The sequence below is a fragment of the Lissotriton vulgaris genome, chromosome 4_1 (genome assembly GCF_964263255.1).
Source record: "Lissotriton vulgaris chromosome 4_1, aLisVul1.2, whole genome shotgun sequence".
Taxonomy (NCBI): Eukaryota; Metazoa; Chordata; class Amphibia; order Caudata; family Salamandridae; genus Lissotriton; species Lissotriton vulgaris.
The window spans coordinates 1712711497-1712783585 of NC_141691.1; the positions used below are offsets into that span (position 1 = coordinate 1712711497).

Here is a 72089-nt window from a genome sequence, read left to right on the forward strand (position 1 = left end):
TTACGGGAGTGATTGCCAGTGTTTAGTCTATTTGAAAACATTCCTCCTATCACATTTTAGATGTTTCATTGCCAGCGGCATGCCAGCAAACATCAGACTGGCTAAGGTTTCCAAGCCTATTTCTATCAATGTTTGTGAATTCCAAGGTGTAATATTTTGGGAATTTTACTATAGGCTTCTCCTCAGATATTTTTACCTGGTGAGGCTAGATCCTCTCAAAGTCACGGACACAAAGCGGCCAAGCACTATCCGTCAAGCGGCCAAGCTCTATCCGTCGGTATCTCGTCGCGGTCTGCAGACCGCGACGAGGTACTGACGGATAGAGCGGGCCTCATACGCCGAGCAATTGCCGGGTGAGGTGAGGCTTACCCCACAAAAAGCTGGGGATGAGGAAGTAACTTTGGAACCCCACACATATGGGATATATGTCTGGTAGGGTGGTTAAAAACCACTGATTCATTTCCTTTGTTGAAATATATTATTATTTTTGTTCTCACGTATTTGCAGTAGCACACACTATTCATTAGGTCCTGAAGAAAGCCGGGTCATTAACCCTCTCGGCTGAAACATGTTGACCTCACTCCTAGCCAAATGATAGTAAAAATGTTCCCAATCTATCAGGCGGTTTTTATTATATGGCATTAGGACAATCCCCAATAAACATATTTTTTGCCCTTCTAGTCATTTTTATCACACTTGCACTTATCACTTGCACTGCACTCCACCAGTCCTTATATACCTTGGACAAACATAGAGGCTGAGTCATTCAGAGAGTATGAGGTCCAGTACTTTTGTACATTTAGCCTGTGTACTATCTTGGCTTTATGTGACCCTTCTCTCCTGGTTCTCCAGATGACGAAGTTCCGCCAAATGGGTGGGCGGATGGAAACCTTACTCTAGTCTGGGATTGGACAAGTTATGTACAACTGGTGAACTGTAAGTGCTGAAACATAGGTAACTTCTGTCACACTCTTCAGACCGTTGTTCTCCCTTCAGTCAGTTACATTTTTCATTTAAAACATATCCTTACAGTGACAAGAACCCAAAAGCTATTTTCACTGTAACAGGGTTAGCTGTCCCAAAGAAAAACATTGGGAGTTAATATAAAAATTAGATAATGTTATCTCTACCTAGGAACCAGTTAACATTTTCATTCTTGTTCTTTTTAAAATACTTATTAGAAATCCCATTCATTTGGTAAAGTTGAATTTGTACTAAACATTTTCCAAAATGTGCCTTTTGCCTGCTTAAAGCCTTTAGAAGCCCATGTGTATAAGTTTCAACTTTCACGTAGGAGTTGAATAGCTCCCTAATGAGCTAAGACAAAGGCCTTGGTTATGTGTAAATGTACTGTTTTCCTGAAAGGATGACCTGCTGGGCAATGCCCAGGAACTTAATTATCTTCACAGACGCTTACCCTGTCACATACAGATGTAGCAAGCACCTAGGCCTACCCCCTCTTTTATCCATCTAGCCACCCTACCACCAACTTCAGTGGGAGAAGAACTGCCCCCAGAACCGGTTTTGAGTGACCACAGAGGAGGGCTTGCTTATTTTACTGGCAACACATCTAGGGCAGGCACAGGAGTTCTTCACAGGTGAATAAGGATTTGCTATGTTGGAGTTAGGCGGAGAGGGTCGCTCTGGGGTTGCTTGCTGTAGGGCACCCTGTGGGAACTTTTTCCCTATTGGCTAGGGAAGGGCCAGGAGTTACCCCCACCCACAGGCTACACCAGGCATAAATATGGCACCCCTGGGCACCATCTTCAGAATAATACTGGCCTGTGGAAGACAGAAGAATGACTGTACCTCTTGTTGAAACCTGTGAAGAGATCCTTAACGGCTGGAACAACTCTTACTTGTACCCAGGACAAAAAAGTGGACTCCATCGCTCAGTGTCTGGCCTCCTAAACTTCAGGGTCAGAAAAGCTGGAAGAAGCCCACTTTCCTTAAAGAGCCCAGCTGACCAGTTTCAACTGGACATGCCCTAGACCCTGCTAGTGGCCTTTGTTTGAGTGAGTACTGAATCCCATGTGCTGTTCTGAGGTCCTGGAACAAATGGCTGGAGTCAGAGTGTACTCTTTCTGCCTAAACATAGAAACCTGGGATTTAGAAACGTTTAGCTTTTTGCCTGTAGAACTGTAGAAGCACTGGAACTATCCTGCCAGTCTATCCGCTGGGGTTGCATCACCAGTGGGCTTGACTTCACCACAGATCCCACTACATTCTTCTCGGCAGCAGCAAATCCAATCCATTTCAGCGGACCAGACACTGACCGGCATCAGAAGATGTTGAACCCTTTTTGGCTACTGCCTCCAACCTTAGACCTCAGAGGAAATCTGATTTTCAGAAAAAAGTTCAGGTCCGAAGGTAGAAACCTTTAACAGGCATGATGACGAGCAGCCTCTGATCAACGACTTGATGCAAACTCCAGACTTTTCTCGCTTTGAGATTTCCTGCCTCAGTTCTTCATCAATCTGACATCGACAAACCGATCTTCAGATTTATTTGCAGGCTTGTACAGATAAAGACTTTCCCTTCTCTGAAATTTTCGAAGTGTGAAGGGACTTTTTAATCAGGACAAATCTGATCGCAGTTGGCCAGTTGCCCAGCACTTTGGGCTTTTTGTCAAACTTTAAAAATTCATACCCTTGGTTAACCTCATTGGATGTTTGTTGTTTTGGTGTCATTTTGTTCACCTCATTGGGTGTTTGTTGTTTTGATGTCATTGTGTTCATTAAAATATTCTCTATTTTTACAAATAGGAGTGGGATTTTTATTGTGTTGTGGTCAACTTTTTACCAGTTTTAGTACTTCTAAATGCTTTATACACTTTCTTAAGTTAAGCCTCTCTGGTCTGTGCCATAGCTACCAAGGGTGAGCTCAGGTTTAAATTACTGAAACACTTACTGAACTTAGGCAGGATAGTGACATGATTACTTGTAGTGGACCATAATGCACCCCAACAATGAATCCATTTTCTCACAGTGTGTATAGTGCAAAGACATTAATTTTGTGTGAGATGGCTCTTACTGAAGCACGAAAGGCAGAGATGTGAGAGGTGGAGTATATTGCAATCAGAGGGCACACAAACTTAAAGCTAACGTGAAAATGAAAACAGCCCATGTCAGCCTGTTGCTCCACTACTTGCCACATACTACACTATATTGAGACTATATGGAGGCATAAGCTAACTAGAGCATCTCCCTCGCCATCACCCAACAGAGTACCTGCACAAACATAATGAGATGCTAGGTGCACTTCTCGTACACTCAGATAGCAGAAAAAGTGTAGGATGGAATGTTTGAACTAATCTCAGCCACTGGCATTACACTCCATTGAAATAATCTACAACCCCAGTCACTGTGAATGGCTTAATAGGCTTAAAAGGTTTTTTGGAGAAAAACTATAGTAGTAGTAGTACATACTTTATCCGATTTTGTCTTAAAGGCAAATTTTTCACAAAATAAATTCATTACCGCATACATACAGAGGTAAAATACACATACACAAACATAGTATAACACAATCATGAACTTCTCAGGGGAAAATAAAGTTTTCCACAGAAGCTCAAGGTAAATACAATCTAGAGTACTCGTTAATGCGCTCATGGCCAATGTAATATACCAGAAAAAAGTGAGTCACAAAAAAACACTAACTATGAGAATGTAAAAGTTGTAGAAACAAGAACGCTGGAATTCAGAGACCCCGGGGTGATTACGCGCTATATAAATCAAATAAATAAATAAATAAATAAATAAATAAATAAATAAATAAATAAATAAATAAATAAATAAATTCAGGGATAAAAGTAGAAGGTGAATATACTGATGACATAGACTAATAATCTGGGGCAAACCATAACAATGTGTAAAGTATCCTGAATGGAAATATTATCATAGATGCACGTTTGTAGCTCCAATAGTTTTGACTAGCCCCCATGGGGAAACAACAACTGATAAAACAGATTTAGCCTGAAATATGTTAATTAATAGCAAAAAAGGTCCTTGTAGGGAAGTGTAGGCCTTGACTTCCAGTGCAATATTTGATTAAGGAACCCTTCTTAAAATTAAGATTTCTTTATGCAATAAATATATTTATTTTTCAATTCAAAAATATAAACTTTCAATAACCTCGAATATCTGACTAAGGTGCTCCTATTGAAGTGACGGCACAGTGAACAGATGATAAGGTGAATTAACAGTGCGCTAGTGCGATATTCAATCTTGTGTAGGTGACTGACAAGTATAATGTGATGTCATTTACAACATTCATACTATAAATGTCGTAATCCACAATCAAATTTAAAAGCAGTCCACATTACAAACTGTTGACGTTTCGGCTCGCAATGTCAAATAAATCAGAAAAGGGTCATCATTAGGACAGACGTTTGAAGGAGACACAGGAGGAGTTGAGGCAATAGTCCTACAATCCTCGTAAGCATTTAACTCAATGAGCACCTCATCCAGGCTTGTTTTATGAGATGACAAGCAAATGGGTAATACTCTTTTGGAAAGGTCAAGGTTTGGAAAAGGCTGAAATCGCAATGTGTTACACCATTGTTGCGTTGGCGTGTGAAAGCTTGTTGAATTACAATCACCTTTTTAAATGTTGCAACACGATGATATTCTTTCACTGTTATAAAGCAGTAAATGACCCTGAACCGAGCGGCCTTAAAACAGGAAAATATAGGTATGCAAAATAGTAAAGAAGTAAAAGGGAAAGTAGGTCATAGATTTTATGTGATTCTAAGGAAGCCAGAAAACTCACTCAGAGTCAAAGAAATGCTGTCCAAAGGATCTGTAGTTTTAGTCCAAAGCACCTTTTGTGTTAATACACAATGATCTACCTATGTTACTGGGTACCCCCCCCCCCCTTTTTTCTTGAATGTGATGGTAGTTGGACATCCCCAGGTACAAATAAGGTTCTATCCCACCTACTGATTTGACTATAACAAAATGGCACATCAAGCGCTCAGTCAAGGCATGGGCTTCTCACTTTGCAATCACCCTGGAGTGAAAGGCCAGCTTCATCCAGGCAATGTCCTCTTTCACAATATCATCGGGCCTATAAAAAGACCTAGTCTGCCCAATACAGTGAGATTTCTTCCAATAAATGAAACATATTGTACAAATTCAAATAACCTCGTACTATAAATCTGTAGGGTTTTAACTCCTCCTTCAACTAGAGGGATAACCATAAAAGGGTATGCAACGTTTACAACAAAGTTTTTACAACGCACTACCATTACAACGCAGGCATTACCACGCATACCATTACAACGCATTGCGCTGGGGGGCGCTCTAGGATAGGGAATACGTTTAATTTTCTATCCAACACCTTCCCTAGTGTCCACGGGGACTGGAGTTGGAATAGAAAATTATACTTACCACTATCCAGCACCTCTAAGCGCTATGCGTTGTAACGGTATTCGTTGTAAATACCGCGTTGTAAAGGTATGCGTGGTAAAAGTATGCTTTGTAACGTCATACATCCCCATAAAAGTAAAGGGCATAAACAGATAAAATCAGAAACGTACCCCAACCCCAGGTCTTTAGAGACGATCTCACTGGGAATTCCTTGAGGGATGTGTAAAAGGCCTCTCAGGAATGTGTTCTCAGCAACCTTTAATGGGGCTGTGGACACAACCCCAAATGTTTCACCCAAAGCTAACTGCAGGGATACATTTGGCGTGATAGACGTTGAGCGTTGCCTCTGTATGTGTGTGGTCTAGTCACCTTGAAATGATACTAATGCCATTGACGACCCTTTTAAATATCATCATTTGTAGGTCTCGCTGAGCCAGCATATGCACTGACCTGCAAGACATTTAGTAAACAGGTTTTAAAAAGTCAGATCACAGCTTTCTTGGTGGCATAGAGCGTGCGGTTACGCGTACAATGACGAGCAGAAGTGCCATATGGCTTTCCTCTCTCGTCATTGGGCACGCACACCACACGCCAGACGTGCCTCCTTTTTTTTTTTTACACTCTCTCAAGCGCACGGGTGCATGCACACCACACTCCAGACGTGCCTCCTTTTCTTTTTTTTAACTCTCCCAAGTGAACGCTCTGTCTGCCTTTAGTAGCTATCTGCTTTTTGTAGCTATCACTCGTCTCTTGTATTCTCTTTCTCAGCTTCCACGACTCTCTCTGCTGCTCCCCTTCTTTTACTCTTTCTCTTTCATTCACTCTTTCCGCATCCTTATTTTTTTTTAACTCTCCCAAGCGCACGGTCTATCTGCCTTTTGTAGCTATCACTCATCTCTTGTATTCTCTCTCTCGCACTCTCAAACACACACACATTTACTCTTAGCCTCCGTGGCACTCTTATTCTCCCTTTTGCACACACATTTTTTGCTGTCAACTTCCACGACACTCTCTGCTGCTTCCCTTCTTTTACTCTTTCTCTTTCGTTCACTCTTTCCGCAGTCTATCTGTCTCCATGGCTGTCTCTATTTCTCTCTCATATTGTGCCCCTCTCTCGCTCTGTTTTTCTCTCTCAAACATATACACGCTGAGAAAGATGCTTGTAAGCACACGTGTAACTGCAGCCCGGACAACGAAAAACATCTGAGTGTGGCCAGACTACGTAAACTTTGTACAAGTGCAGTGACTTTTGCCTGAGCTTTTCCTGCACCGACCTTCTACGTGTAAATATGATATTTTCACCGATGAATGGCTGCACAAAACAGGCTTCTGCAGCAATCGGTGCAAATGTGTTTGCATTGATAAATCTGCGCAGATTTTGGTGCAAGGATTGTGGCGCACGAGTGCCATGGTACTATGTTGGTTGTGCAAGGGTAGATGGGTTCAGATCTTCGTTTCTGTCTGCTCTTTAGTTTTCAAAACAAAGCAAAGACAACACTGAAAATGTCCATGAGGCATAAAACATCTTAATGTAAATTGTCCGGAAAATTCCCACTGCAGATCTGTATAGGGAACCCCCCTTGCTTGGCCGCTAGCCAATAGGTCTCGCCTTTGGTACCTTATAAGTGTTTAACCATGCAATAGTAAATGTTACTGTATCAAGCATACTGTGCTGCATAACTAAATACTTATAAGGTCTCAAAGGCGAGACCTACTGGCTATGCCAATGCTTGTTTTCAGGCGAGACCAATCGTTGCCAGGTAAAATGGGAATTCAATAGTATCCCCTAGTAGGAAAAATGCTCAACCGTTCTGATAAGATTACCCTATACCAAAAATGTTGTTAAACTAGTATTTCTGTGAGGCCCTGATGTAGGTCCCACAGAAATGTGACCAGGGTTGGCTTTGATAACCCTATCAAAAGCAGAGCTGAAAAAGAGAACTGCCCTGGTATATTCAGAAATCAGCATGGAGAGATTCAGAGTTTCTTCAACAGTCCCAAGCCCTGCCCTGAACCCATATTGGATTCAGATAGAACATTTTTTTCTTTTACCAATAGAGTGAGGCAGTCTAAGAGCACTCAACCTATAATTTTGACCTCACCATCCACCTGGGAGATAGGTCAATAACAGGATGGATCCGTTCTATTACCCTTTGTGAAAATAGGCACTATTACAGAATGATGGCAACTGGTTGGTAGCGAGCTACTTGTGGCTGCATTGAGGTGTTGAGCCACTGTTGATTTGAACAGATTCCCCAGTATACCATCTGGTCCCGGGGCCTTCACAACTGGAAGGAGCATAGTGGCTTTTCTAACTGCCTCCCACTGGAAATTGAGCCGCCAAGCCTCATGACTACCCTATGCAAATCCTTGCCTTTCTCAAAATCATAGATGGCTGCAAAATGATCATGCCAACCCTGAGCGGTAATGATAAGGGTCTGCGATGACACCTGCTCTAAGCAGAACAGGGGGTGGTTCACGACCCTCCAGAAGGCCACACTGTCCTGTGAGGTGCAAGACCCCAATAAATTGTCCCATAACTTAATTTTTAGAATCCTATTTCTTTCACTACATGACAAGTGATATAAAGCCCTTGCCTTCCTCACGTCTATATGATTACGGAGTTGCTTTTGTAGAGATGCCATAAGCAATCTGTGAGACTGTGAGCATGCCTTGTCAAAGCACTTAGCTGGAGCTGCTGAATGCAACGCACTGGGCAAGGTAAGAGCAGCCTTAATAGATCCAGTAAGTTTCGAATAGGCAGCCAAAATGTTTAGCGTCAGTAGCTCCTTCGTCAAGGCAAATGTAAAAATCAGATTTGCAGGAGGATAACAGATATAGATTAAAATCAGCCGGGACACCCTGGGCCCACTTGAATCTTCTCCCCTGATATTTTAGGTTTACTGATTCCTTATATATGCTGCCAGCCTTAACTAAGTCTGGGACCACTGGACTTTGGCCAGGAGAGGAGTATGATCAATCTGAGTATGCCTGACTACGTTAAATTTGATCAAAAAGGAAAATAGGCATGATGATACAAATATGTAATTGATTATCGAGCTGGAATCTGCCCCCTTTAAAGTTGAAATTTGTGCCACAAGAGTGACATCCCCCTTGTGAAAAAAGTTTACTAGAGAGTGTTCCAAAATCTAATTGTTACGCAAATCCCCCTGAGCAGAATGTTTCAAATGTACTTGGTTCATACCAAAAAAGTTAATTTTCATTATCTACATACAAGTAACAATTAGAACAGGGATACAAATGAAAATCATGCATCAGCAAGTCTGCCATGAATGTAGTAGAACTGGCTACGAAGTCATCTTAAACATTTCTGCGATCACAAATCACGTCCTGCTCCCCCCTTGATAACGTTTCATTATAAACATTCACAAATAGTATCCTAAACAGGTTTGAAAACAATCAAAAGGGTACACAACTTTAAGGTGAATGTGATGCAACCCCCTCCATTTTACAACTAAAGCTTAATTTTATAAAGGTAGCTAGCCTCTCTTTAGCTCTACCATGGGAGGAGGGCACGGCATTGGAAACAAACACGGCATAACCATCTAGAAACAGAATGCTCACAACCTCACAGGTCTATTGTAGGCAAATAATATCAAAAGAGTTAGTTAGTTTAATACGCTCTTCAACATCTAATTTACCTTGGACCCCAGAAATGTTCCAGTTCGTCACCTTTAGAGTGCTTGTAATGCATGTGTGCTTGTGTATGACAGGATTATCCAGTTCGGGAGTGAGTCAATCCTGGGTATATAACTCACCTAGGGGCTCAAAGTGATTACACAATGCTAAACTAAGGGCCTGTTCTTTCTGACAATTATAGGAAGCACTAACCGCTTGGATGAAATTCAATACTTCCACCCCACTCCTCCTGTCAGACATCAGGCTTGGTGGTTTGCAAAAGATATCCAGGGGGAGAAGGGTAATATTACTGCAAGAGGCAAATCAATGGTTGACCCTGTTTAAAATAACGCCCGCCCGCCAGTTGTTGCAAAAGTTAATAGCAATACAGTCACAGGCCAAGGTTTTGTCAGAGTAGTCAATCCAACCAACTCCCTGGGCCATGATGATTTCATTAAAAAGGAGTTATCTAAATTGGATGCTTGTTTCCGGTCCAGGGAAGACATGGCTTGGCAGTTCAGGCTGGACTGTTCCCATGAGGCACAGGGTCAGACTGATTTGCATATGGCCATGTCTGAACTGGGGTGGCTGAGTGAGCTAAAGAATGGTGATGGATTAAACCCAGATCAGTTGACTGGGGGTGAGTGTTTGATTGGCTCAAGCGCTCCGTCCATCATCCCCTTTTGTATCGCTTCGTTATCTAAATTTACCCTGACAGACAGTCAGTGAATTACTTTATTTTTTAGCTACTGGTAGCTCTCAAAGACCTCTTGCTTACTGGGGGGGACGTTAGCCATAACCAGAACTTGAAGAGTAGAAGCAGGAGGAAGTTGAATGGCAATATCGCAAGAAAAGATCCCTACAGGGGCATCGGAAGGATTTGGGACATCCCTTCCCTGTTTTCCGCTGAGCTAGAGACAGCTTGTGTTCAGGGGGAGTATAGCGACTATTAGGATTGAATGCCCCTCTTAACTGAGGACTAGGCTGTGGGTTAAGGGGAGGTGGCAGAAGGGTGCTAGGTGCCTAATCGGTTGGGAGGCTGACACAACGTATACCCGGATCCCCCTGGTTGGGGAGGGAAAAGCCCAATGGAATGAGCATGAAGGGTAACACTAGGGTTTGCAGCAAAAATATCAGATGGCACATCAGGTTTGTTAAGAGTGGTCTGAAGCAAATGAGTTGCAGGCACAGAATCTCCCAGTTTGCTCATAAACTGTTCCACCTTGGAGATACAAAGTGGCAATTTATCAAACATCGTTAAGATGAGACGTTCTATTACTAATCAAGCTGAGAACAGGGGCCGGCTTATGAGGTGAATAGGGGCTGTCTCGTAAGGCTATGTCCCTATTTTGTTCCCCTAAACAATTTAATGGTCACTTAGGATTTGCTAGAGTCCTCCAAGTTTTATTTTTAGGCCTAGCCCCCTTCCCCCTGTACTCTTGCTTGTTGAGTATGTGTAACATAGACTAGATAATGTAAAAATATTGAACGAGGATGGAGAAAAAACTATGATCCAGAGGACAAATTAAAATATAAAAATGAATTAAAAATCTATCATAAACTTATTAGAGCAGCTAAAGGTGTGCATTTTAAAGAACGTATTGAAAATGCAAAAAATCCCACTAAGGAACTTTTTTCAATATACAAAGAGCTCACGGTGCCTACCAGATTTGAGGCTCTAGACACATACTCTAATGAGCTATGTGATGAGATTGCAGATTTTTTTGTGAAAAAAGTAGACTTAATACACGCTACTTTCACAGACAGCCCACATGACCATCACTCAATAGTGAGAAAGGTTCCCGATACCAAGCCCCTGTTGACAAGCTTCTCAGTCCCTAAGAGATCTGACCTGCTTCGGACTATGAGAGAAATACATTCTGGATCCCCTCTGGATGCAATCTCCCCAAATCGATGCACGGGAGTCCTTGATGGCATGATTGAGCAGATTGAACAGCTTATCGCTCTCTCTTTCCAGGAGTGCCATGTGCTGGAGGCTTGGAAAACCGCACAGGTTATACCCCTGAAAAAGAAAGCGAACATTCATATTTCTCAACTGCAAAACCTCCGCCCGATATCCCTCCTCCCCTTCTGTGGGAAAGTTGTGGAGAAGGTGGTGAATAAGCAACTTATGCAATTCATCGAAGAGAACTCTTGCCTCCACCCAACCCAGTCAGGTTTTAGAGCAGGTTATTCTACTGAATCTGCGGTCCTCTTTTCCACTGAACGCCTGAGACAACTTGTTGACGGAGGGCAGACAGCAGCGTTGGTGTTATTAGACCTCAGTGCAGCATTCGATACCGTGCTGCACTCAACGCTGCTGTCACGCCTCTCAGACATGGGAATAGAGGGCCCAGCTCTAGAATGGATAAGATCCTTCTTGGAAAATAGGAGTTTTCAGGTTTATTGCCCTCCCTATAAGTCATCCCCCCGCAAGCTGAAGCATGGGGTTCCACAAGGCTCAAGTCTGAGCCCCACGCTGTTCAATATTTATATGGAGCCTTTGGCACATATTGTGGAATCCTATGGTGTGGATATCGTCACATACGCTGACGATACCCAATTGATAATTCAACTTGCTAATAACCAGCCTGAGGAAGCCATTAATTTTTCCAATTGTATGCGAGCAGTGGCTGGGTGGATGAACAACAACTGCCTTCGCCTAAATGGCGAAAAAACCGAACTGCTAGTGGTCGGTAAGTCTCTCTCTACCTGGTCGCAGGACTGGTGGCCGACGGAATTAGGGCCAATCCCCCGCTCAGCAGAGGTTGTCAGAAACCTGGGAATAATGATTGATGCGGAGATTTCCTTCAAGCAACAAATTAGCAAAATCACTGGAAAATGCTTTGGAATATTAAAAACCCTCCGCAAAGTTCTCGACCTGCTCCCCTTTGGTGCCAGGAAGAAACTCATCCACGCCCTAGTCACGCCGCACCTGGACTACGGCAACGCCCTTCTCCTTGGCCTGAGCAAAAAAGGCATTCAACAACTTCAGTGTGTCCAAAATGCCGCCGCCCGCTTGGTACTGAACCTTCCACGTAGGGCATCCGGTTCCACGGCATTGCGTAAACTTCACTGGCTCCCCATTGTGGAGCGTATCAAATTTAAGGCACTATGCATGGCTCAGCGTATTGCCCAGGGAAAAGGTCCATACTACCTGCAAAAACTCCTTATCACCCATCGCCCTATCCGAAATCTTAGATCTGCTGGAGTGATGTTATTCAAACTCCCCCGAGTTCACAGGTCCAGAATGGGAGGTAGCTCCTTCCGTTTCTTGGCTAGCAAACACTGGAATAGCCTCCCCTTGAATCTTCGGATGGAGCCCTCCGAAACAAGATTCAGACAAATTCTAAAAACTCATCTCTTTCCCAAGTAAATAGCTTCCTGATACAATCTAGGATTTTAGTGTAACTTGGTTTTAGCTTCATCTGGGAGCAGTAGTTTTTCAGCGCGGGGACACACCGTCATAGGTGTAACCAGGCGCTTAAGAAATGGTCTTATTATTATTATTATTAGATCTTTAGAAGAGTTAATTGAGGGGTCCCTGGATGGTTCCTTAGTAGGAGGATTTGTCAGGGATCAAGGGTGGATAGGGTACTGTCAGAAGGTGGGGAATCCCCTTGACCCTGAACAGGGTTAGACTCATACTAAATAGTTACCCACTGATCTTCCACTTAGGAAATCCCCTCCTATAGGGCCCCACTGCATTATTGAGGAAAGTTCAAATGGTTTTACTAGCCCACTCCCCATGGCCCCCTAAAAGGAAAACTAAGTCAGAGAAGGGTCCCACTCCCAACTGAAGCAGAAAAGAGAATTCAAGTATAAGTCATGCCACATGGGTCCAGGTGCTCCATGCTAGCATCACAATCCAAGCACAATCTTGGCTCTTAATCCAAGGAGCTGGAAAACAAAGTCCCACCCCAGCAGAAAGTCGATGGAGTGAGGTAGACAGGAAAAAACTTGTTAAAAGCGTACTTGAAAAATAAAAATTAAAGTCTTACCAGAGAAACCAACAGCGCACAGCCACAGTCCAAAGCAGGGGGTGGCCCTACCCTGGCTCTGACGGGTGCAGGACGGGCCTTCTCTTGGTCTGGGCTTCACCTGGGCAAGTCCCACGTAGCAGGTAGATGAGACACACTTTATAGTTCCATAATTAGATTAAAGGGGGCTCCTCCTCTAGGCCCCAGAACATCCTGAGACTCAAAGTTCTCCTGCAGCCTCCACTCACATCAAAAACCATAGTAGTTATAGCTGCAAGTGGAATAGGCAATTATGCCTGTTCAATTGCTCAATCATGGAAAACAATTACAGGAGTAAACCCGTTAACCCAGGTGAGACCGGGTGAATTTTGTAACAAAACACGTCTCAACTGGAAGTCATTTGTACAGGGCAATCAGAATACTAGTATATATCACAAAGGCAGGAACAAAAGAAGGGAGACCCCAACATAATCGGTAAGGTGAGAAATATTATTTTTAGGTAGTTGTAACAGCACTACAGTACAATTTTATATACAGTGACCATACCACACAAGTGTGCACTGAGCGGGCTAGTGACAGTGAACGGTGCAGTGACACTGGGGTTTAAAACACAGTGTGAACGGTGAAAGGGTAAGATCAAATAATAATGTGGTTAATAATACAATGCATCAACGTCTGTATTTTTGATTCAGGATAAATAGATTAACCACAACAGCGCCAAAGTTCTGTGCTGAGTAGTCAACGGCGTTTCAACCTGATCAATTTCAGGTCATCCTGGTCACTAATTCCAAGGTAGTGCTGTATCGGGAAAAGAGGGAGCGGAGAGCAGGGTAAGCGGATGAGTGCCCCGTAGCAAGTAGATGAAGGAAAGGAAAGGCACAGGTAATTGACAATTTCCTGAGTATTGAGGGTGAAAGGTCATGCGGGGTGGCCTTAGAGGTCCAGCAGAAAAGGATCAGTCAATCTAGTTGTCCAGCAGAAAAAATCGATTAATCAAGTTAAGCGAGGCCGTGAGTCAAGGAAAATCCACTAATAGGAGACAAAAGGAGGTGGGCGGTGTAAACTGAGGGCCCAGTGCGACCAAGAGGGGTCGATGAGGAGAGTGGTTGAGAGGTGCAGAGAGGTTAATATCTGTATGAATAAAGCAGAAGGTCCGGCGTGGGGAAACAGGATGGCTGGGGAAAAAGAGTTGAGGTCTGTCAGGCCCAGTAAATGGTTCACAAGATCCGGATTAAGTGAAGATCTGTGTGGGCAAAGTTAGAAGGGGCAGTCTGTGAAAGCTGATCAAGGGGGCGAGTGGTCAGAAACATACCTAAATATGGAGATTCAAGCTCCAGGAGTCCGGTTCGGGGCAGCTTCGGAACCGTGTGGTCGAGAAACATACTACAAAGTGGGGAGAGGAAGAATTCCTCTGATTTGCAGGAGGGAGGGGGACGAGTGAAGCGTCTGGGTGTTTGGAGAAAGTAGTGAATCGGCATGAGAAGCCGGAAGAGATAGAGGGCAACGTGGATCATGTGGGGCTCAGACAACTAGACTGTGTTGTGTTGGAACCGCGTCTAGGGCCCCTGGGGTACCTGTGTGTTCAAGACTGCAATTCATATGAATAAAAAATGTTTTAATGAAGTGACAAGGAAATATACATAGATTATACAATTTGAGATTTACAAAAATAAGTAAAAGAGAGGGTTATACATAGCTTTAGAAAACGGTCGCAAAACATTTGTATAAAGGGTAGTGCACAAAAGGGTTATACATTAATTCTGAATCGCGAGGGGTACAGATGACTAGACCATGTTGAGTTGGAACCTTGTCTGGGGTCCCCGGGGGACCAGTGATCACGTGCTTGGGGGAGGAGGGGAAACACCGGAAACTAGGTGTTCGAGACTGCAATTCATATGAATCAAATATTAAATAATGTGATAAGGATGTATACATAGAATATACAATTTGAGATTTACAAAAATAAGAACAAGCAAGAGTTATACATAGCTTTAGCAAACAATGTGGTGTTTATATAGTCAAACAACATTTGTATATCGGGTAGCGCAAAAAAAGGGTTAAATATTAATTCTGCATTGCATAATGGATGGGACAAGTTACAGTTTCAATGGCTAATTACATCCATGGTTGTCCATTCTTTTAACCTGCAGGTAACTAAATCAGGTGAACCCAGGAGTACGCAGTGTGTGCTGTATTATAAACAATTTGGGCTGTCACTTACAAGTTAGCAACAAAGGGGCCAAAAAGGTTTACAGAATACTACAATGGTGTTCTCAGGAGTCACTCTGATAAAGCAGCAGGTGTGGAGTACTATGATGGGGTTGGTCAAGGTCATAGTACAGGTTGCATCCTCTTTCTCCTACACAGCACAACCTTGGAATTAGTGACCATTGCCTTGATGATGACCGGAGATTGATCAGGTTGAAACGCCGTCGACTACCCAGCCCAGACCTTTGGCACTGTTGTGATAAATCTATTTATCCCGAATCAAAAATACAGATGTTGTATGTATTTGCATTGTATTATTGACCACATTATTATATGTTCTTACCCTTTCGCCATTCACACTGTGTTTTTCACCCCATTGTCACTGCGCCGTTCACTGTCACCAGCACGTTCGGTGCACACTTGTGTGGTATGGTCACTGTATATAAAATTGTACTGTAGTGCTGATACAACTACCTACAAATAATATTTCTCACCTTACCGATTCTGTTGTGGTCTCCCTTCTTTTGTTCCTGCCTTTGTGATATATACTATTATTCTAATTGCCCTATATGAATAACTTCCAGTTGTTGTTTTGTTACAATCACGGAAAACAGCATTGTTGTGCTTTTTGCTGTAGAAAACAGCTTGCGTGCACCCTATTCATTTGCAGGTGCACTAAAACCTTTCAACACTGTTCTATATTATATACATCTGAATGCTGAACAGCTACCTTCTCCCAGGTGTCTGCTTTTTTGTGACTCCTGAGAGACAAGTCAAGGCACGTCTATTTACATAGTTAGTTAAAAACATTGCATACCAATAAAACTGTTCAAATACATTTGTTTAAAATACAAAATTGCAACACTAAAAACCATTTACTCTAACATCTATAAAGGGGTGTTTGCCATACACTATGTAATATATCCTACTAATGAAATTCAATTATATTAAAAGTACAACATGAGTGTAAATATAAAAGAATATTCTATTTTTGGGCTGTATTGCACCTAAAAACATATCATCTTGAATAAACCGGTGGACAAACCCGTCATCTCTCTTTGCTTAATCTTTTTCCTCTTTGCAGCGGATAGTTTACCCCTGTCCTTACTCTCTTTTAAAGTGCAAGTGCCTTGTGCAAACCTAGAATCCGATATGAATGAATATAAGTATTAATATAAGTATAAAAGTGTCTTCTTTATCAAACTATATTGCCCTATGAACATGTGACCTTAAATGACCTTAAATGAGCAATGGACTTAACCCATCAGCTCATCTAGCTATTTCTTTTTACCCTTAGCAACAAATAATGTTACCCTGTCCTTGCTCTCTTCTGAAGTGCTGGAGCATTGTACAAACCTAGAAACTAGCAATTTAACATTTAATGAATGAACAGCTTAAACATGAATAAAGTGCAAATGATTTGTACATTCCAGCTGTTTTGAATAAAAGTGTCCATACTTTTTTATTTCGCCCTCACAACAAATAGTTCTTTCACTTTTTCCACTTCTTTTAAAATTGGCTTTACAATGTTACCCCCCGCCCCGTTGCATGCCAGAGGGATTGAGGTTCCACTGAACCAAGCGATTACCGCTTGCCAGCAAATATCAATTTTCAAGTTTATGAATATTGGTTTTAAGTGATTTTTCCTTTCCACCAGGGGCCCCGGGCACACACAAAACAATATGTACTAGTGATTTTTGCTCGTATCCGCAAAGACGAAAATCTTGATTTTGCCACTGATCTTTCCAACTGGGTAAAAGATCTTTGGTCTCCATGATGCCAAAAAGAAAAAACATGAAATGATGTTTTAGGGCCTGGAAAGGTGTGCTAAGAGGTATTCCTGAGACTGCAATTTTTTATATGAATTGATCACAGCCCAGGCGTGACTTCTTAGTGCAAGAGGCTTTTTATCTGTTGTGTAAGACAAAAGCTGAGTTTACGCATTTATTGCTTGCTAAAATGCAGAATTTCCCATGCTCTTACCTACCTTGCATACCTAAATCTTTAATGGCCTGGGTTAGATGGAATCCCTAGGAGCCTTTTACGTTGCTGTGTTTTTGCTCCTCAATTTCCTGCCAGCATAAGATATTGATGGACCCGCTCTCAGAGGAACGCAGTCTCCAGCACAGTTTGATATAAGCACTCTTGCATTGAAATATTTGATTTTTCAGGCCAAACTCTAGCCTGGGGAGGCTGATTTTGAGATGTGAAACACTGTTTTATATATTTTCGTCAAGTTGAATATGCTACAGCTAAACCCCCAGAAACCAGGTCAGGGGATCATCCAGAGGAAAACCAAAGATTCTTAAAACTCCCTCAACCTGTTAGAGTCAGGTAGAGGTTTAAGGCATACTTTCAGGAAAATGTAAGAGGTTACATGACTACTACAAATCAAAGAGTAAATGCAGCTAAAGCATGCAAACTAAGGTCAATGGTGAGGTTAAAAAAGAAAGGTGTATCAGCTATTATCAATACAAAGTGAAGTAAAATGATAGAGAGAGCAAGAAGAAAACAGGCATTTAGAGAGATCAGTCCATCTGATTAACTAATTTATAGGTTTTACTATGAAAGGGTTAAATTTGAAGCAAAAATGATGAAAACGAACTATGAAAGAGTTTTTGAGATTATAAAGTACATTACCACTTACGTGTACTTAGGTTAAGATGGAAAGTTTAGAAAGAGCACCAAAAGTAATCTTTTTTCTGAATTTGTCAGTTCGAGAACCTCAGTGAATCACAATGTTTACTAGAGGGCCTCACAGCATAAATAGTTTAATCAGAGTCTGGCAGGAAGGGTGCAAAGTAAGTTACCTTGGTCGATGCGTGCCGATTATCTATGGTGATGCTCCAGGATTCCAAATGTTCATGCAGCCAACTCAGGGATGGAGGAATGCTGTAACTTACAGGAATAGTCCTATCCCCTGGTTTTAGAGGTTCTCCTGAGTCCAGAAGAAGCTCAAGTTGGAAAGTGTGAGCACAACATTTCGGAGTCAAATTTAAGTAAATGTGGCACAACCTTTCAATCACCATCAGGATCTATTCCGCACCAGTTTCTACTCTCTCAGGTGATGGATTTTTGCCACAGTATTTTTATCAAAAGAGCTACTTCATCCTCACAAGAAATTGTAAATGCAATTCCTAAATTCCGTCAATAATGAGAGTTGTGAGTAGTTAAAGGGTGCTATTTTCTAATCAAAGTTGAGGAATTCTGAGTCTTTATTCATTAGTCACATATCAATCAGGTTACAGAATTGATAATAGAAAAATATGGTTAGTGCAGATCATAATAAAATAATGCATTCAACGTGTTCCATATAAAAAAAATACCCTATTCTAAGAAGAGGGACGGAAATAATGTCAGTCAGAACCCATGAAGAGTTCAAAAGTAAAGACATGAGTGAGATTTATAACTGTAGAATTTTCCCATAAAGATTCAGCAGAATCTTAAAACAACATAGGGTAAATAAGAATTGGCAAAAGCCAATTAGTTAGGTAAGCATAAAGCGTGGGTAATGTAAAATGGGCTTAGCCTCTCTTCTCTCCTCTGCTGTGCTTTGCCCTCATTTGCTGCTCTCTGTCTCCCGAACTCATCTGGTGCTGCTCCTGCTCATCTGCTCTCATCAGCTGCTGCTCAGAACCCGTCTAAATCTCCCCTGCTCTGCTGCGAACTGACCTCCTAAACTAGGAACATGTTTAAAAAGACAGTGTTAGCACCTAAAGGATTAGCCAAATGGTATTTACGACTAAACACCCTGACTTACAGATTCCACCTTTGGAAATCCAAATGATGCCTGACGGGTTAAATGAACCTCTGCCACCATAGTACAATTGGAGATGGAGCAAAACACAAGTCATGTATATATCAACTGCCAGATCCTTAATATTCAGTCGATGAGAGGTTGAATGAGTTTTTTAAACCTTTATTTATCTTAGAAGATTAGTATGTTTTTTCTCATCTTTAGTTAGATTAGTTCAGTTTACAGAAATATTTGAGTAAAAAGTTGATTAGTGACAGCATAAATCAATACATAGTTTATGAAGGAAATTGTCACTATCTAGCTAAAAAGCCTACTCTACCCTATGCAGAGAAACCCATAAAGAGTTCCTTTTCAGAAAAGAGCAAGATTTCAGAGGATAGTTACTGACTGGACCTTTCCATAAAGAATCGTTCTAGAAACTCAGCTGCAGTAGCAACCTTCAGAATATCAGTGATAAAGAAATGACTGTTGCAGTAGCATTAATCAGAGAAAATCAGGGTAAAGGAAAAAGAATAAAGCCACCTTTATCAATAGCTGTTAGTAACAAAGGCCAAGTATGCAAAAGAGAGACTCTCACTTAGCAGAGCCATAAGGGGTCTACTCTCTAACTCTTTCGGAACACTCATATAATATAAAATCACCAATAATGTAACGAAACTTAGTAGGTGTTCGAATCTCTCATCCAATGGAAATCGCTTATCCAATGGTGTCCTAAAAGAATTTTGAAGCAAATGCAGGCAACGCGGCGGCACCACCATCATAGACATTGCCATTCTACCCATCAATGAGAGTGGCAGTATGTTCCAGAAGATCACTGACCGCCTCAGTGCTTTGACCACCTTGTCCACATTGAGGTGTAATAATTGAGAATCCTCAAGCACCCCCTGCACACTCAGATATCGAAAGTGCCCTGGCTCTCAGCGCAACCCAAAACAAAGAAGTCGTTCCAAGGGCAGCCAAGAGGGCTAGTGGGAAGAGCAGAGACTTATGCTTGTTAAGACGTAATACAGAATAACTACAGAAGTCCTCCATGAGCCGCAGCAGCTTAGGTATAGTCTCTCGGGTGAGGCAATATAGAAGATGGTGCCATCTGCATACAGGGATATCAAGTGAGCCGTCACCCCTGTCCGGATACCCCACCGCTCAAGGTCCCTCCGCACCCCAAATCACCATTGGTTCAACAGCTAATGCACAGAGCAAGGGCACCAGCGGGCAACCCTGGTGCGTACCCCGCTCCAGTGACCACATTTCAGAACAACTCTGGCCTACATGGATCTGAGTGCACGGCACAGTATATAGGAGTTTGACCCAATGGCAGAACCGTGGACCAAATCCCGTCACCCTCAAAAGTTCCTGCGGGTATCCCCAATCAACAGTATCAAAGGTTTTTTCGAGGTCTATGGACACTAGGGCCAGTTCCTCTTCCCTGTGTTTTACCTCATTTATGACATGTGTTAACTGCCTTATATTCATACCAGTGTTTTGGCCAGGTATAAACCTACATTGACCTTAGTGGATCAAGTAGGGCATGTGTGGTGCTAAGTGCTGCGCTAGCACTTTGCACAATATTTTTACGTCTGAGTTGATCATGATGAGTGGGAGATAGGCAGCTGGATCAAGGCTATCTCCCCCCAGGTTTAAAAGCATACATATCTCCCCCTCCCGCAGAGTTGGGGGCAAAAGTCCCTGTTCATATGCCTTCTTGTACACCTGTAGTAGAGGCTCCGCCAGCCTTGCCGGGTATGCTTGGTAAAATTCAGACAGGAATCTGTTTCTCTCCGGTACCTTGGCCCCAGGGAGTGTCCACAATGCCTCACGAACCTCTTCAACTGTCATCTGTGCTTCCAGCTTCTTCAACCCCGACAGCCAGAGACAGTGGCAACCTCCGTAAAACCGGCATATATTGGTCCACCCAGACTGCCGTATCAGCCGTGTATACTTTCTGCAAGTGCTGCTTGAACACTTCCAAAATGTCCGCCCTAGTGTGTGCCCTGACCCCCACTGAGTTGCTCAAGCCGGTCATCAGGGGAAACAACTACTCCTTCCGTAAAATCCAGGCTAGTAGGCGCCCCGATTTATCCCCTTCAACATGGAGGCATTTGTGGTATCCATAGAGTGTATATTTATCCAATCTGTCCAATAGGTCACTGATTCACATGCGCAGTGTCCGCTCACTGTCACCTGCGGACTGGTGAGTTTGATCCTCTGCCTGAGTCTCTGCTAGAGTATCCTCCCCTTCTCTTAATTCCCGGTGCAGTTAACGGCGGGCCTCACACGTCAATCCCATATCTACACCTTGCAAAACTATCTTTCTCACCTCCTACTCTGTGGCTCTCCTGAATGTCCCCTCCCAATTGAGAGTCATATACGCTGTTAGTGCCTAAGACAGGGTCTCCCTCCCCACCTAGTCTTCTAGTATGTCAGAGGGCATTCTCCACATTCAAGGCCCCTGGACGGGGGTGTTCCATTGTACCACAAAAATCACCGGGGCATGCTTTGACAGAAATCGGGCCAAATGGGTTACTTCACCTCCGGGAAAGTGGGGGTCCCCATCATCTACACCCTCTCCTGTCTGCTATATGTATCATGCGTAAAAATCTTCTGGGTTGAGTGCCTCTCTCGCCAAGCATCGCGTAGGCCCAGCCCCTTCATCACTTCAAGGAACTTCGGTGTCATTTGTGGTTTTATTCCTCAACTAGGCGGGTGTCTGTCCAGGTCAGGGTCTGACATGCAGTTTAAGTTCCCCATCCAAGGTAGGGGTGCGTCAAGTTCTGGAGCTAATAAGACCTGCATGGATTGGAAAACCACAGGTTTGTCTGTGTTTGGGCGTATGTGTTCAGTATAGTGATATCACGACCATCCACTATACCTCTCAGGAGCACATTGTGGCCATTCACATCTGCCTTCATATATGTAAGGGCAAATGGTGTCCCAGGGGCCACCCAAATTAGGGTACCCCTAGCCTATGTTGAATAGCAGAAGTGAAATGCCTGACCCCGCCACTTCTTTGCCACCTTGGCAGCCCCCATGTCATCTAGGTGTATTTCCTGTACACAAGCTATCAATACATGATACTCTTTACGAAAGTAGAGCACTCTATAGCGTTTTGAACATGTGCCCAAGTCCCTGACATTCCAGCCTAGGAGCCTCACCTCTGTTCCATACCAGTGTAAACCTTGAAACATGACTCATACCTCTGCCCACTGCACACCTTCATGACTAACAACAACAAAACGATTCGGTAACATATCTCTCCAACCCACACCCACGGGCAATAAATGTGCAGCTCATGCCAGGACGTACACAGCTTCTCCAAACGCCCAACAGGGGCTACTGAGTACCTCGGTGCAACAAGCCTCCTTACCGGGCCCCTCCAACAACATAACCAGCAATTACCTGCCAAGGAGTGAATGCAGTGTAAATTCAATAGTACCCTGATCCCACCCATAATTGTCCCCCAAAATCACCCTCCCAACCTCCCCATCCAGCACTTCTATATGTCCGCTCAGCTTGCAGTCATGCCTGGGACCACGTCTGTTCACTGCCTCTCAAGCTAACCCCTCTCGTGCATCACACTCTCCAATAGAAAATATGAAAAGTAACCAGCAGTTCAGTTATTCCAGTCGTTCCACCTCTCAGTCACCATCCACTGCTGAGATCACATCCAGCAAGGTCTCTGGGACAACATCTGCCATTGGGCCCAGTGTCAGCAGCAGTTCTTCCAGGTCCGGCGTTATTGATGCAGCTGGCATCACTGGTTCCCCAATGTCCATCTTTCCCAGTTGCACGGTTTCATCCACACCCACGGTGAGCATTCGTTCCTAAAGCAGGTCCATGCCCAGTGCCGCCCTTGGATGTTCTTTTTGCTGTGTCCCTTTGTTTGAGTGAGCGCCCCATCTTTGTCTCTGACCGCGCTCTTTACAGGGGGGGGTGCATCTCCACGAATCTCCAGCAATTCCCACACCTCCTCCGGGATCTCTAAGAAGTGGACCTTGCCTTCTGTCAGTACTTTCCGTTTTTCCGGGTATAATAGCATGTATTGCAGTTGTAGGTCTCGCAACTTTTGCTTAACCCCCAAGAAGGTCTTCTATTGCTCTTGCACCTTTTTGGTGTAGTCTGGATATATGGTGATTTTATTGTTCTCATAGCCGAGGTCCTGCCATTCCCTAGTTGCACGCAGGATGCAATCCCTGTCGCGATAACTTAGCACTTTAGCTATGATAGCCTATGGCTATGCACCTGGGGAGGGGCCGCACCATGCCCCTAAGCGCCCTCTCGATGGCAAAGTTTAGACTTTCCCATGTGCTCAATTGAAAGCCTATCCATTGCTCCAAAAATTGCTCTGCCGACTCCTCCTCTAAGCACTTCAAGAACCCCAGAACTTGTATGTTACTGCACTAGGCGTGTCCTTCCGCATCCTCAGACTGGACGTCTAAGGCCTTTGTGGGCATGGGCGTCTGGGTCACCTGCTGCTTGAGCGTCGCCACCTCACCCTTCAGGTGTACAATGTCACCCTCGGCCACAGACACTTTATCAACAACTTTACACAGATCTACTCTCAGGAGGTTCACATCCATTGGTACTGCCTCATTTTGATTTTCCATGGCTTTCCTTGACCCCTGGATAGCAGCCAACAGCTCTGCATAGGAGTGCTCACCTCTTTCGTTGTCTTCTCCCCCTTCTCCATCACCCATTTGACTTGTTATGCGATGCATTGGGTGACGTGGTATACTGTGTGATTATATTGGTGCCTGCTGATTGTGCTGTTTTATCTTTGCCCATCGCGCCGGTCCTGTGACACCTCTGTGCCATGAGAGCCCATGGCACCCCTGTTCCGTGCAGCACCAAGTGAAACCAGCCCAGACCACCAGGCACGTCCTAACCTGCCTCTCTCGTGGGGCTTAGCCCTGCCCGGGTATTTCTTCAGCTCAGTTGTTAGACAGCACCGAACTATGCACCATTAACCCCCCCCAGACAGTTTGCCCACTCCACCATCTTGGTTTACCTCCCGGTGTCCATGCGCACAGGCCACCATTCTTCCCCTGCAGCTTACTGCTTCCTCATAGCCGGCCCACCTCACCATTTACCTGGCACACTGTTTGCATGATCAGGGGTCACCCCATGTGACTTTCACCAATGGTGCACCACAATACCTGGGGTTTGCCTGATCCCCTAAAGTTGTGTGTGTCAGGGCTCTCCCTCATGACTATAGGGCCTCCTGAAACTGTATGGCAGGACCCTCGCCCATCAGTGTGGTCTACAAGTAACTCAGTGCTTCCCTGCGCAAGGCTTTCTTGGTTAGGCCGCAGGATGAAGCAGGGTGTCATGCTAGGAGGCATGTCCAGGGACTTCTACAGCAGGTGCTGGGTTGATCCGGTCACTGAGCGGGCGCACAGGGCCTCCCCAATGACAATGGATCTCATGCTCAACCCCCGCCAGGCACCTGCCAACTCCGGCCAGATGTCCACAGGTCCACCACTACCCCGGTGGGGGACGCCTGCCCCGTGGCTCCAAGCTTCCGCCCGACTGAAGTCGTCATCCACTATCACTATCTTAACTGATTCCAGTTGGTCCCCAACTGACTTGGCTCAGTGCCACCGGACCTCCAACGATGCCTCTCTTGGGTACCAGTCGTACGTTATACAAGTTGATCGGAGCGGCTAAAGCATTGAGAAAAAATTTACACAAAATAAAACATGGAAGAGAAAGATCACCACAGATTAGAGCAAACGTTTTGAAAGGGGAAATTTAATTCCCAATACTTGTAACAATTGATGCAATTAATATTCAAAGCATTAGTTAATTGTTTATCAAGTACTTTTTGATAGTGCTCATGGGTGTGAGAAAAAGAAAGGGTACAAGAGTAGTGGATGTGAGTTGTGCCCAATATATATTCTACTGCAATGGAAATGTCTGAATGCAATATTTTTTCCTCTAATCATTTTTCCTCTTCTGTTGCTTATATTTTAAAATATTGGAAATGCTTCACACTTCACTATGTTGCTATAATACTATATTATTTCTTTACCTTAATAAATGAATTTGCGTTATTTTCTCTTTCTAGCCTGTGTCAAGCATTCCTTCATTAAAACAATTTTTGAGTTAAAAACGTATTTCCAAATATTATAGCTGTAATTGAAAAGTCTTTAAAAGACTCTCAAAATGCACCCTGCCCCTTAAAAATACAAGGATCAGAATGCCAATATAAATGGTACACTGGTAAAGGGAATTTTGGGAAGCATGCAGTGGACCTGCTCTCATTATGCTGACAGTTGTCCCTCACAACGTTGAATCTCTACCATGTGGAAAGCTTAACGTTTGTGTATGCTCATCTCAGCAACGGTAAACAATTGATGCTTTGAGACCGCACAAACAGGTGCTGACCTCTGTTTCAAGGACTAATGATGTTAATAATTCGATCTGCAAATATATTTGTGAATTGAAATGCCATTATTAGATTTCATCTACCAGACAGTCAAACATACAGTGGGTTTACAGCCCACCCATTGCTTACTATTGGTTTGCTTTATTGTCTCTTTCATTTCCTTACTTCTTATTCAATGGCATGCCGTCCTCTTCTTCTGTGTGTTCCTCCCTGAAGCCTACCCTATTTACCATCCTTTTGATTGGTTGACCTGTATACTTCCTCTGCTCATGTTACAGAACTACTATTTTATTTTTTATTTTGGTTGAGCACTTCAATAGAGTGTATGTGTTTCTTAGCTCATGCCCTTATGACCTGCTCCAGCCCAGCAATCTGTGTCGCTTTCTCCCTGTTGTGTCTTTCTCTTTCTCTTGTGTGCTTCTCCCGATCTCCAATGTTGCTCATTGGTTCCATTCTTTGAGGCCCCTAACACTCACCCACTGCACCGTTGTTCCCTTATACCCATTACTTTGTAATTTTTCAATTTGTTGCAGAGCCACTCCTTTCTAGGAGAATGGAAAGGCATTTTACTTCTGTTTTAGTTCTACGCCTTGTGCACAATTGGAGTCCCCCACATTTTTAGGAGTAAGGTTCTATGTTTCTCTTTCACATGACAAAGCTGAGAGTTGTCTTTCTTTAACCAAAAATAACAGTGGCAGCTGATATCAGGGCAAGGGGGCAGCACAGCATGAGAGCAGCATCAGGATTTGTCTGAGCGCCCTCGATTTGCACTCCCAGGGAGACTGGGGGTCTGTGCCTGCTGTCTCCAACACGGCAATGCAGCTCAGGTTGGGGATAGATTCAGTGCGCATGTGAGTTTGGCTGCACTGAGATCGCCGGAAAACCCACATGTGCACTGAAAGCAGTGCACTTACCAGTCCCCTCCAGTGCTTGTCATCCCCTGTCCCCACCTCCAAGACACAGCATAATTAGAAGAAAAATAAAACTATAATAAAATGGGTCTAAAACCCATTTTATTATCCTTTTATTTTCCAAGTTTTTGAGAGGGCTGGCAAGGGGGGCAATGCTTCTCCACCATAGTGGAGGAGCCATTGCTGAAACAAACATGTATCCCCTCCTTTCCTCCCACCTCAACCTATCTCTCAGATACTCATAACATTCTACGCATGCCACTGACAACTCTCAAGCAAAGCACTACTTTCTCGAGGCAAATAAATCTTCAGGACCGAAAACTTCAGAACTGCAGTGAGGTTGAGCTTTTTGTGAAACACTGCACTGCACCACTGAATTTACTGAAGACAAATAACATTAAACCTTGTTATGACAGGCTGTACTGTGGGATGGTATTCTACTGAATACAAACATCCCAGTATGTCATGTTCTGGGGAGTTGGTGATACAGGCAGCGTGTTGTGATTAACCTATGCTTGTTTAGGGTCGCATGTGGAATCCCTGTGTCTCTGGGTTCCACCTGACGGCCATGGTTCAAAGTAAGGTTCCATTCTGGTCAGTTAAATGCTGGCCAGGAAGGGACTGGCACATTTTAGATGGTAGATCAATAAATACCTTACCCTGGAATGGTATGCTGCTGTCTGTTGAGTTATTTGCAACATTTTATGGCGAAGATTTGGCCAGTCGTCACCATCTGAGGAGCAGTCCCGGAGTGAATCCACGTGCTGAGTCAGAAATTATTCGAGCTATATTCTTTGGTGCTGTCGAGACATTGGCACTGTTCCTGCTGTAATTGAAGAAGTCAGCTCCACTGCACGTCAACTACAAGCTTGTCCCACTGCATCCAGTGCATCCCGGTGGTCCACCTACGTCCCATGCCAACATACCACCATCTTGGCCATACCAAGAGAAATGTTTCAGTGATGTATACACTCCAGCGCTCCACTGATGTAATACGTCAATGTTCTAACATCTTGGGAGTGTATGACCAAACATCGTTTGTGTCGGAATGTGGCAACATCGTCAAGCAGCGTTATCAAAAGGATCTCATCACATGACCGACCACATGTGATTTTCTCTCTCTGTGATATGCACACCTTAGATGTGTCATTGTTTCTTCGTTGATAATCTCACCCTTTTCCATTCTCACTTTGCCTTGCGGTGATACACACACCCATGTAAAGGAAAAAAATTGAAAAAAGAGTTTCTCGTGACTTCTCGCATGCTTTTTGCCCGTATTATTTTGAAGTTCGCACATCTTTCAGTGGCTCACACCCTGTGTGTCTTCCCTTCATGGTGATACGCACACCAGTATGAGTTTTTGTATTGTATTAACAGGGTACTTTTCATGAGTAAGTGACTTATAATCAATACCTATCTCACCTTTTAGGATATTGTTACATTTATTGTTGCTCTTTTTCTGTATTTTTTTTGGGGGGGAAGGGGGGGTTGGGCGGTGTGCTCACGCTTCCCCCTAGTCCCTAAAAGTTATCATTTCTAAACTGGTTTTGGTTAGAGTGACAATGGGTGAAGCTTCAGAAAGCCCATTAGTGCCAGCTCGTCAGCAGTTAAAGTGACGCAAGTGTCTGTAGCACCACCTACGTTCTTTTTACCTCACCCAGATTCCCCACTATTCCCATGGTAGGATTGGATCATAATGTTTGATAATTACTTGGAGGCATTAGATGGTCAGGATTTCCCATCTAGGAAAAAAGTGTTGCTGTTAAGTGTTTTAGGTAGTGAAGGACCACAAGTTTTTCGCCTCGGGCTACAGATCCAAGTGGTCAACCAGTGCTAGATATTTTTGATGAAAATAAATGTAAATTGGAGGTCAGGTTAGCGAAAGAAGAAAATTTTGTCATGACACTCTACAAATTTTATTAACCACAGAGAGAAGATGAGTCAATTGATGAGTGTGTTTCAAGATTACTTTAGCTGTCCATGAAGTGCCTTTTGGCCTTTCATCAGCTGCAAGTGTGTTTCAAAGAATGATCCCCGACATTTTCAAAGGTCTTAGAAAATGTCATGTTCTTTCAAGATGACATACTCATTTTTGTCAAATATGTTCATTAACAAAGTACTGTATTAAAACTTGCATTGGAAAGGATTGCTGATGTGGGCCTCACCTTCAGAAAAGAAAATGTTTCCTTTTTGAAAGAACAAATTGAGTACTTAGATTATGCTTTGTCAGCTGGTGGAGTAAGGCCAAAAAAGGTTTTTTTAGAAGCCATACATTTAGCTCCTGCTCCACATGACAAAGATCAACTTTGGTAATTTATTGGCCTAGTAGAATATTATTCAGCATTTGGACGTAACTTTTCAGATAAGACTGAGTCCTTGAAAGTTTTACTAAAGAAAGGAAACATTTTGAAAAGTCTTCTGCACAGGAAATGTGTTTTGCACATACAAAAAAAGAAATTTGTGAGGCGGACATATTTGTACCTTTTGACATCAAACTCAAATCCATTGTGACAGTTGATGTCAGTGCTACAGGGTTGGATGCCTTACTTTCACAAAAACAATGTGATGGTGAAAAAACAATAGCCTTTGCTTCCGCACTTTGACAGAAACTGAAATAAATGATTCTGTCATTGAAAGGGAAGCTTTGGCTGCTGCTTGGGGTGTCGAATACTTATGCACATATTTGTGGGGCCCTCGCCTTGTTTTAAGATCTGACCATAAGCCTCTCATTAAAATCCTTCTCCCTGGTAGTGCGAGAGGCTGGCGAGATTTGCTACCAGACTCCAAGAGTATAATTTTGAGAATGAGCATATCCAGGGATGAAAGAATGTGCAGGCAGATTGTCTTGTCTTTGTTTGAATTGGCAGGTGGTTCAAGGCCCTGCAGTGGATGAACGTGAAAACGAAAATTCAGTTGTGTCTGTGCAGGATGTAGTTGGGGGTGTGCAGGGGCTATCACAAAGGAGGATTGATGCCAAGCTATGGACGAAGACCTCACGCTTAAAGATGTTATGAGCATCGAGATTTCAGGTAAATGGAGGGTAGAGTTGTGTACCCAGTTCATTGCAACTTTTTTCTAAGTTGGTGGATGAGTTGACTACATGTGGGAGCCATATTCTAATGAGGGGTGAGTTTGTGCCTCCTGTGAGTGTGAGGCAAAAGTTGGTAGCAATGGCTCATTCAGGACATTTGGGACAAAGCCTGACCCAGGGATGTCTTAAACCACAATTCTGAAGCCCCGGTATGGATGCTCAAGTATTGGATTGGGTTGTTAAGTGCGTTGTGTGTAAGGAAAGTGAGAAACGTCTTCGAGTTGGTGACCAATCTATCATGGGTCACATTAACAACCCAGGTTTACCTTGGCACACTGTTTGCTTGCGATTTCATTGGGCCTATGTCTGAGGTATGCAGTGATCTAAGTTTGCTACGGTTTGTGTAGATTCTTATTCCAAGTGGTTGGGTGTATAATTCATAACTGACATCATTACGAATACCACCATTCGTGCATTGACAAAAGTGTTTCATGAAGAAGGTGTTCCTTCTGTTCTGGTGACGTACACCTCCAAGGCCATGGAAGAGTTTTTGGTTCATAGTGGTATCGGTGTACTTCATTGTACAACCCTCAGGGTAATGGTATAGTGGAAAAGGCCAACAGGCTTGTCAAGGGGGTCATTCAGATGGCTTGTGTCGCCAATCAGGATGTCAAAGAAGCTGTTGAGTAGATGATGTGGGCATTTTGCATAACTGTACAGGACTCGTTGGGTAAGTCCCCTTTTGAAGTGATGAGAGGATGTGTCCCTGGTGGTATTTTGGTGCCAGGCTGGTTGAAGGAGTGTTTCATTAACAATGGAGCAACGGTTGATGACATTGCCAAGAAAACAAGGATTGTGGTTGGAGATTGGGTGAAAGTCAAGGTGGGAAGAGTACCAGAAGGGCTTACTAAATTCAGGGGTCCTTTTAAGGTTAAGCGATCTTGTGCTTTTTACATGATTCTGGAGAATGGAGAACATTGGAACAAACGTAGAGTTGCCTTGTATCAGAAAGGTGGTATGTGTTTGTGAGGGTATGAGGAAGCTGTGCATGATTCCTTGTTTATAAAAGATATAAACTTTGCCAGTAGCATAGGTCCTTCCTCCAGTCACGACCAGGGGGAAGGGGCGAGCGTTCAGGGAACCACCTCAGACACTGTTGTTCTCCCAAGGGAAGGACCAAACAGTTGCGTGGGTGCTGAAGAGAGACAAACCAAAGAACGTAAAACCCCTGTGTATCTTGATGACTATATATGGTGACCTCTTGCCTTTCTCAGGTATCCTGTTTCATCATTCTTTCTTTCAGGTTCCTTATAGTCTTTTATTCAGTGCCCAGTGTATCTTGATCAATATGTATTTTGACCTCTTACCTGTCTTATGTATCCTGTTTCATTGTTTTTGATTGTTTCAGGTTCCTTACAATCTTTTATTCCATGCCCAGTTTTCTCTTACCTCTTTCCCTTTTGGTTTATTATAGTCTTGTTTTTGATTGTGAAGAAAAGATGTGTTGTGATTAACCTATGCTTGTTTCAAGTTGCATGTGGAATCCCTTTGTCTCTGGGTTCCACATGACGGCCGTGATTCAAAGTAATGTTCCATTCTGGTCAGTTGACTTCTGGCCAGGAAGTAACCGGGGCGTTTCAGATGGTAAATCAATAAATACCTTACCTCTGAATGGTATGCTGTCTGCTGACTTATTTGCAACGCAACACTAATGGATCTTTCTCTCCTTTATTTACACAGTATGTTGGCAGTATGTGTACGGGTCTGCTGGAATCCAGATAATACACCCTTCCTGATCCCAGACTGTATGAGATGCCTTTCCATGGCCCCCGCTGCTTTCTCACACCTGACCATTGTCTCTGGTGAACTATTCCTAACTGATAAGCTCATCATTTACACTTGACATTTGGCCCTCATGAGCCGTGAAGACACTGTGAACTCTTTTCTAGTGATGTACTTGTATAAAGTTCCGTTTTTTTTAATTTAGGTAATCATCAGCATCACACCTTTGGTCCAAGAAAGCAGCTTCACGGTATTATGGGTTTTCATAACACTAGGTCCAGAACTTTATTACAACTAACATGTTACTTATAGCAATGAGAAACAAAAAACCCTGCAAAATTATGTACTATGTAAAACTAGTTTATTAGAGGTGAAAGAAATTATGTTATCCTTGTCAGGACAAAACATTAAAAAGTCACTAACTAAACCTGTGCTTAACCCTTTGGTAGCCTGGCACAAAGGCTTAACTTTGAGACAATGTGCAAAGTATTTGTGCAGTACTCAAACAGTAACAAAGTGAAAACACAACAAAAGAAGAATCCCATACCAATTTAGACAACAGAGAATATTTTAATAAATAAAATGACACCAACTAGCAGAACCAGAGGTAAGAGTTTTGAAAGTTTAATGTATAAATAGGGCCAAGAGGTGTGAAGTGCAAAATGTGGGCATCTGGTCGTGCCCTATCAGGACAAGGTCAAAAGTTTAAACTGACCGCATTGGAGCATGGGCTGGGTACGGAACCATGTTGGGCCTACTAGGAGTTGTATCTTACGTCCTTGGTGTTGCAATGCAAGGCTCACCACAGCTCTGTATCAGGGCATTTGAAGCCAACGATCAGGAGCGGCATAATGATGCACTGCGAGGTTTTGCACTGCCCTGAGTTGGATCCGGTGAAGCCATCGATCAGCAGCTATGCAGTGCTGTGATGCAGGGCTCTGTCTTGGATCCGAAGAAGACACTAATTAGGAGTTGCAGGATGCTGTGATGCAAGGCTCTGTCTGGGGCACTCTGTGTCAGATTCTGTGAAGTTGCTGATGAGGAGCTGTGTGATGGCGCAGGATTACCAGCTTGTGGTATTTCTAAAACCTCATACTCAACTGAGCCCATAAACACACATTCAATAAGCTGATAATCACCATACAGCTGATCAAGAATTTTCAATGACTTATACCTGTACACTATTTCTTGCCAATAACTTTATTCTTTTAGTTCTTTATTTCCTCTGGTCTATAGATCAGGTTGTAAGCAGAATAGGTATTAATTGACATTAACCTTCAATTTCTTTTGAATGACCACAGACTCTGGAGAGTTTTAAAACTTTAATCTATGCAATACGTTTGTGAGTCAAATGCCAATACATGTCAAACACCAAATTTTCAAAGAGAAAGAATGATTTAAGTAAAGAAATAGACTTAGTAAAATCTCATGACATTGGTACCTGGCATTGGCGGAAAAGGAAATGGTACAAAGACATACCACACAGATTTATATTTTCCTAGAATGGTGCGAGGACCAACCTCTGGCCAAGGGCTGGAAAAGGGAGCTCCCAACTATACAGGAGTTAACAGATCAGGATGGGTGCAGGATAGGACAGATACTCTTCTAAGTGCAACAATAGCGCTACACCCCTCTGTGGTGCCACTCTCATTGATTTCCCGTTCTAGATGGATCAATTGTACTTCAGAAATTTCCCGATTCTTCTTTCAGTGTGCTCGACCAGCCCTCTGATCACTGTGGCATCTGCCGTCTTCGTCCGCAGTGTTGGGTCTGTGACAAGTAGGACAATCTAACTGACTGAGCCTACCTTAGTAATACTATTCTCAGTGTATGTACCTTCCTCTAAAGTTTCAATATTCATCTATTCCCTTCATTCGATTGGTCAATGGGATGGGGAGAGGTCATCACACCATACTAATGTGAAGTCATCTTCTTTGGTTTCATTGTTCTATGTTCCCACCCTTAATTTTACTTTCCCATGCTTTATTCACACCCGCTTTTTATATTAATTAATATACAATGTATTCAAAATTGTTTATTTCTTCTTCCCCTCTTCGGGTCAAGAGGCGAAGTTCTCAGGCGCATCGCTGGTAAGATGGGATTTGGCAGTGCTTCAATGTCACAGCTCGAAGTTTGACAGTGTCCCAGGCGCATGCGTTCACTCATTCAAGTTGGAGATTTCAGTCACCCTCCAGGCCCAAATACGAACTAATAATAAAGTCTAAGAAGAACATATTGGAATACGGAAATAAATTAATGCACTGTATACCACTTGTTTCTACTCTGATCCCATATTTTTATTTTAACTATTGCATTAGCAGATTAGCAAGACATGCAAAGTTTAGTTTAAGCATAGCCATTTGCATTACCATGTGAGGTTCAAAGCGGCCATCTTTAATACTAGTGCGCAGCTACAAAGAATTCCCACTAAAAGCAAAGAACGTCATACTACATAGATGCAGTTGACACATGCGCAGAAGAGTTCCTGCGGGTTAAGCAGCCATCTTTAGTCACACGGGTTACTGGTTAGTAAAACACATTTACAAGCTTCACCTAGATAAAGTAAATGTTGTGTAATGCAATTATTAATAAACAAAACAGGTTGGTCACATTATTACATGTTATTTCGAGAGAGTTGAATTCAAGCAAGTTTCTTTACATACGAAACCTTGCTCCATCAATCCCCTCTTTGATGGCATTCTATGCCATCACTAATTACTAAACCAGATACCAACTTAAGCAATCTCCCATTTCTATTTCTTCAATCACTTTGTAATTTCCTTTTCCTCTTTTCTTTTGAAAACCTTTCATTTTTTTGTAAATATCTCCTTTTATTTCTTCAAGTTGAATTTCATCATATTTTCTTTTCTTTCCTTTCTCATTCACTTCATAAAATTTTATTTTCCTGCAGCATTTGCACCAACTCATTATTGTTAAAACTAATAAAGTTATACCTATTATTGGCAGCAGTATTTTTCCTACAATGCTTTTCCCTACATTAGAGAACCAACTACCTATAGAAGAAATACCATCAGTTAGCTTCTTCCATGCACTGTCAACTTCCAGTGGTTTCAATGCTTCTTCCAAATGTGTGATGTTTTTGACACATCTCCCAATTTCAACACTTTTGTCAGGTATGTAGGTACAACAATGTTGCGTCTTCAACATTTTACAGACTCTCTGCACGCTTTTGCCAATAATATGTCAAGACCAAGTCGATTTTGCAAAACCATAGATCTCACCACAACTAATTTGGTATTGATCAATAAAATCCTCCAGCAGTGGCAGTTGATAAGCGATCCACCACTGTTGATAATTTACAGATTCTTTGTGCATTCAGAAATACTCCCACTGAAGGTATCAATGCACTAAATTTATCTCCTACAATTTCTGAAAAACTAGCCCTTTTCTTACGTGTTAGTCGGTTATATTCTTCATAGTTTCCAGTGATTCTTTTTACATGGTACACCTTTGGGAATACTAATCCGAAATAGCAACTCCCATACCAGGATTCAGGCAGCTTAAAATAAGCCTTATTTCCACAAACATAGAAGATTACAGGAAATACCATCTTTAAAACCCCAACCCCCAATTATTAGAAAATGTTGCTCACATTCACTAGAACCAATAAATATATTGTTATACTCTGTTTTTAAAGAAACAAAAAGGTAGGGGAAGGGCCTGAGGGACTTTTAAAGACCAAACAGAGACACATTCCCTAACTGAATGCAGAAAAACATAAAAGTGTCAAAGGGTCTAAACGGTCTATGTGTGGTTCATTGAACTAATAGAACAGTGTCAACTCATCTAACAGTGATAGGGAATATTGGTGGATACCAGTGATCACTCACAGGATATCCATCAGTCACCACACGGAACCGCCCTTCATCATTTGGCATTCCTGGGTGCCACAAAAATTGGTACACCACTGGCTCAAACGGGGGGTCAGTTGGTATAAGCTCCCAGGAGTCAAGTGATGGCCAATAGTGGTAGAGTTTCACAAACTACCCATCAATTGAATTAGTGGGTGATTCATTTGCAGTGCTGTGAGAAAAGGTGTGTGAAAAAGTGAGTGAAAGTATAAAATTGGGTGAGGGAGCAGAAATAAGACAACTTTATTAGGTTCTATGCTCGCTCCACCAATATTAAAAAAGCAGCATAGGTAGATTTAACAAATATCTACTCTGATGTAAAGATGGTCAACATGTTTCAGCAATATACTAGGGACTAAAGAGTCCATTGCTTTCATCAGGACCGGTTTGTAATAAGATGCTACTGCAAATAGTGAAGTGAAGGATAAAAATCAGTGACAGAATATTAGCATTACTGCAACATGAAAAAAGATCATTGATGACACAATTCTGTTCAAAATAACCCTTATAGTCTAGGGGTGTACGTATGATAGCAACCTTAGAAAAAACCTTCCCTGGTGGATTCTCATATGATTCAATATATTCCATCTGATATATATGAGATTGCCATCAAGAGGCCAATAAAACCATATGAGAGATAATACTCACTGGACATAACTATGCTAAACCACTATTGAACTGCTCCTCATACAGAACAATCTATGGAGCAATTGGCGCTTGGTACGTGCAAGGTCATCAATCCATGACCTGTTATCAAATGAGCGCCGTGCAACCTTTCGTAATGGTGGTTAGATCAGAGCCGAGATATGTAGCAACATCATGATTACATATATATCGTGGCTGTTTTTGTTTTTGTTTTTTGTTTATCGGCATTCCCTAGCAGCCATAAGACGACTGCCCAATAGGTGATCAGCTATTCCGATCACGTGATCGCTGTACCACCTATCATTACGAAGTATCGGTCTTAATGAGAACTTGCAGCAACAACAGCCCTGATTGGACGACCCGGTCAGGTGACCGCGGCCGACCAATCAAGACATAGTTTAAAAATACTTTCCCGTCTCCGATCCGGCACCTCCCCAACTGGTTCAGATGGAGGTGTAGGGGTACCGACGGAGAGGTAAGCCGAGAGCGAGCCTTTAGCCCCCCTTTTTTTTTTTTAAACGAGGTTACCAACGCTGGCAGACGTCCCTCACACGCTAATCATTATTTCGCTGGGTTACCTGCTACTCTGACACCTAGGACGCCGAGATTTACTTTGTTTATCCTAAATGCCACGAGCAACATCAATGTGGGATAATGGCGATACCTCGGCGCATTTACTATTAAGCAGGCAATTTTCTAAACGATACACAATCCCAGAGTAAATGTGACTATGTCATTAAATAGCTCCATGAAATATCTCTCGTTAATAGATACGTCTATGATGTATCTAGTATGGTCCATTATTTTACCGCCAGGGTAATTTCAAAAACACCAATGGACCCAGATTAACTCCATACGGGTCATTTCCTTGTAGGTACCTTCTATGTGCTTTATTTACTGTTGGACTAAGAGGCAATTACATTCTTGTGTGTTTGTTTCTTGCTTCCTTTCCAAGAGCGGTGCTTCCCTCGTGTCCTGAGCCATTGCCAGGCGGGGTGGAGCCATTTACTCCAACTATAATGGTAAGATGGAGTAATTCAGCAACATGAGAACATCATATTTATATGTCCACATGTGTAGAAAATGAGAAACCAATGTGTGATAAAATCAAGAATATTGTTCAATGTGCAATACAAACATGATGCTCAGTCTATATGTATGTGGTCATTTTACATGTATTAGTCTGTGTCTTTTCTTCTTGTCTTGTAGTGACAAATATATCTTCTGCAAACAAAGGAATACACCTACAGCACCAGGTGATCTTTTTTCATGTTGCAGCAATGCTAATATTCTGTCACTGATTTTTATCCTTCACTTCACTAATTGCAGTAGCATCTTATTACAAACCGGTCCTGATGAAAGCAATGGACTCTTTAGTCCCTAGTATATTGCTGAAACATGTTGACCATCTTTACATCAGAGTAGATATTTGTTAAATCTACCTATGCTGCTTTTTTAATATTGGTGGAGCGAGCATAGAACCTAATAAAGTTGTCTTATTTCTGCTCCCTCACCCAATTTTATACTTTTCACTCACTTTTTCACACACCTTTTCTCACAGCACTGCAAATCAATCACCCACTAATTCAATTGATGGGTAGTTTGTGACACTCTACCACTTTTGGCCATCACTTGACTCCTGGGAGGTTATACCAACTGACCCCCCGTTTGAGCCAGTGGTGTACCAATTTTTGTGGCCAACAGGAATGCCAAATGATGAAGGGCGGTTCCGTGTGGTGACTGATGGATATCCTGTGAGTGATCACTGGTATCCACCAATATTCCCTATCACTGTTAGATGAGTTGACACTGTTCTATTAGTTCAATGAACCACACACAGACCGTTTAGACCCTTTGACACTTTTATGTTTTTCTGCCTTCTATACTCTGTTTTTAACCTGTTGAGACAGATTTTACCTTTCTTTTCAAGGTACATGGACATAGCAGCATGAGTCTAGCCAGTTGCAATAAAGTCTTCCCTCTCAGCCCATTTAGGTCTGATGTTTCGGTTCAATATCCTTTTTCTGGAAATCCTGTCTTCTTTTCTCTACTAAATTCAAAAATATATTTTCTTCTTCATGTAGCTTACATTTTAGATTGTGCTTATGTGCTTCAGCTATATCTACTGTCTACATAGTTAGGAAATATTCACACATGAATTGTGAATCTCTACTGCTAAGGACGGGGTTCATGTTTTTCCTGAAAGGAATTTCAGAGAAAATCACATCTACATTAGAATAATAATATTGTAACTTTCCAGTTTTATAAAATAAACTAGCTAAAAAACTACATGAAATACCATATGTCAATGGCAAATGATGATATGTTACTTCTTCTGCTACTGATGTTGGTATTTTCATACACACGTAACAATTGCTAACTTTCATGGTTTCTACATAGTGTACTAGCAGGTTAGCAAAAACATTTAAATCTGTATTATTTTTAAATACGCTGTGATGTAAATCTGTCTCATCTGGTGCTTCTAATTCTACTCTATCTTGCTTAATGTTAGCTACCTTTCCATGTGCTCTAGTGTTATTTTTGTTTACTTTCAGTCATTAGATAGGGAATGGCTATTTTCAGTCCTAACCATATTATAAGTACTAAAAATATACTACATATACACATTTTACAGCATCTTTCTATACAATTCCATTTCGGTTTTCCAGCAACTCATTTGTCAGCCATTTTGGACTGGGAAATGTTCCCCGTCTTTTTAAATTTTGTACAGGATACAACCTAGGGAATTTCTTTCCTTCAAGTTGGTCTCACTTCTTCGTCTATTCGATCAACATTTATTTCTTCATCACTTTCTCCACTTATTTCCAGATTCTCGAAATCTTCAAGAATTACATATGTCCATTCAGGACCCTTGAATTTATTATTCAGTCCTTGCAATCGTGGACTTTTCCTTCTTGGCTTTTCAGTGGACGGTCCAGATTGACTTGTTACTTCATTTACTTGGTCAGGTTCTTCATTTATTGTCTTAAAGCGATATTTCAGTCTCTTGATAATGCTAGGCCAAGTATCACCTTTTCTGCGTCTTTTAGCTGGCACTGTGCTTTCAGTTTCTTCAAGTGCTCCTTGGTGTTCGTTGAATTGTGGCACAATTCTATTATTTCCGTCTTCAGAACTCCTTTCTATCTGACCTTGTCCCGAGTTTATCATCTTTGCCGTTTCTGCCTGGATGTGTTCTTCTACCCTATTCTGACCCTGTTCAGGATTTTTTTTGCTTTGACTTTGTTTTCCTTCTTCTTCCTGAACTTGTTTTTCTTTACCTAATGTCAAAGTTCAAGTTCCTCAGGAGCAGTACCCTCAAGTTAGCCCAGCCCACCTTCAGGCAGCCCCGACTCTGAATATGAAATACAGAGTATCAGGATGGCCAGACGAGGGGAAGGGAAGGGAGGGTACTGCGGAGAGGGAGATCTGAAACTATAGAAACTGCAGCAATCCACAATCTTATTGTATGTTAGTACTTCTGTCTTCAGATGAATTCTTCACTGAATGCTACCTTTTAAAATAAAGATCAAGATACAATTACTATCTTACTGGTTTAACATTCACCAACTATTCAAAGAACCTTAGCACAATAATGGTTTGTATATTAATCACATATACATGCCAAGCGGTAGATCCAAAGGATTAATTTAGCATTTTCACATATACATGCCAAGTGGTAAATACAAAGGATTAGCTTAACATTTCACAAAATATCTGTGGTTTCTTATAAGTTTGTAAACAGTTTCAATGTCCATAGGTCGTGTAAGAGTTTCTTTTTGCCAAAAGTTCGCAGGGTTTATGTTTCTATTCTGAGGCTGAAAGGTATGCAAATTCCGTCCATGTACCAGAAGTTCGCATGACAATATAAACTATGCAAATTGGTATTTAGTCCTTGTACCAGAAATTCACCTTAATTAGACTTGAATTGCTATTTAAACTATAACTACATTGAAATGACAAAGAATTATTAGTTCCTTACCTCTATGCTTCTAAAGAAATACCTGAACCTTCCTACGGATTTTCGTGACGGAGATGAAGGGCTCCTTGGGACACAGCAGACTCGAACCGCGATCACAGGATAATCCGCATCAGGGGAAGGGCGCGGTCCCTTTTTATACGTGCAGAGGCGAAAGACGGTGGCCACGTCTGAACACATTTCCCACGTGTGTTTCAGAGCGCGGAGCAAAACGGAACACAACAAACCAGGAAATAACCTCAATGTCATGCAAAGGGACATCAATGGACAGTAACGCACTCTAAACACAACAAGCAGAGAATTACCTCGATGTCATGCAAAGGGGCATCAATGGGCAATAAACAAGAAACAAGAAAATACATTAAACTGTGAGTCAAGATTAGGTGGAAAATATATGCATAGTTGGTTTAGGCAAACATTGTATGAGAAGTCTGTGATTTACACAAGCATGAGTAGTTTTGGCACCAAACATGGGTTATGGGTAACACAAATAAGAGCAGTCTTGGCAGCGCATATAGGTGGCTCAAAACTGTAAGTAACTAACCTGCTGGGTGCATTCTAAGGTGTTACTCTTGTCTGTTTGAACTCTGAACTCTGGTGGGTTATGACACCTAACTGGTCATGCTCAGGTCTTATGATTTCTCGATTGGCTTCTGCCAGGGCATTTTCTCTAGTACCTATCTGTCCCTCATCAGACTTACAAATGTTGCTTCTTTTCGCTTCTGTCTGAGTGCATTGGTCTTTCCTTATCTGGTCCTCCTCTGATTTGATGTTAGCTTTATTTTCTGTAATCTGAGTGTGTTCTTCTATTCCTGTCTCGTCCTCACTATCACTCTGTCTTTCTAACCTGGTTTGACTTCTTGTTCTTACAATGATTTCAGGTATGTCCACTATTGGGATCCATTTGTCCTGACTAGCGCTAGGTTGTTCTTGATCAGCTACTTCAGAATCTATTTCCTGTGATTCTTCAGCTATACAACCATCAGCCCTTTCAACCACTTGAGTTTGTTGTGATTCTGTTTCGTCAGGTGTTGGTATCCTCTTTGTGTGGCTGGCATGTATCCAGTTAGGCAGACCTGCACATTTTACAGCTGTTGTTGTAACCAATATAACCTGATGTGGCTTTCCCCACCTTGGTGCTAGGCACAAATTTCGGGTGTGATCTTTCACTACTACCCAGTCACTAGGATTCCTATCATGCACTGGGTTCGGCTGCCTGGCAACAGTGTCTTACCTAACCTGGTGAGAGATAGAACGCACTTTGTCAGCCAACTCTTTGCAATACTCCAGTACCAAATCATCAGATATATTCAACAGCCTGTGTCCTGGTATACATGCTTGCCTCATTGCCCTTTCCATGAGTATCTCATGGGGACTCAAGCCTGTGTTTTAGTCTGGGATTGTTCGGAGTTCCATCAGGACAAGAGGAGCATCAGGCCACTTCAGTGGGATGGAGGCACACAACTTTCCCAGTCTTGGCTTGTTTATGCCATTTACTTGTTCTACCACTCCAGAAGCCTCTGGACGGTATGCACAGTCCAATTTTTGTTCAATTTTAAATGCTTCACAAATTAATCGCATGATTTCATTATTAAAATGAGACTCTCTTTCTGATTCAATAGTTACTGGAAAACTGAACCGAGGAATGAGTTCCCTCAATAGAAGTTTGGCCACTGTCAAGCTGTCATTTCTCCTGGTTGGGTATGCTTCCAGCCACTTTGAAAACAAAAAAACAATGACAAGTACATATTTTAATCCTCTACAAGCAGGTAACGGAATGAAATCAACCTAAAGTCTTATAAATGGACCCTCTGCTTTCCCAATATTTCCTGGACAAACTACAGTTTTCCTGCCTGAGTCCATTTATTGGCAAATTAAGCATATCTGGCAAAGACTCTCTGCAACATTCCTGAACCTCATGTTGAACCAATCTTGTAGAAACAGTATAATCATTGCATCTCTGCCTATGTGTGTGTCTCCTTGATACATCCTAATGATTGGTATTTGCATACAGTCAGGTAACACAGGTCTTCCATCTAAGTAAATCCACACACCATCCTCAGCCCTTCTCTGACAACCTATTTTTCCCATTCCTCCTTCTCTTTGGGTTCTGCTTCATTTTGTAATTCTATCATTTCCTCCCATGTTCCTATACCCCAAGCAGCATAAGTTGTCAGCTGGTTCCACATGCATCAATTTTCTTGTTTACTGCTATTTTCTATTTAGCACAATGTTGGGCAACTTGGTCAGCATAACAATTACCAGCTGTCACTTCTCATTTCCTGATTGGTGAGCAGTGTACTTGATCACAACCACTTCTTTTGGCAATTGAATTGCTTCAATCAATTCTTTTACAAAATGTCCATTTTTTAATAGGGGAGCCTGAAGAAGTCATGAAATCCCTTTGCATACAGAGCTAGCCAAAATCATGCACAACCCCGTAACCATACTGACTGTGTAATGGTCACTCTACAATTCTTCCCAATTTTGCAAGCTTTAATTAAAGCCACCAATTCAGCTATTTGTGCAGACTTGACTCCTGGTAAATAGGATGCTTTGACTTTTCCAGCCAATGTGCATACAGCATAAGCAGCGCTCAATCCTCCTCCCTCGTGGCGCATACATGAGCCATCTCCAAACAGCTCATGTTCTGCATTATTTAAGGGTTCTTCCTGTATGTCTGCACACATGTTGGTACTTAAGGGCCGATTAGGATCGCGGACGGACCTGCGTCCGTCTGCGACCCCCGAGGTGGAGGGAACGTCAGCAGGGGCTGCGGCGTTCCCTCCAGTGCAATTAGGATGTGACCGCCACCCTGGCGGTCACATCCTCAATATGTAACATTGCGGCGGGTGCTGCTTGAATGTTTTCAAACCCACTGTACTGCTTAAGCACCTGTAAAAGACGCTCAAAATATGCATGTACCGACTCATCTTTTTCTTTGGTAGTCCTGTCAATTTTTATCCAATCAGTTTCTTTTGGGGGGAATCTTTCACTTCAAATAAGTGATTACTTGGTGATATTTTTTCATTACATCTTCTGACGGGGCTCCTGTTTTTGGATCTCTTGGGTACTCATCATTAGGCCAATCTACAGTGATTTAACATTCTGCCCATAAATCAGCAGGAACCACAATGTCAAACAAGCCATCTAAAACCTTTAGCAGAACTTTCAAAACCATCACAATCCTTTCAACTTGCCTGTACCATTCTACCGGTTTTCTCTTAAAGTTTGGGAAATCATTTGTAAATGATAAAATACCTTGTCGGGTCCATGGGACATGTACATAACCTCCTCCCAGGACTTCTCTCATAGGGCACAATCTCTCAACCTTTTCTGCTTCTTTCATTACTCAGATGTTGTTCTATTTGCCTGAGCTTCCCCTTTTTTTTTGTCCATCTAGCTTTCCATCTATCGAAGTCTCCCCATTTTTGTAACAATGTCAATAATTCTTTTATCTGTAACTTTCTCCCTGACACATTCATGTCAGAGAATTCTGCTCTATATGGTTTCTGCAATACTTTTGATTTACCTATGTCGATTCCCATTTCTGCAGCCAAACTCATAAATTTTTCATTAAATATTTTCGTATTTCGGGTGATATTTATGCATATGAATAATAACTCTTCTTCACTAAAAGTATTTAATCTTTCCATTCTCACATTTCCAGCAATTATTTCTTCTAACTCTACTCGTAAATTAAATATTTCCAATATCTTTGGTTGCGATTTTGGCTTTTCTATATCTTGTGTCCATCTTTCTATCTCCTCTGGGGTTACCACAGTAGCACTTTTTATTCCTGTGGGTGTATCTATCTGTACTTCTTTTGAGCACCCAGGTGCAACTTTTCTAAATGAATCATTTATTGTTTCTCTTATAGGCAAATCCATTAGAGAAATTTTTGACTCACACTCACTTGCTTGATCATCAACTATTATTTTTTCCTTCCTTGGTTGTGTGATCGGTGTAGTCAGAACAGGAGTTTTAGGACAGTTTGGCTTATCCCCATATAAGGGAACGGCAGGACCTATAGTTACTGGTATTGTTAGTGCTTTAAGATTTGTACTTAACTGAGTTATTTTCTGAATGTACTCACTTCTATTTTTATTTATTGCTTCTCTTTCTTTTTCATGAAGTACCCTTTCCATTGTAAACTTGTGGAGCTAAGGGTTTTTTCAGAAGCAGGGCACTAGGGATATTTCTATGTAATTCTTCTCGATAGGATGGAGGATTTTCATTAATATATCCTCAAAATAATCATCTTTGAATCTCCACTACCAGTCATTAAATGCTTTGTTTTCTCTGTACATTTACTTCCAGTCATTTCTTCTGTGGTCAGTACAGAATATAACCCTTCTACTACAATGGCCTGTCTCCATTGTTTCATTTGTTTAACTCGCGTTTCACGAGGGAATCTGGGATACAATTTACTCAAGTTCCTGTCACATCGTGGTCTGTTTCGCTCAAATGCCTCAGTCTCCCATTCTTCTAAAGATTCATACTGAGTTAATCTAGGCCTTGGTTCTAATTCATTAATGCGAGTTCATAAATTGTGCAAAATTCTCCCATTAAATGTTCTGTTCTCAGGAAATGCTAATATTCCATCATCTTTTGTGTACTCTATCCAATTTTCTTTCTAACCAGACACAAGTTTGATAACCTCTTTCTATCATCATATATGATGGTGTATTCGGGGGAGGAATAATAATTCCTTCTCTAGTTTTAATGGGTTTATCCTTTTTTAAATCATTTTTGATCTTCTGGATAAATGAAATTTTCCTTTTCTCTCCGTACATGGTACTTGGTTTCCCTCTAATGTACTGCTTGTGGGAAAACCTATAAATCTTCTATCTGGATGGGACCCTATTATAGTTGGATCGAGGCTCCACATATATTTTCAGCTATCTATTAATACTGTGAATTCTATTTTGGCAACTAATCAATTATTTACTTCTACTCTAATGCTTCTCCAATGCCAGCGCGTCTTTTATTTTGATGACCAATCACCGTTGTTTTTACTAAATTATTTAATCAAGGCTTGTGCTGCTACTCTGTGACATCAATGTCACTCCTCCTGGCTCACCCCTGCTTTACAATTATACAATTTTACCTCGGCTACACACCTGCTGTTTCTACCAATCCCAGCGCGGCTCTTAATGACGTCAGTGCAGCACCCGCAACTGACCCCTCCTTTGCAAGGTAATGCAAACTTCAATTTCTTTCAATTTTACTTGCGTATTCATTAATTAATAACATAAATACATTCGCTACTATGCCTGATTGACTACATTTGAAGGGAAGTCAATTTCTTTTGCTACGAGTAAAACCTTTCCGTTTACCCTTCACACACTACTAGTAAAACCTCTTCCGCTTACTCTTCACTCAAGCATCAAAGAGCCTGCTACTCCTTCAGCATTACCCTTTCTAGGTGATATAAGATCAAAGTTTCACCAGCGAACTCCTTTGCTACCAGTCACTCTCACTTTTATCTTTTATACAAGAAAATAATCCCTAATTAGTGCTTCAAGTTCTACCGAACTTTTCATACTTTTTTCATCAAGGCCAGTAACCTCACTGCAGTGTGGCTTCCATTTACCACCCGCTATTCAATATCCACGGGGACTTCTAGACAACTTGAAACAATACAAACGGGTTTTGGTTAATACATAAATCAATATTCAAATATGCGACTAACTACCTATCTTAACTAAAACCTCACATAGCTCTACTACCAAGAAATACTGATGGCGCAGGATTAGCAGCTTGGGTTATTTCTAAAATATCATACCCACCTGGGCCCATGAACACACATTCAATAGGCTGATAATCACCCTACTGCCAATCAAGAATTTTCAATGACTTATACCTGTACACTATTTCTTGCCAATACCTTTATTCTTTTAGCTCTTTATTTCCTCTGGTTGATAGATCAGGTTGTAAGCATAATAGGTATTAGTTAACATTTACCTTCAATTTCTTTTGAATGACCACAGACTCAGGAGAGTTTTAAAACTTTTAGCTATGCAATAATTTTGTGAGTCAAATGCCAATACATGTCAAAAAGAATGATTTAAGTAAAGGCTTAGTAAAATCTCATAACATTGGTACCTGGGATGGGTGGAAAAGGAAACGGTACAAAGACATACCACACAGATTTATATTTACCTCGAATGGTGCGAGGACCAACCTCTGGCCAAGGGCTGGAGAAGGGGGCTTCCGACTATACAGGAGCCAACAGATCAGGACAGGTGCAGGATAGGACAGGTAACCTCTTCTAAGTGCAACGCCAGTGCTACACCCCACTCTGGTGCCACTCTCATTGATTTCCACTTCTAGATGGATTAATTGTTCTTCAGAAATCTCCTGATTCTTCTTTCAGAGTGCTCGACCAGCCCTCTGATCTCCGTGGCATCTGCTGTCTTCTTCTGCAGTGTTGGGTCAGTGACAGGTCTGTAACAAGTCAGACAATCTAACTGACTGAGCCTACCTTAGTTATACTATTCTCAGTGTATGTACCTTCCTCCGAAGTTTCAATATTCATGTATTCCCTTCATTCGATTTGTCAATGGGATGGGGAGAGGTCATCACACCATACTAATGTGAAGTAATCTTCTTTAGTTTATTTGTTCCATGTTCCCACCCTTAATTTTACTTTCCGATGCTTTATTCACACGCATTTCATATTAATTCATCTATAATGTATTCAAAATTGTCCATTTCTTCTTCGCCTCTCCGTGTCAAGAGATGAAGTTCTCAGGCGCAAAGCTGGTAAGATGAGATTTGGCAGTGCTTCAATGTCACCGCTCGAAGTTTGACAGTGTCCCAGGCGCATGCATTCCCTCATTCAAGATGGAGATTTCAGTCACCCTCCAGGCCCAAATATGAACTAATAATAAAGTCAAAGAAGAACATATTAGAAAACAGATATAAATGAATGCACTTTATACCACTGGTTTCTACTCTGATCCCATATTTTTAGGTCTCACCTATGCAGCTTGCATGCGCTGCATAGGAGAGAGACCTTTAGCCATGGGCACAGCTTTGGGTGCAAAAACATGCACGTGCATGTCTGGCAATTCCCTCGCGTGAGCGCGCTGCGCCATATGGTCGCAATCATCGCACCTTGCTGCAAGCTCCCGCAAGGGAATCGCGCAGGCCCCGACCCCTGCTGCCGCAAGGCGCGCGCTTGTGCTGGTTTTACATCCTACGGATACCACATGACTCACGTCAATCATCAGGACGATATGTCTCCAGTAGTACAATTTGCGTGATCGTTTTCAGACGTTCTTGATTAATTGGAAGCCCCAGGACTACAATTCCCATGAATATGTTTATTTCGTAAAGGAACACCTATGAAATGAAACACAGTGGCCCGGTGGCATGTGGTTAGTCGAGAACCCTGTTCATTTCCCAGTATCCCTCTGGTGGACCGCCCTTGCATAGGCTCCCTGGGAGTGGTGTGTGGATGACAGTCACACTCGCCTCGTCGCTGTTACCCTCCTTCCCTTGGTTCTGGTGACTGGTCACATGCAATCTTTCTCTTCCAATTGCAGCAGTCTGCTGCGCTGAGCCGGTTGCCTAGGAATGCAGTGAGGTGCAGGCTGGGGAAGCCCCTGTCTCACGCTAACCTTTCACCTACCAGGCTCTGGACAACACGGAAGCATGGAGGCTTCTGGCACTGCACATGCTCAGTGCCGGCATAAGATCATCGGCGGGCACGTGAAGCCGGCAGAGCGGGGGTCACCTAGTCCCAGTTTGTGCAAAGCACCCACCTTGCCAGCAGCTAGCAGCCTTCCCAAAAGGAGGTAAAGGGGGTTGGGTTGAGGGGAAGTGAGGTGTGGTGGGAGACATAAAGGCAGCAGCGCAGAGCCAGGCATGATGACACAATTAATGATTGGGGGCTGGGGCTGGCAGGAATACACCAGATAAGGGGGGACATATGAGGGGGCATGTCGTCTGAAACGGGAGATAGCGAGTGTCCATTGAATTTATATAAACTTACACACTCCAATGTATATAACATTTAATCAACCATTCATCAGTAAACAGAGATTTATGGCTGCACCAGATTCACGTAGTCATTTTCCGTGCATGTGGAAGCCCCATAGTCTTTATATAACTTTTTTACAATTTGTTTACAATTTGTTAGGAATGCTTTACAGATATATGGTCTGTCTATGGAGAACCTTCAAAACAAGCATTAGCATAGCCAATAGGTCTCGCTTTTTGGACCGTATAAGTATTTAGTTATGCAGCAGAATATGCTTGGTGCAACAACACCAACTGTTGCATGGCTAAACACTCATAAGGTCCCAAATGCGAGACCTATTGGCTATGCCAATGCTTGTTATTTTAACTATTGCATTAGTAGATTAGCAAGACATGCAAAGTTTAGTTTAAGCATAGCCATATGCATCAGCATGTGAGGTTCAAAGTGGCCATCTTTAATACTAGTTCACAGCTGCAAAGAGTTCCCACCGAAAGCAAAGAACGTAATACTACACAGATGCAGTTGACGCATGTGCAGAATAGTTCCAGCATTTTCAGCAGCCATCTTTAGTCACTCTGGTTACTGGATAGTAAAATACATTTAAAAGCTTCCCCTAGATAAAGTAAATGTCATGTAAGGCAATTATTAGTAAACAAAACACATTAGTTAAATTATTACATGTTATTTCGAGAGGGTTGAATTTGAGCAAGTTTCTTTACGTACGAAACCTTGCTCCATCAATGTGCTGTGCAGAGATGTGAGTCTCTACATCGCTCTGCGGCAAAGCTGGGAGAAGTACACTTTGACTCAAGTCAAGGGTCTAGGACCTTGAGGACAGAACTTGGGGGGTCAGGGCTCACTCCTATAGAAGCAAGCAGAGGGGACGAGGTCTGGTCTAGTTGGGTCTGGTCAGCTGGAAAGCAGGACAGGCCTCTGGAAGCTTCTTGTGTCCCTGTAGCTCAACACATAGGTTGGCCAACTGATCTTTGGAGTCACTTTTGGGTTTCTGGGCAGTTTTTCTGCATCTTCTCAGGTCTAGGAGTGTTATGATTTCAGATTCTGGGGATGCCCCTTCTATGCCTAGTGCTAGCCTGTGGGCGAAGGACGTCCCTTTGTCTAACTCTACTGGTCATGGTCAGTTCTTCCATTTCCCCTGGCTATGGCTCCAACTTTGCTAGTGTAGCACAGAGCAGGCAGGCCCAGATGTGACCTGCGTCTGCCAGTGTAAGGGTAGGCTTCTTCTGAAGTCAAGAAGTGATGGATACAAATACAGGATATCCTTTGAAGTGTAATCAGGACATGGGCATAGCTTCTCCCCATCCAACGTGTGTGGAAGACTCTCACCTCTCCACACCCAGGTCCATTGTACACTGTCTGAGAGCAATACACATTACACCACAGGAGAGTCATTAATAGTCAGGTGAACCCAGGTACTGGGTGAAAGGCATTTTTGACCTAGGCAGGAAAATGCCAATTTTCTAAAAGAACAATTGATGGACGGATTGCTGAACAATGTCAAACGTTCACCCCAGTACAGACATTTGGGCCAAATCCATTGTTTTTTTGCTCACTATGCTTGGCATGCATGTACCATAGCTCCCAAGTGGTCAGATATCATGTTTTTAGGTTTTAAGTCTAGTCTTTTACCAGCACTTTAAATGCTAGGATTTTTAGATAATGTTTACTATTTAAACAGTGAAACATAAAGTCCTCGAATGCAATATGCTGATGGCTAATAAACCAGGACTGTTAGAAAGTAACACTTAAGATGGGTGTTATTTGGATTGTGTGCTTTCTTTGTGTCATATTTGGACGGCATTTTTGGACAAGAACTTTTACTTTAGATTTTCATCCTGACAACTCACACCACCCTGGAGCATTCAGACTGTGCCTTCATGGCGGACAACAAAGCCATCTATGACATCTGCCACAGGAACCTGGACAATGAGCGTCCAACCTATACCAACCTCAACCGCTTGATAAGTCAGATTGTGACATTCATCACAGCTTCCCTTCGGTTCGATGGTGCGCTCAATGTTGACCTCACAGAGTTCCAGACCAACTTGGTGCCCTATCCCTGTATCCACTTCCCGCTGGCCACCTATGCCCCAGTCATCTCAGCAGAAAAAGCATACCATGAGCAGCTTACAGTTGCTGAGATCACCAATGCTTGCTTTGAGCCAGCAAACCAGATGGTGAAATGTGACCCACGCCACGGTAAGTACATGGCTTGCTGCCTGTTATACCGTGGCGACGTGGTGCCCAAAGATGTCAACACTGCAATTGCAACAATAAAGACCAAGTGCAGTATTCAGTTTGTGGACTGGTGCCCAACTAGCTTTAAAGTTGGTATTAACTACCAGTCTCCCACTGTGGTGCCTGGTGGGGATCTAGCCAAGGTGCAGCATACTGTGTGCATGTTGAGCAACACCACAGACATTGCTGAGGCATGGGCTCGCTTGGACCACAAGTTTGATCTGATGTATGCGAAGTGTGCCTTTGTCCACTGGTATGTGGGTGAAGGGATGGAGGAACGAGAGTTCTCGGAGGCCCGGCAGGACATGGCTGCCCTGGAGAAGGATTATGAAGAGGTGGGATTAGACTCTTATGAGGGCGAAGAAGATGAAGGTGAAGAGTATTAAGCGAAAGTGATTTTATTGTGTGGTAGATGGCCAATTTTCTTTGCTGTCCTTTCATCATGAAATTAAAGTCTTTTTTTCCAATGTGAAAATTTTTTTTTTTTCATTTTTGACAAAACATTGCTGCTCTTAAGTTTGTGCCAACGTAACCTTTCCTTTGAATGGTTCTCTATAAGGCTACATTCATGACAACTGTTCCATGAAATTTTGTGCTTCTTTTTTGTGATCATCCAGCAGAGTACGCGTTTTATTTCTCCACCACCGACAGCATTTTGAAAGAACTCTTGTGAACGATATCAATACTAGCAGTGGTCTTTGAGCTAGCTTGTTTGGCTTTCCTGTTTTTTTGCCGATGTTGCACAGCATCGGTAAAAAGCACTGGAAAAACCAACAGGTCAAAAAGCTACATACATACATACATTATGCCAAAACGTGCTGCACGCTGCAACTAAGGATTGTGCATTTCCATACCATATCCCTTGCACAGCACAGACATTACACACCCGGAATCTATTTGTGCATTCTCCTCTATGCTCTCACTTTCGGAAAGGTGGCTTTGGATGCTATAGGTAGGATGGAACTTATTCCCATTCAGACACTGGCTCGTAACTGAGAGTCTTCGAGGTGCCAGAGCTGCGCTTTTAGAATAGTAGTCATTCTGAAGAGTTTTGGTATTGAGTTATTTGCGGAGAATTATACCAAGAATACGATTCCAGAATTGTCAAGCAGAGTAAAATAGCTATTGCAAATGTATTTCAAAAGGTTACAATTTTAAATTAATTTTAGGTGTTTCTTAATGTGGTATATTATTACACAGAATTAAGCACAACCATACTTAGTTCTAGTTTTCCCACCTTGTTCTTTTTTTTTTATTATTAGAGTACATCACTGAGTTACCTGGAAAGATTTGTGCAGTACATTTCCTGGGCAAATGTATTTTACAGAAATATATGTTCTTACCTCTGCAACCTGATTGGATAGGTTGAAATGATTGCAATGTAATTTGAACAACTCGTTCTCATTCAGTGTTAAATAACTCCTTGAAAATAAGAGCTTGCAACGCAGCTGGGTTTAACACGCTTTGGGCTGCTGTGACCTTCTCGAATGAAGGAATGTGAATATTAGCAGCGGTTTTGCTGGTACCCCCCACCCCGTCGCTTTATTTGCTGCCCTCCGAGAGTGGGCGTGAAAAGGGCAGCTGCACTGTATAAACAGACACAGCCCAGGGAAACCCCCCAGGAGGCCTCGTGTCACCAAGGACCTTCAACTCGCTGACAGGCTGGTAACGCGTGTCTGCCCCGCCGCTTATCTCTGGGAGAGAAATGGCAGCATTGCCAGCCGTTTAAGGTGTGATTGATGGGTTCTGTCAGACCTTACCTGTCAGCCTGGAGTACTGACAAGAGCAAGCCACCCTCCTGGGAAGCAGACACAAACAACACACAATAGCCCCAACAGCCTGCAGCCCTTTCTGGGAAGGGTATTGAGCTGGGTTCTAGCGCCCTCTTTCTGCGGTCAGCAGTAGTAGGCAGTATGCTTTTCGATCCTCTCCTGCAGGGCCAGACAGGGTTCTTGAAAAATGAAAGATGAACACATATTCTTGAAACAAACGATGCACCTATGTTATCTATCTTTTACGTACTGAAAGTAGCATTAATTTTCAACATGCAATTCATATATTAGTCACTGTGATTTTAGAAATATATAGCTCAAGTGCTCGTTTTACATAGGTCAGTTCTCGACTAGCTTCTAACGTAGGCCTGTCCCCAGTGATACTAGTGAAGTGCCATGCCACAGAGAAGCAATGCTATTCCTGGAGTTATTAAAAGAGGGGGTCTGGAAGAATGAGCCCATATGTGGCGCTAACAATAATCACATTACTCTAGATAAATTGTGTATAACTTTGCTAAAGAGGGTAGGAGAATGGCAATTTTACTGCTTCACTGTAAAGGATTTGCATTCACACCCAGTTCAGGTAGATGTATCTCCCATGGGTATCTTGAAAATGACTAAAATGGAGGTCTACGTGCTGGAGAAATGCACTCTTAGTATATGCACTTCTCTTCCCACTCCCTGCTATATGTCCACCCCAGCGACAGTCTTCGCCAAGAGGTACCGCCGGAGAGTGCGGGGCCTCATCGTTTGACACTCGAGCTGGTTCCGAGACAGGTGAGGTCCAGACCTGGACAAGTAGTGATATCACTAAGCATCATGCTTGTCTTGAAGATTTGAAACAGGATATTCACTGTATGTATTTATCCTTTATTTTTTGCAGTGACAGTACATCTTTATAGGTCCAGTCGAAAGCCAGGGAGAATGATCCCCAAGGCTGAAACATGTTGACCACATATACAGTGACAAATAGCGAACTGTCTTTCTTTTCACTTGCACTTTGGTTTTAAATTGGAAAACTCGCACAGGGGTTTATTCTATTTTATCTCACAGCATTTTTTCGCTTTATGCACTGCTTTTCTTCACTGAAAAACTTTTGAAAAAATTATTTGAATATTTTCCCTGTTTGCACCTTTCTCTTGTGAGTATCCACAAGTGGATACAATTATACCTATGTTTTTTCCTAATGTTCAAAGGAAAAATACAGGTATTTTGTTTGGTAATACCCAGATGATGACACTGGGCACACTTATATATGTGCAATGATGAGATACCAAATATCCAAGAGTGGTTCTGGTTCATGTTCTTACTTGTAAATTTGTTTTTCTGCATCATGGTGTATACATATTTTTCCACTTCCTAGACAAATATCAGGGAGTGGGAAGAGAAGTGCATATACTAAGAGTGCATTTCTCCAGCACGTAGACCGCCATTTTTGTTGTTTTGGAAATTGTAAGGAGTAGGGGGATTGAATCTGGTGGTCTCTAAACATTTTACCTTTGGCCCCCTATATCGTATTTATTTAGCCAGATGTCCAGCACTCCTAGACAATCACTGGATGACACTGTGTGCTATATTGCTCAACAGTGATGGGTACGTTAGTAAGGCTAGCATAAGCCTAGCATCCAAGTGTTTACAAATTGAGAATGCTATCTTCTTAATAACAGAAATGAATCAGATTTCCCTCCTCTGAAAATATCACTACATCACTGATGAGTATGAAGTGCTAAATAGTTAACAATACAATACATTTTATTGAAATCCTGTGCATTTCAGTTAAAGTCTTTCAGTGCAGAAAGTATTGTCCTTTCTATTTACGCAACTAAACTATTGGAGTTAAAGACCCAATGCAAGATGTACAAAGCCATTTAGTGGTCGCAAAGCTTGCAGTTCGCTAAATCACAGGTTTGTCGGCTGCTGAATGTCCTTTTATTATGTACTAAACTCATTTTCTGTTTCTTTAACTGCTTCCCAAATAACAGAATGGGTTTAGAAATCTTTACCAAACCGCAATTTGTAAGCGGTCTCTTTAGAACATCTCTCCCAAATTATGATTTGGAATTCTAGATGCCTTGGTATTTTTGGGCTTTATGTGTCAATGCTTTGTGACTGTAATTTTAGCTGTGACCCATTAATAGGTTACTGATTCCTCAAAGGAGGTAGAACCCAATTCAAAAATGAGAAGGGTCCCTAGGCCCACCTCTTTGTGAATGTTAAAAAAAAGTTTGCGAGTGGGGAGTGGTCCAAGGGATCACTGCTAACTGTTAAAAAAACATTAAAAAAAGTTTTACTTTTTTTTATAATGCAGCATCATTTCCTTTAAGGAAAACAGGATGCATTTAAAAATAAAACTATACTTTAAGTAAATGCAGTCATAGGCTTGGTCACCTACTGATCCCAGCAGCCCACTGTCCCCGTGCTAGCAACCAATCAGAGTGAGGCGCAATTTGCGACCTACATCATGAATAGTAATGAGGTACGTCAAACTGTCACCGACTCCAAATGTTCATTTAGAGAACTGACCTTATAGTACATAAGTTGATTCGCCAAAGGTTGGTGCGCAATTTGCGAATTGATTCTTAGTACATATGGCCCCTAGTGCTAGGGAGGCCAATCCTAAATGAATTTTGATCACTTACGTTAAAAAAAATATATATTTCATTGTCAGGGTCTATAGTGTGTGTTGCATTTGCGCAAGTTAACTCCTTTTGGGTTAGGTCTGAGATATTGAAAGGTTATTTAACAAGTTTTAAAGTGGTTGTGTGAAGATGTTTCTTGAATCAGCATGGGGGTTCTGGTTGCCTCCACTGAGAAGTCACCAACATCAATCACCTTGGCTGATCTCCTTACAACTGGGAATGGTGTTTACCTGCCACCTCTGGCGTTGTGGAACATGCATACAAGTGACCTGTAGCATGCTCCCAACGTGAGGAAGGAGGGTGCCCACATGCCTTTTAGCACCCCGGTACCTGAGCAATCACTGTCAACATCAGGCATCATATTCATCGCAGTGCCTTTTAAGCTGGAAAAGGGTATATTAACTACATCTTGAGCATAGTGCTCCTTCTTGATCTGACATGTAACTGCAGTTGGTTCCTGCTGGGTTGACGTTTGACTTATATTTTGCTAAAGCCATATCGTCCCACCCTGATTGGTTAGTCATGTCTAATTTATATGTTTAATGTATACTGCACTATACTCATGTATATATATCCCTCCTTTTTCCCACTTCCTTCCCCGTTTCCTCCCCAATGACACACCACATGTAATGTTTATGTTTTTCTCCAACTATGTTTGGGCTTGATTTTTTATAGAAATGTAAATAAGGCATGAATCACAATGTCCTGAAGATGATCCCGTTACCCTTAAATAAGGATCGAAACGTCGTCTACACCCTACACTATATGTTTTTGACCATATCATATGAAAAGTCACACTAGTGTATTCATGAATCATTAGCCTGCAAAATTTGATTGTATGCAGACTGTCTCCTCTTGCCTGATACCCACCTTCTATGTATGTCACACCAGTCTTTATGTGGTAGTAGGACACAGGCCGTCTCTCACTTTATATTATATAGATAAACTGACTACATCAACATATGCGTTATTAAACCCTGTCCGGCTGGACAGATGATATAGAATCCATTTTGATCTATATTTATTTCTCATAATTATCCCTGACTGTCTAGGGACCATTGTTTTTTTGAAAGAGTGTATGAACCCTGGCATGGCCACATCTGGTATTAAGAGAGGATTGATATTGTGCCCTTCCTAACGAAGTTCCTTTCTTTGAATGTATAGTCATAGTTGGCTGTGTTACATTTTTGTCTACAAACTTGGCCGTTACGCATGCTCCATTTGTCCTTCCCTATAAACTCTTAAGTTTTGAAGTGACCGTGATGATAATGGTGTCGGAGTATTTCTTTTTTGCCTGCAATGGCAATTTTTTAATCCAGCTAAAATCAGGAAAACAGCTAATGTGCCAGAACTCAAATTAAGCACATTTATATGTCAACTTTAGATTTTTGAATCACAAAACATGTTTCTTTCGTAAATCAACTGTTTATTATGGTTTTTACCATTATTAGTCTCATATAACAGATTTTTGTTGTTTTAAAATCCTGACAATTATTACTCAACTAACCTTGGAACAATTTGATTGAGCGTTGCCTTGGTTGATAATAAACCTGGAGCTCAGTCATAGGCCATACCATGAAAATTGTGCATTTAAGTTTCATAGGGTTGAAAGACCAGAAGAAATTCACTGGAGTTCATTGATTCTGAATTGAAAAGGGGTTGCCTATGGATAGGCTACATATTAAAATAGGTATAAGGCAATCCTTCTGGGTGAAGTCCAAAACTTATTGAAAGATGGCGATGGGAGTGGTTCTATAAGTCAGCCTATTTGCATATGAAGCCTTTACCTGTTGAATGAGCATTTAAGGATATAACTGTAGGGATTGACATCACGAAGGCTCCAGAAGTCCTCCAGTGGTATGTATATCTAATAACAAATTGGATAGAGACATAAGGCAAAGTAGCAAAAGAGTAAAACGTCTTCTGCTCCACAAAGAAAGGTCCCACGTAAAACTTGGGGCTCTAGTCCAGCCTAAAATAGGTCTGCAGAGGCCTGAAGCATGCAGATTTTCAGGATAATTACTATGGAAAAGTGTTTCATTTTAATTTAACACATGTAAATGACCCTTATGTAAATGTTCTGAGAATTTGCCATGGATCATGCCCTCCTGCATCTAAGCTACACCCATTCAGGGATGTTAAAAATATTATATATAGAGCTTCAGTTTGTGCATACAGATACATAATAAAAGGAAGAAACAGGCAAATTCTGAAAAAATAAACTCCATACTGACAAATTGTATGATATACTCACAGTCACAGCATTGACACAGTTATTATAGGAACATGAGAATAAATGGCTCTTTATAGAAACCATTACCATAGTTTTAGTTATTAAATACAAAATAATCATTCCCTGTGTCGCATGTTGAAAATGTAAGCTACATATTTATTACACTCCCCGTCTATAGTTTTTGTTATAAAGTGCTAAGATTGCATGATGTCCCTTTTTATTGTAGCAGCGCTGGAATATAAGGCATTTAGGACATAACAGGCACACCCACGGTATTGGCTTTGTTGCACACCGGTTTTCTTTGCTCTTTGTTTCGTGAGCGGGTGCAGCCTTGACTTGGCAGTGATGCTGCGTGTTGTGGCACAGAGATCCTCGTTCAGCGGCCTGCGTGTCGGTGCCACATGAGCCCAGGTGTGCTGGAGAAGAGGAAGGTGCCCCGGGGGAACATCTTAGCGCTGAATGCAGCTAACACATCACCAGCTGGTGCTCAATAATGTTGATGAGTCTGGCCTCGGAGGAGGCCTCTCATAACCCGCAGCTGGGGACCGGGAAATGACTTTGTGTGGAACTACCAGAGGTATGGACTATCTATGGGGAGAAAACGGCCCTAATGAGGCTCAGAGCCCAATGACACGGGAGGGTCGGGAGAGAAGAGGAGGGGCCTGGCCTAGCTCGAGACAGCAGCTCCTGTACTATGACAATGGCACGTTTGCTGACGCTCCTAAATAAAAGAATACCAGACTGGACCTGATTTCAGATGAGCAGCGGATTCCTTCAACTTTGAGGAGTTTTATATGCGATATCACCGGAGTGCATTTTATGTCCGAGTACATTTTCATCATACCCTTTAAATTTAAGCAGATATGTGTCTTCTGAGAACATCCCCCAATTGAAATAGCGGTACAGACAATTGATGTCAAATATTGAAGTTCTATAAACCTACACTCAAAAGTGTAGCCATTGATGCGCAGATTCATAGGTATGTGTATGCTTTATTTGCATGTCAAGAGACAGTCTCTATTCACGGTGCGCATGTTGCAGGCACTGATATAAAGGACCCGATTGCAAGTGCCCTAGTAAACTGCCCTCCCCGCGCAAGCGCTGTTTGCACAGAGATCACAAGTATAAGTTGTTCCATGTTTATCGTACCCGTTAATAACCGGGCCATTAAAGTTATCATTATCAGGCCTGAGGTGGGATTTCAATGGGATGGAAATGGGAAGGTGCGCATTCTTCCTTTCTTCAACCTTTAACCTTTGCACATGCTGCCTGGGACTGCTCCGTGAATCCCGAGGTCAGTGAGATGATGGCATTGAGGCTTGCGAATTTTCGTTTGTCCCTGTAAACAAGTGAGAGTCTGACTACAATTGAGAAAAGGAAAAAAAATGATGTGCGAGAAGGCCAGTTTATCTACCACTTTAAATGTGCGAATAACACATTCTAATTTGGCAAATCAATAATGTTGACGGCAAATTGTTTTTTTCAATACAGTGCGTTTCCTTAATAAATCCGATTTTTCATATCAGATTCTTTTCAAATCAAATTCATGGTTATTTTTTTAAGTACTAATTTGTTTTAGAAAGAAGAACATAGCTTCATTGAACACATTTAACTTCACACGGTGCAAGATCAAGGATGAATGCGTGAAGAAAAACGCTTGGAAATTAAATAGTGAGCAACGTTTTTGTGTTTAAAGCAATTTAGTTCAAGAATAGTATAATTTAATTACAAAAATAATACATTTCAAAGATGTTTCTTCGGCCCCCCATAGTTAATCGAAAGTGCTTTCTATAATGGCTCAAGCAAGCAACTGATTTAATTTGTTAGCAAAATATATGTCAGCGCGGCAATAAAACGTCCCCAACATATTGCTGCGTCTAGCACTAACTTGTTTTCATTTCGCCTTCAGCAAGAAGGCACTTTACAACGCTGGGGAGAGTGGAGCTAAGGATGCTCTTAAAATTACTGGAGAGCAGAGTGAGTTCATAAACTCTGTTTAGCAGGGCGCTGGAAGGCATGAACTGGCACCATGCCAAGGCCCAATGGGGCACCGTCCCAGAGTGTGCATCAAGGGCAAGGAAGAAGTAATAGGACCTAGTGGGCGAACATAGGTTGCTGCAAGTGGATGGCCCTGTGTGACTGCTGTGCCAGTCTGCTGACATCTGGCATTCACAGGGAGGCCTTTCGACTGCGCTCGCTTTGCCTGTTTTGTAGATCACATGGGGTGGACAGGACCATGTGCAGATGACCCCCCATCCCCCACAGGAGCAATAAAAGGATGAGAGGAAGCCTCTTTTCTATTTTTCTTTTTATGGGAACACCAAAGGATTGTCTTGTGCTAATCTCTTTCCTTGTTTATTCATAGAAGCACATTTATTGAAGAAGTCTCTTAGAAAATTAGCAACTAAAAGCTCTGCACCCGACAACCATTGACTTTGCAGCAGTCATTGCACTGCAGTCAGCGAGTCCTTTTTAGGTCTGGCTATGCATAGCTTTAGATTTTTCAAGACCTTTGACTATCTGTACAAAAGAAAAGGGCAAAAGCTCAGATCCTTAAAGCCATTCACTTATTGATCAGCATACACTATTTAGTCATTAGTTGATTTTATCTGTTAGTCGTAATGGATGGAGAATTGCTCTTTACAAATAGAAGGCTATTTCACTGGAACGTCAAAGGGAGGGGCGGTTCTTTTTCCCCACTCCAATGGCCAGACCATTAAGTGAGAGCACTGCGAATCCCAATGTGTTTGCAGATGCACAGCTTACACCAGAGGCACATTTGTGTTGCATTTCTATCCAAAGCCAGAGTTCACATCGCTTCAGCTATGTACCATGACAAGCACCTGTCCAACCATAGGCAAGGGATGCTTCCCAAAGCACTTTCCAGCCCCAGAAGTTTGACGCATATGTTAAACAAATTGTGATAAGCAAATACTGAGACAGATGGACACAGACATTGGATAGGAGTTAGGTTACAATCTGGCATGTACATTGGAGATGGAAGAAGTACAATAACAGCACCCATAGACAAAGAATTGGAACCACAATGGCACAATGTAGAAACAGAGACCTTGATCACTATTCTGGTGGGAAAAATCATGAAACATGCACATTTAGTAAATACCAGTTCCACAGGGTACTGTAAATAATGTGTACAGTAAATACTGCTGCTTCTAGAGATCTTTTTTCCCTCTGTAATTAGTATTCACCTCATGCCATGAGAACCTATGTGTGAAATACTGAACGAGAGCTGTTTATTGGGTGAAGCAAATACCACACCCGATAAATTGTACATGCGCACAACACCACAAAGTCGCAGTTTCGGGTTTTGGAACTCCCTTCACTGAGAAATTAGTTGCTCTGCGTAATTTACAGCCCCGCCAAGCATAATACGAGTTTCCTCACATCCATACTATTCATGGCGGTGCGACCACCATGAAAAGTGTGGCGGTGAGGAAACAAAGGGGCCCTACGCAGCCCCATTGTGCCTCTCGCCATGTGGCTGTACACAGGGGGGCGCAACATGTGCCCTCCTCTGTGCTGCACAACATGGACTGCTGCAATCCATGAATTGCAGGTTCTGCCTTTGACGCTTCTATTGCGGTGCCTATTTCATAGGCACCGCCCTGGGAACGCCAAAGAACCACCCACCAGACAGGAGAAAACTACTGATCTGGCGGGTGGTTTGCACATGCATTTGGCAGTGCGGGAGCAGGGCCCCCAGGTCCCGCTCCCACCCCACCAAACTTATGATGAAGCCCTCAGACTGTACTTTTAAATATCTAGAACTATATTGGTCTCACAAACCGTTTTGGGTTTAACCACTGTATTCTAAGACTTTAATTGCCTAGGAGGAGAGAATTTGTACTTAAAGGCATAAGTGATGAACCTCTGTAGAATCAAAATATATGTAATATTATATCATGATCTAAAACTCGAGAATACATAATATGATTTAAATTTAAATGACTAATGTTAAAATGAAGGTACCAAATAATTTAAAATACTCATTCATTTATTTTTATTGAGGTTCTAACAAACCCATTGAATGATTAAAATATAATGGCCCAAAAATTGACAAAAATTACCATGTGTAGCAATACCTCACCAAGGAAGCTGTGCTTTCATGTCAATCACAAGTAATAATAAATGAGACTATCATCACGTATTGAAATAAATTAGACTGGAGTCTTGAATACTTTATCAGTCTATGCATACAGCTGGCAGATTATTATTATACCAGAAGGATTGTGAACCTTTTTGCGGTGCCCCACCAATTCAGTAATAGTACGGCGTGGGGCAACAGGCTGAATCATTTTGGATGGCATGGCACTAGTCATTCTCGCAGTTGCGGGTAGCAACACATATTCTTATGGTTGTTCCAGGTATCATTCTCCAAGGTCAGACTGTTGTAGTAATACTTAGACAGATAGCAATCAATTAATGTTATTGACAAGGTACACTGGGTTTAGATCCTAAAGTGGACTGAGAGTGTAGTGCACTGGCCCTCAAGGGATAACTGTACCTTGTTCCAACAGCTAGGGTGTCCCTATAAAAATGGAGGCATTCACTTTTTTCAAAAGCAAGTGTGACGCCTAAAACACACCCACTAAATTACATGACTAGAGAATACCGGAACAACCTCAGGCAATCATGACAATAAATATAACCTGCCCTGGTTAGGCTATGGTACTTGCTCTCCATCTTTTCCTGTTTTTGTCTATTTCGACAGGCCTTTTCCCCTTAACTGTGCTCATGCCTGCCCACCATTGCCCTAGGTTGCACAACGTACACTGTCGACAAGTCAAAGAGATGTCACGCTGATAAGCTGACATGCTGACCTTTGGTAGAGTTATATGTTACAGTATTTATACTGTTTCAAGCACTTTCTTTCATTACAGCGAGAAAAGACAGTAGTTGATGGTTTTAAAGGGGTTTGAATTCTCTGCCCTCTACTGCATTTCAAATAACTCCAGGTAACTGATGGAAAGAAGTTGTTTTTGGGTTGTCGCCAGTAGCTTTGCAATCAACTTAGTAGTGCTACTACTTCAGTACTGCTGATCTGGGTTACGAAGCAACATCACAGTGCTCTCCTCCCTCGGGAAACCTGGGTGGGGGAAGAAGGACATACATCAGGGTGCAGGAGGACAAATCACGTTGAGACTGCTCTGCATTCTCACTGTACTGGAATTTGGCAATCAATTGTCATATCGTAGTGGCGTTATGTTGTTACATCATTTCTCAAGATGTGATGGATGCGGTGGCTGTCGTCAAATTGGAATTTGTGGAAGGGGGAAGCATTCAAGCAATTTACAATAGGATGTAATTTGATATTGGCACTTCATATTAAGACACTTGAAATTTGAATACTATCCACATTAAATTAAAGTTGGATGAAAGATCAGAAGGCTATCTGACTAAATCTGTTTCAGTTATAGCTTATATTCTTGTGGAACACAAGTAGATTTAAGTTTCTTCTCCATTGGCTTTATAAGGTGTAAGGTCAACTGCATCTGCTTAAAGATACAGAAAGAATGTTCTTCTGGATATTGAGACCCACATAGCTTTACCCCACTATTTGTGAACTGACACGGTTTGTAATTTGGAGACTCTAATAAAAGAGAGAGGGACCCCAGACCCAAAGGGATAGGGTACCACAACTGACTTTAGTCAAAGAAAGATTCCCTTTGGGTACCTTACACTTGAAATAACAATCCTCACATACACATGAAATGTAACACAAACATCTACTAAAGCATGTACATAAACAACATTGTAGAAAACTATGAAAGCAATGCAACAGATATACAAAACAGTTAAAAATATAATTCTGCACTTTTTATTCATACACGGCTAAAATTCAATAAAAATTGGGAAACAGACATTAAAAGAAGGAAAATATTACACAATAAATCACATAAATTCCTATTTGTAAAAAGGAGACACAAAACAGAAAATTAATTCAGCCGCTAGGTCAGAATTATCCCTGGTTTATGTGCAATGTGTTTCTCCTTTGGCATCGACGTGTTTTGGTGGATGTATATATGTAACCACCTTCATCAGGATAACATACAATGTCGCCCCAATAGTTCTGAAAATCCAAACAACATATATTTAAAAAAAGGCAGAATTGATTTGAACCAGATTATTCTCTAAAACCTAGATACAAATATGTATTTTGAACACTGAATGCATTGCTAACACAATAGACACCTCATAGCATAGACATATCCAATACATTTGGACCTCTCATAACCCCACAATCACATTTAGAACAAACTTATTGTACAAACTTTTTGAGATACAGTTTATCCATAACCATATACACTTCAATATATACTCCATGTTGCAAGAATCAGCATGTAACAATCACATCATGTATAGCAACATTCATTTCAGGGATTCTTATTCATTTCATGTTGATAAATCATATCTAACATGATAACCAAACAAGCGTTAGTTATCGCCTTTATGTATTTGAAATGCTATTTGCTATTACTTGTTCTTATAGGCCCTGTATGTCCATAGACATCTTCAAATAGTTCATTGGAGTGAGTAACAGACATAGACATAGTGGGATCCAAATTCATGAATGTATACAATGGTATACAATGGTATACATATTATTTAAAACATTTCATAGGGACATACCTCTTTTTCAGCTTTAAAAAGAACTTGTCTGACCAAGGGGTATACACCTCCCTTTAAGAAATTCTCGTCCCGCAAGAATTACAATTTCGTTAAAAATGGACTGCACAAATCCATCTGAAAAGAGCAATATCACAGCGCACAGAGCAATAGCCCAAACCCCAATGCCTATAAGCTTGGAAAATGAGTGTTCAGATATGAATTTCAAGCATTACCTAGCTTTCTAGTCTAAACGTAGCTGTATTGGAATAGGTGTTGGAAATCAGGAGAGTTCCTTGAATCTTCCACACTTCTATATAAGTAAAAATAGAAAGCAAAGGGGATTTCCTATTCTCCGTCTCATATACCAGGAGAGCTAGTCTTATAGATCAAGGACGTATTACTTACATCCTTTAGATAAACTCGTTTGTAAATAGTACGTAGTCAATGATATAATTCGGTGGGTTACAATCCAAACGAGCGTTGTAGCACAAGTATTTTATCTAGGGAATAGATGTACACATCTTTAGTACATAGCAGGGTAACAAGAAAACATACAGTTTCTCTAATTACCCTCGAGATGTTCTACTTACACTTCCAGCATTCGCTGTATTAGAGTGGTACACTATTCGAGTTTTCACCCCAAATCCCAAAGGGAGAGTATTCCTTTTAGCCAATTTCTCCGCTTAAGGAGAAATTGTACAGACATCAATGACTATTATAAACATGCTGAGAATCTCAAAAATAAATTCAAAGAATGGAGCTACCCTAAAAAATTGTTATCGCAGTCTCTGAAAAGAGCTAGATTCTATGATCGCGACGCCCTCATTCAGAACACCAAAAAAGAAAAAGGCCCATTAAACAAAGTGGTGTTTGTGAGTAAATTTTCCAACAAGAGTAATCAAATCAAAAATGTGGTCAACAAGCATTGGCACATTTTGAATCACGATGAAGACATAACCTTAGAAAAATCTCTTTTTGCTTTTAAAAAAAACCAAAACTTGCGTGATCTGTTAGTTCATACCTACAAAGAAGATGTAGTTGACCACCAGAGGACCTTAGATAACACCAAGGTTGTGGGAACCTCTAAATGTGGTATGTGTAACATATGTGACCAATGTATGGTTGCACTAGAAATCACTTGTAATGGTACGACTATAAAATGTAAGACTCATAATAACTGCAGAAGCAAAAATCTCATTTATCTTCTAATGTGTCCATGTGGACTTTGCTATGTTGGAGAAACTGGAAGAGAAGCTCGTACAAGATTACAAGAACATAGGTCAGCCATTAAAACTAAAAAAATTACTGCGCCTATTGTTGCACATTTTCTGGAACATAAACACACTGAACGTTACTTTAAATGGTTCATCTTGGAGAGAGTGAAGATTGGCAAGAGGGGTGGCAACATTGTGACTGTTCGTAAACACAGAGAACAATGGTACATCTCTTACCTCAATACAGTGAGAAAAGGACTTAACTCACGTGAGGAATGGGACCGCATTGTTGGAGCCAACTAGCTTCCAAGGATGTCCTGTATAAATCTGTTGTGTAACCTATTTGATGGGCAAGTATTATAACAATAATCACATCTGACTTATAAAGAAATCGAATTTAATATATTCAAAAAGATTCTTTTATATATATGGACAAATTCGCATTTATATGTACGATCGTTGTTGTGAATATGCTTGAATAACAACGACAAAATATTACATCCATAGGGGCAGATGCCATCTCTTGACCCCTATCCTTGCATATCTCACGCTATTTAATTGGTATTTCCATCTTTAACAATGGGGTAGACATTACAGGTTTGTTACCGTTATGTCCGCCATCTGAGTATGTGCCAATAATATGATGGGCATAGGTTATAACACCATCTGTATATGAGTTAAAAAGAAATCGTATTTAATATATTCTACAAATAGTCCGATAATACATGTGGACGAAAATTGCACTTAAATATACGACCGTGGTTACTGAGTATATATAAACAATAACGACAAAATATTATACCTACAGGGGCATATGCCTTCCTTTGTCCCCTTTTCTTGCGAATTTCACACTATTCATTTGATAATCTTATGTTCAACAATGGCGTAGACGTTACTGGCTTAATACTGCCATGTCCGCCATTGGAGTGCTCTCTCAATCTGAGTCCTCTTTCTATGTTGGCCTTTGAGCTGTACTCTCGGAATAGGAAGTAGGCATCTTTAACAAAGGCACCGCAGGGATTTGAACCGATGTATCGCCTTCCGACGCGGTTGATCGAGATAAGACGACCGGGACTGCACGCGGAAGGAAGCTATTCTCTTCTTGGAAGGTTAGTTGCAACCACTTTAAACAAAACAAAACCCGAGTTTATCTGGCGTTATCCGGCGTTTTATTTACACATACTTAATTTCTCCCTCAGGCTATATTCGCTTGCCTCTATAAATACCGGACTCCATGTTTATTGTGACTACGAAACATGTAAGTACCATGGCTGGCTATTAGGAATGTGAATTGTGTGGGTGGGTCTGCACACCTCAACTAAACTTATGTAATCACAATATCTAAAGTTGTGATTAATTTGTGTGCGTGCGGTGCATGGGGAGAGGGTACCACCCCCCCTGGGAAATGTATCTGAACTGAGTCCTCGGAGACTGGGGACTATGCAGCGCACAGCTATAAGGTAATAATACCTCAATCTGTTGTAACTTTGATTTCCAAAGAATACTTTGTTTATTTTGTAAACAAAAATTATTGTTCAAAATATCTCAATTGACAAACATAATATTTGAAATGCGACAATGTATCATATAGTCAATAAGGTTCATAAATACATCAATGAAAATATTGTGCATATATGTAAATGAATTACAGTTTTCAAACAGTAAAAAGAAGAAACACTCTCAAATTAACCCAATGCATTTCGGGTCTCTCCTGACCCTTCCTCAGGGTTATGGTAAAGTTTTCAATGAGCAAGAGTTCAAAATTCAAAATCCTCAGGGAAGATTCAGGTAACAAATCTACATATGTATGATGTTCAAAATCAAAATTGCATATATCTCAAAGCATGTCAAAAAAACAAATACAGGTTTTCAAAATCACACTCATGGCGATCTCAGGGTGTGGTTTGCATTTTCCCAATATCCAATCATAAACCCTCAAAACGTGTGATTTTTAACAAAATTGTGCAAGATCAGTGGTGTTGATAAAAGTGAGAGCAATACCAATTATCATAGAACCAATATCAGCCATCTGTCTACGTCAGTGAAAGATGAAAAGTGAGTGTGTTTAGTATATGCCAATGAGAAGAATAAAAGAATAAAGATAGTCAAATAGCCCACGTGTAATTGTGCTAGTGAAAAAACAGGCATGCTAAAAACAGAAATAAAGTATCGTGTATACCGTCAGGTCTTCGACAAGATGCTAATTTCAAACAAATCACTTAAAAAAAATCGTCCCGCTCTGTAATCAAAAAACAACCGTAATTCACCAATATGTTGCTGGTGACGCCAAAATACCGGAGACTCAGTCATGAGAAAATGTCTACATACCAGTCTCTCAAGTGTTAAATCCAGACGGTTTTCCCAAAAATCATTGCATCTTAGTATGATCATGTGTCTCTGTTAAAGAATATATATGAGCGTTATGTGTAAATCTATATATATTTTGAAGGTATCGTACACGATCAAAAGGGACTGGAGTCTCCTTCTTACCCCCAAACGTAGTGAAAGGTATCGCAGTCTTCTATCCCGTTTCAATGTCCCAAGTTCGTCTCCTGTTTAAATCTGTAAATGAGCGAACATGCGGGAATCATAAGTAAGACTCAAATCTACTAGCCATAGCCCCACCGAAACGTCGAAGAGGCATGCACCTTTTTTCCGCTGTGAACTCTCCTGCTCCCAGTCTCGCCTCCGGTAAACGCGGTGAGTGTCAATCAGAAGGAAGCATAAAGTAGTACGCGGCAAGACGTAATACACATAGAAAGAGGACTGTGGTGAATTTGCCATTCAAAGATGGCCCCTATCTAGAAAAGAGCGTCCAAAGTGCGCTGTATGAATAAAATGCTAAGTCAGTGACTCCCACGGTATTTCTATATAAAAAGGGACCTTACACTGAGATGGAAAGTGTATAAGATAATAACGATAGATGAAAAATTAATTAATTGTGAAACGATAAAGTGAAGTGAAGGAATGAAATAAAGATAAAGTCAGGAATAGAATACAGGTGTAAAATGAAGAAATATATGTTGATATTGTGAAATACAAATTACCCCTTACAATCTAATTAACATCCAGTTTACAAATAACATAACAATTCATAATGGTCATTCAGACCCCCCGGGATTATGGTCCCCAGTTTTTTTATCCAAGCTGTCTCTTTTCTGGCTAGAGTGGTATTGATGTCCATACCCGGATGTGAAGTAATGTGTTCTAGAACAGTGAAGCGGAGTTGGGGAATAGTATGTGTAGCATTTACCCAATGTGCTGTCAATGATGAATTTAAATGTTTGTTCCTGATGCGGCTTTTGTGCTTCACTATCTTAGTCTTTATTTTTCTACTCGTCCTGCCTATGTAAACTAACCCACATGGGCATTTTATGGCATAGATTACATTTTCAGTCGTGCAGTCAGAAGTATGTTTTAAAGGTATTGGTATCCCAGTCCTGGGATGTGGAAAAACTTTTCCTGCGATTACATTTCTGCATTGTCCACAATTGTGGCATTTTCTCATAGCTTTGAAGTTCTTGGGGTCTTGTGGATTAGATGGTTTTTTTAACAACTCAGGTAAATTTGGTGCCCGAGTGTGCGCGAATAAAGGTGGTTGAGTGAAAATGTTGTGAAAATCTGGTTCATTTTCTATCAACTCCCATCTTTTGCGTATGATTGCTTTGATTTTAGGTGCTTGTGCTGAATATTTTAATACATATACCTCTCAGATGAAATTTTAGTTTGTTTTCTCAATAGTTCTTCTCTTCGCTTGGTGGACAATGTCCTTTTAGCTTCATTGAGTGTATGGTCTGGATACCCTCTATTCTTGAATGACACGATTCCAACGTTACGCTGTTGTGTTATGCTGTCAATACATATTATCACTGAAACCGGGTTATCTTCCTATTGTAGAACTGGCAGTGACATAAGTGAGATATATGATTGAATGCCTAAGAATTGGTCAGATGGAGTCGTAACTCTACCGCGTGCACCATTCTAATACAGCGAATGCTCGAAGTGTAAGTAGAACATCTCGAGGGTAATTAGAGAAACTGTATGTTTTCTTGTTACCCTGCTATATACTAAAGAAGGTGCGCCAAAGGTAAGCCCGTCTACGCCCGTCCGCGCCTGGACCGCACCCAGCGCCAGACCCCCTGGTTCCCGCAATGCCCAGCCCACTCGCATCACTTACGATGCCTCCACCCTCCTAGCCCTTAACCCCGGCCGTTCCCCCAACTGCGTCCAAGCCGCTCCTGGACACACCCACGGACCCTTCTCTTGCAACTCCTGCAGGTTCGACGGCACCAAAACCAACTCCTCATCCACCAACACCAAACAGAGACCTGACACCAACCACCTAAAATGCATCCTGCTCAACACCCGCTCGATCCACAGACACGCCATCGACCTCTGGAATCTACTAGACACCATCTCAACGGACGTCGCCTTCCTAACTGAAACATGGATGAATGCCTCTTCAGCCCCAGACATCACCATTGCCATCCCGGAAGGATACAAGATCATCCGTAAGGACCGCATCAAGCAAACAGGAGGAGGCATCGATATCGTCCATAAGAACTCCATCCGCATCTCAACCAGCTCAGACGTCAACCTTGCCAGCGCCGAACACCTCCACTTCCAGATCCACACCGACCCCAAGACCACATTCAGAGGCACCCTCCTCTACCGGCCCCCAGGACAATTCAGCGACGACATCATTGACTTTATCACCCCACACGCCATCCCCTCCGAGGACTACATTTTATTGGGAGACCTCAATTTCCACCTGGAAAAGAGCAACGACATCAACGCCACCACCCTTCTGGACAACCTCGCCAACCTCGGACTCAAACAACTTGTCACTACTCCCACCCACATTGCAGGTCACACACTCGACCCGATCTTCACCTCCAGCAAACATGTCTCATTCAGTCACACCACAACTCTTCATTGGACGGACCACAGCTGCGTTCACTTTATCTACAATAAGATCACAATCCACAACCATCCTCAACCCACCCTGCGAAGAAATTGGAACAAAATCACCATCGACCAGATTTCCTCATCGCTTCTTCAAAACACCCCTGCCCACTCCTCAAACCCCGACCAAGCAGCCATTAACCTCACCCAATGGCTATCCAACAGCGCTGACATCCTAGCACCGTTGAAAAAACGTCAAATCAAACTAGGCAGCAAAAACGCCTCCTGGTTCAACGATGATCTTAAGAAATCTAAGAAACTCTGTCGCTCCCTCGAGAAGGCCTGGAAAAAAGACCCAAACACCAGCACCAGGGACGCCTTCAAAAACGCCACCCGCATACACCACCAACTAATCCGATCTGCCAAGAAAGCCGCATTCAAAGACCGACTAGACAACAACGCCCACAACAGCAAGGAATTATTCAACATCGTCAAAGAATTTACCAACCCATCAGCCAACTCCAACGACATCACCCCCTCCCAAGCCCTCTGCGACTCCCTAGCTTCCTTCTTCCACAACAAAATCGCAGACATCCACAACAGCTTCGACAACCGACCCGGAGACCAACCCACCCAACCTTCTGCAGGACTTTCACCCCCCTTGAACATCCTTAATGACTGGAACTCAATCTCCACTGAGGACACCATCCGCCTGATGAACTCCATCCACTCAGGATCCCCAACTGACCCATGCCCTCACCACATCTTCAACAAAGCAGACTCCATCATAGCACCACACCTCCGAGATGTCATCAACTGCTCCTTCAACTCCGCCACCGTCTCCCGGAAAGCTGGAAACACGCAGAACTCAGCGCCCTTCTGAAAAAACCCACAGCTGACCCCACCGAACTCAAAAACTACCGCCCCATCTCGCTCCTTCCATTCCCGGCCAAAGTCATCGAGAAAGCTGCCACCAACCAGCTCGCCACCTTCCTCGAAACAAACAAATCCCTCGACTCCTCACAGTCCGGCTTCCGAGCCAAACACAGCACTGAGACCGCACTTATCGCAGCAACAGACGACATTCGAACTCTACTGGACAACGGAGACACAGTCGCCCTCATCCTCCTCGACCTCTCCGCTGCCTTCGACACAGTCTGTCATAGCACCCTTCTACAGCGCCTCAGAAACGTCGGAATCCAAGGAAAAGCACTGGAATGGATCACCTCGTTCCTCACCGGAAGAACCCAGAGAGTCCGCCTCCCACCATTCAAGTCAGAGGCCTCTGAAGTCATCTGCGGCGTGCCACAAGGATCGTCACTCAGCCCCACCCTCTTCAACGTATACATGAGCCCCCTTGCGGCCATCGCTCGCCAACACAACCTCAACATCATCTCCTACGCTGACGACACTCAACTGATTCTCTCACTCACCAAAGATCCTAACACCGCCAAAACCAACTTACACGAAGGAATGAAAGAAGTAGCCGAGTGGATGAAGCACAGCCGTCTGAAACTGAACTCAGACAAAACCGAAGTCCTCATCCTAGGCACCTCCCCCTCCGCCTGGGATGACTCTTGGTGGCCAGAGGCCCTTGGAAAAGCACCCATCCCGATGGACCACGCACGGAACCTGGGCGTCATCCTGGACTCCTCACTCTCGATGACCAGACAAGTCAACGCCGTTTCATCATCTTGCTTCAACATTCTTCGCATGCTCAAAAAAACATTTCGCTGGATCCCCACCGAAACTAGAAAAACAGTCACCCACGCACTGGTCACGAGCCGTCTGGACTACGGAAACACCCTATACGCCGGCACCACCGCAAAACTCCAGAAAAAACTCCAACGCATCCAGAACGCTTCAGCCAGGCTCATACTAGACATCCCGCGTAAAGAACACATCTCTGGTCACCTGAAAAACCTCCACTGGCTCCCCGTAAATAAGAGGATTACTTTCCGCCTCCTAACCCACGCACACAAAGCACTTTACGAACTTGGACCCGAATGCCTCAACACGCGACTGTCCTTCTACACCCCCTCCCGTCAGCTACGATCCTCCAATCAAGCCCTTGCCACTGTACCTCGCATCAACAAAACCACCATGGGAGGTAGATCCTTCTCCCACCTGGCAGCTAAGACTTGGAACTCTCTTCCCACTCACCTTCGCCTTACTCAGAACCACCTAGCATTCAGAAAGCAACTTAAAACTTGGATATTCGACAAATAATTCCCCACCCTTCCTCAAGCGCCTTGAGACCCTATGGGTATGTAGCGCGCTATATAAATCTCTTGACTTGACTTGACTAGATAAAATACTCGTGCTACAACGCTCGTTTGGATTGTAACCCACCGAATTATATCATTGACTACGTACTATTTACAAACGAGTTTATCTAAAGGACGTAAGTAATACGTCCTTGATCTATAATACTAGCTCTCCTGGTATATGACACGGAGAATAAGAAATCTCCTTTGCTTTCTATTTTTACTTATATAGAAGTGTGGAAGATTCAAGGAACTCTCCTGATTTCCAACACCTATTCCAATACAGCTACGTTTGGACTAGAAAGCTAGGTAATGCTTGAAATTCATATCTGAACACTCATTTTCCAAGCTTCTAGGCATTGGGGTTTGGGCTAATTGCTCTGTGCGCTGTGATATTGCTCTTTTCAGATGGATTTGTGCAGTCCATTTTTAACGAAATTGTGATTCTTGCGGGACGAGAATTTCTTAAAGGGAGGTGTATACCCCTTGGTCAGAGAAGTTCTTTTTAAAGCTGAAAAAGAGGTATGTCCCTATGAAATGTTTTAAATAATATGTATACCATTGTATACCATTGTATACATTCATGAATTTGGATCCCACTATGTCTATGTCTGTGACTCACTCCAAT

At 42.1% G+C, this 72089-nt stretch overlaps 1 pseudogene; it reads left to right on the plus strand.

The window, feature by feature from the left end:
• The first annotated feature begins 30030 nt into the window (after positions 1-30030).
• Positions 30031-50211, plus strand: LOC147724434 (tubulin alpha chain pseudogene; annotated as a pseudogene).
• The last annotated feature ends 21878 nt before the right edge of the window (positions 50212-72089 follow it).